The sequence below is a fragment of the Ixodes scapularis genome, unplaced genomic scaffold, assembly GCF_016920785.2.
Source record: "Ixodes scapularis isolate PalLabHiFi unplaced genomic scaffold, ASM1692078v2 PGA_scaffold3__209_contigs__length_174095766, whole genome shotgun sequence".
In the NCBI taxonomy this organism is placed as follows: Eukaryota; Metazoa; Arthropoda; class Arachnida; order Ixodida; family Ixodidae; genus Ixodes; species Ixodes scapularis.
In genome coordinates, this window is record NW_024609868.1 from 146,594,673 (window position 1) to 146,666,761 (window position 72,089).

The 72,089-nt window shown below is 42.9% G+C and overlaps 1 protein-coding gene across 1 annotated transcript; it reads left to right on the forward strand.

Annotated features, from left to right (window-relative positions):
- The first annotated feature begins 6,760 nt into the window (after window positions 1-6,760).
- On the forward strand, window positions 6,761-28,506 carry LOC120849803. Its single transcript, XM_042292639.1, has 9 exons — window positions 6,761-6,923; window positions 7,085-7,179; window positions 7,590-7,655; window positions 17,194-17,279; window positions 17,405-17,606; window positions 19,455-19,511; window positions 22,162-22,259; window positions 26,733-26,940; window positions 28,288-28,506. The coding sequence occupies exons 2-9, from the start codon at window positions 7,134-7,136 to the stop codon at window positions 28,305-28,307; spliced, it is 783 nt and encodes a 260-aa protein (XP_042148573.1). The 5' UTR covers window positions 6,761-6,923; window positions 7,085-7,133; the 3' UTR covers window positions 28,308-28,506.
- Window positions 28,507-72,089: the final 43,583 nt, after the last annotated feature.

Consider the following 72,089-nt stretch of genomic DNA (forward strand, 5'->3'; position numbering starts at 1 on the left):
TTCTTTTAATCCTGGAATAGACCATACGAAGGGATTTCGTTGAGACTATTTTCTAAGTAGTAGGAAGGACGCTGTTAGCTGACGTCCATTACTTCATCGCTCGCTCATTCTTTCTCCACATCCGTGCTCATCTTCCGCCTATTTTGTATGGGTTTGTTGCTTGCTTTTGTCGTTATTGCTGCGCGCGAGTGCACGGGGAAGCTAGAGAACCAACCGCAGCGTGGGCCGATCGCCGAGCTGGTCGTGACACCAAAGATGACAAGCCGGACGTTAATACCGCTCGTGATCGTGCTTTGGCAGCCAGCCCAGCGCCTTCGCCCTCTTTGTGGGTGAGAAAATGGCTTGCATTTATATTGTCATATTAGACGCATCATGAGTACGCCAATAATTGGACGGGATCGGTCGCCATAGATTTCAAAAATTTATATCCTCCTATGACGAGGAGCAGATCGGGTTCTCGATGGGCAAAAAGGAGCAAATTTGCCTTAAAAAAATACGCGATCGTGCACTTTGAGCGATAAACTCGATTAAAACTCTAATCTGGTGGACCTTACATCGTCTCCGTCATACAACACTTTATTTTTGAGACTCGAAAAGGAAAATGAATAGGGATGGCTTGATCAGGCCACACTTGAATCGCAGGCATCGTTTTTGGTATCGTTTCCAATCGACCAGAACCATCGATGCCGCTGACTTGGTCCGTTCCGATTTGAAGTCGGGTGCGTCCGATTGAGCGTTGAATAAAATCGAATCCGGCTGATTGAGACTCGGAAGACCCAATCTTATTTTGCTCGGACAGGTTCGTACGGGGTTATATTCGTTTCGCTTTTTGTTTGGTAGTTTCTGGGACTCCTTCATTTTTATTTTACTGAAATATTTTTGCTTATATCAATAGGCCTAAATTACCTGTGGCGTTCACGGCACTTACTGCTCTAATAAATGCAGTTTACGTGATCTAAAAAAGCGTAAAACAACCTTATTTCATGTTGTTGTTCTTTACCATGAAAGAAATTGTTTTGTTTGGCGCCTGTTTTACATAACGTTTTGACACATGCAAAGTTGTTACGCGCTTTTGATCAACGTAACTAACCAATGTACCTCAAAGTGCACAGTCGGCTTGCACACGTCGAACTCTTTCCCCTTGCCGTGAGTGGTTGCCGTAGGATTTTTGTTTTTTTAGTACGTTGACATGCGAGAACCAGGGCTCAGTCGGACAGCGTTCTAAATACGATTACAGGCCATTCAACCCGTCGCTTAAGAATAAATACCGATATAGCCCTTGGAAAATCAAAATATCTATAGTATTTTTTTTTCTTTTTCTTTTAGACTATATTTCATTACCTTCATACCAGCTAATGCTACTGCGATTCTGATGTTTGTGTAGCTACTTAATGAACTTCAGAGTGCATGAATTGTATCCTATTCCAAATCAAGGCGACTTGCTTTGCGCATTCATCTACGTTTTAGTGATACCGTTAAATTGTTTTTTCATTCAGGTGGCACGACATTTTGCAAGAGACATGGCTGATATTGCCAGTTTCGCATCATCCAAATTTTCTTTCCATCTGACAATGGCTTATACCGGCATTTACTAACATACCATTGGGATTATGTGTGACATCTTAATTTCCTGGACTATTAGAAAGAAAAAAAGACGGACAATGCTCACGCGTTGAGGGTTGCAGATGCCATGTTTCGTTTCCCCTTAAGACAAAGTGCAGTGTAAGAACAGAAGACACACAAACACAAAGAACATATTAATGTCGTTATGTCATAACCCAGTAATATACCGTTTCCCAAATTACCCAAGCACCAAGAAGAATGCTGGAAAGATTAGGTCATATGCTGCAGGCAGTCGCCTTATATGTCTAAATCTGGGTTCTTAAATGCAATCGCATTTAAAACCCAAAAATAGAAGTTCACAAACGCCGCTGCAAAGCGCCACTTGTAGCAGCGTTTCTGCCTTTCGTTTTGAAGCATTTACTTCTACAGACGTGAGCACGTACAGCGGGAGTAACTACACTCAGGACATGTACCTTGATCATTAGAAAGGTTTCCAAAAAAAAATATCTCTTAGCTGGTTTATCCGGTGATAGCATATGCAGGGAAACACTAGGAATGTCGCAATATTGCCATTTTGTCTCGGCTTGGTGATCCCATTGACCCGAAGCTTCAAGTTGCGAAATGACTTTCGGTGAAACAAGTAAAATACAAAAATTGCACGCAAGCAAGAAAAAAACACGTCCACATTTTTTGCAGTTTGGCTACAATTTTTAACCATTAGTTTTTCACTTTTAGCTAGACTCCATTGACTAGAATGCCATACAGCGAAACCGTTAAATCTGAATAGAAAGCGAGAAGTTATAAAAGTTTTCTTACACAATATTCGTACACACTACAAATATCTGCCCAGGGATCCTGGGTTCGAGCCCCACCCCTGCCCGTTTCGGTCTGGATGAGCATCGTACCGGCGTGCGGTCGTGTATCACTACTGCGTGGTGCATGTTAAAGACCCCAGGCTAGCAGCGGTTGTACTGCACTGGCTAAATTGCTCATCTACAGCGTGTGACTCGTCGCAACTTTAATGGCAGACCAACTACACGCTGTATAAATATCCCCACAACCCCAATTATTATTACAAATATCTGTGTAAAAGTATGCTTGCAAAATCCATTGCCAATGGGTTCGATTTTGTTTTTTCTTATTTTTCCAAAAATATAAGTGAAAATGTGTTCTTTTTCTGTTCCTGCTCTTTGTGTAAAAGCTTGTATTCTATCTCAAAATATCTGCAAACATTTTTTTTTTCGATCTGTAAAATCTCTAGAAAACACATTTAATCTTAACAATAAGAACAAGCTTCTGTTAAGGAAGTTTTCATAAATGTGGTTAGTCTTTGGGTACGTTAAAAGAACAACATATACTCTGCCCAATCCTTAAGCTGAGACTAGAGGGTCCGCCTTCAGCGCGAGCTCATTGGCTTCCGCAGTTCTTCGCTTGCACTTGCCGGCGCGTTCACACGTGTATTATCAAGGGCAGAAATTTCGCGATGAAGGCGGAGCTTGAGTCTCAGCTTAAGAGTGAAGCCGAGTATTGAGCAGGAGATCGAACTAAAGGGGGCGACATATCGAGTTTCTGTCTCCGCAGCCCGGTGTTTTCTTAGACAGCATAAGAAATAAATTGGACGTCACCTAGCACATTGTGCAAACGAGCGCTTAGCTCTGACCAGTGCTTTGGTCACACGAGGAGCGGCGTTCGAATAGTAATCGTTAAATTCTCTGACCAAAAACAAACCAGCAATATTGTTTTGTCCCCATAGGTGAAGCGTACAGCAAGAGGAGGGACTCTGATAAAATTAATTGTTGGGCTTGTTGGCTACACGCAATAAAGATCGAAAAGCGCAAAGGACAAGGAAACGAAGTTAAAAAAGGCATAGCAAGCGCCTACTTGGATAATTAAAATTACCTGTTTTTTTTTAATTGCGATATCAATACCCGCTCTGTATTTCACTGCTAATATTATGAAACGTCAGTTGAGAGTAAGCGCTTATCCTGTCTTGTTCTACCTCTTTTCCTTGTACTTTTCTCTTTTAGATTTTTATTATCAGGCGAGACTGTTCGATCTTCTCTTCATGGCAGCCACGGAATCTCTACCATCGGAAACAAATCCCCATACAATTCACCATTCCAATGTTTACGAGACCTCAGCCAAGCGTGCGATCTCCTCAGCCAAGTACGTCCATGCTCGTCGCTGAGGAAAGCGAACACCTCACACGCCATGCGCGCGAACATAGAAACGGGAACCAGCCAAGAGCCCCTCTATGGAAGGATCTATACTGCCTTTACCTAAACTCACTGAATATCTCTACCTCCGCCTTTAAGGCAGCAGCCAAAACTACAACCGGGAGCTAACCCGAGCACCCTGTTTTAAGACGTTCCTTTCTTGCGCGAAGGCACGTTCTGCGAAAAAAACGTTGCAAAGCGGAGATATCGCGCACTCGCGCAAGTAGCGTTGGCTTGTAGCCTTCTTTATCCTCACAAAGCGTGGCCTCTCATCCGTTGTTTGCCGCTCCACCTTTTCAATTTCAGGGGCCGCTTCTTGTGTCGACCTGTCAGGATTGGTCAGTATATAGAAGGCTAGGTTGGCCTGCGATATTAACTTCAATAAACAAAATACATCTATATTTTTTAGAATGTATAAATTGGGCACTTATTTTATTAAAACACTTGAACGAAAAACCAATAACCGGATATTTCAGCCAATAGACACGAATTTGGTGCTGGTAGGCCAGCTCTAAGTCACGCGCATTAGTCAGAGGTGCGTAGTTGGCTACACACAGTCACTGGGCTCTCTTTGGTTAGAGACCTCATTGACATGTAGGATGTTGCTTTCGAAATTGTTTCTCCGTGTGGTAAGTATTTTACTCGACATTATTGTATCTTTCAGAAAAACACAATATAAATAAGGTCACTATAAATTTCAACAGAAAAACGAAATTGCCTCTTCGGTCGCGATGTAATATTCGGCGATTATTATTATAAATGAAATAATCTTCTACTAGAGCTAAAAGTATGAACGACTCGCCATGGCCTGTCATTACAGATGACCTAAGGGAACGCGATGCTTTATTTTGTGCTATGAATGTTCTGTTCTGGTCACACCTGACATTGTGAGAATATATATAAGTAAATTTTGAATAAACCTTTATCTTTGAATCCAACAAGAACGTTGCAGTAAAGTCACAATTCCCGAGCGGAAGGTTGCGAGTCAAGTCAAAAGGTGGATTATTAACTGATCGTCCCGAGAATTAAACAAAAACATCATCAAGCAATCTTTATGTTCAGTCATTATGTATATGACAAGCAATCCACCAAAAATTTGTAAACAAATATCAATCTATTTTTTAATAAACTTCAAATTTCACATGTTAGGTTATAATGAAATTTAAAACAAAATAGAGGCCTATTAACTAAAAGTTAAATTGATGTAAAACCAATAATTTTTCAGAAAAACTATTCGAATGCAAAAATTGTATGTTTTAGCAAGTTTGCTGCAATATATCAACAGTTTCTTAAAACTCACCTAAATGAACTTGATACTTCCTGATAATTTTAATTGAATCTAGATGCTGATGGTCGTTTTATATCATAGATCTTGCGCCTTTAAGTTTCTACAATTTTCCTTTTATGCAAACGTGTTTGGGCTAGCCGGATTGTGATATTGTAAAAATATATGCATAAAATATATAAAAAAATTATTTTTTTCTAAATAAAGTTCGCAATTGTGTTTATGAATACAAAAACATAGTGTGAAAGAGCTAAACGTTGTGTAAGCAACGGCAAAAGTTTCAAAACAACTCAAGTCAAATTTCTTATGCATTCTACTCAATGGTGATTCATAAATATTTTCTAGAAACATTTGGTGCCCTAACTTTTTAAATCAGAGTTTCTTCAGTTTGAGGATTTAAGCTATATATACTTTTTTTTTTTTTTTAATCGGGAGATTTTCGCGTTTTTTTTTCTCACTCCCCGACAATATTGGTTGAACAAAAGAAACCACCTTTTAGTAACTGCCTTTAAGCATAAATACATTTCTAACATTTTTATTGAAAAACAAATAATCTAAAACACTCATATCTACACTGCGCTTGTTATCACACGGTCTCATAAGTTTGAAATAAGATACGTTTCTTACAATTATGAATTATTTTACTAAGTTTTTATTCACCGGAGACAACATTTTATCTGTAGAACACTATAAATATTTTGAAACAAAATTTATAAAAAGCTCAACCGTTTCGATAAATAATTGCCTTTTTTATATAAGCGTAATGTCAACACTTCACCAGTTAGCGCGTTTGTGTTTTTAATTAATAAAAGAGTTTCCTTGGCTTTAGAAAACCATTCCTGCATATATTCCGTTTTTCTTCTTTGGGCGCATTTTATACAGTGTAAGTTTCTGATTGCACCTTCCAGGTAGCCTATGCAAATCGCGCTTTAAATTCGATTTTTTCCGTGTGCCCCTATTTTTGCCAATAGTTGATGTCAATGGCAGCAAAAACTTTTTTTTCTATTTCAGAAACGGCCTAAAATACAATATTTGACTCAAGTCTTTCGCTGCAAATAGGCCCTCATTATCAGACGGTCAAAGGCCGACTAAGAGCAGTGACCTACGAATATTTTCATCGTCATAATTTCTCAAGATTAAGCCAACGGTCCGGTATACTCCAACGTCGAGAGTACCGAACGAGGCGTAGCCCAGCGCACACAGATACTGATTGGTCGCAGATATCGAGTTCCTGCTCGCCGGACAATGAAACACGTGCGTTCGCTGCGCTCAACATCGGGGCGTAACGAAACATTAAATGTGTTCCAAACCAAAAAAAAAAAAAAAAAAAATACAGAAAGGTGCATCACGGCATAGGGATTTTCCAGCGCTTATCATCGCGGAGAACCACGCTGTTAAAGGAAAGCTATAGACTGCGCACGTTCCTAACGCGTTCCACAGGCCAGTAGACAAATTTTGCAGCACACAGCCGACGATTATTAGGAAGGTCTATGAAAGAGCAATTTGGAATGCCTGCAGCTCTTATCATTCGAGATAAACCGACGTGAGCAAGAACAACCGTTCCGCCTACTGTTCACGCCATGCGGTCCAGGACGAAAATACTTGACCTCTTTTTTACCGATTGCGGGACCGTAATCGCGGCCAGACGTTCCGTGTTCATGTTAATCAAACCAATAGGCAAGCAACAATGCTTACCTCACGGGGAGACATCACAACCTGTATCAGTCGATATCACGGAGACAAATAATTCAGTAAAAAAAAGGTGCCTGCGATACACTGTATATAAGGCATGCATAAGAACACGCACTCAGATCGCAGAGTAATCCCCCCCATTTCTGCTTTCGGGACGCTGACGTGCGGTAAGGCTTTTATTTTTTTTTCTGATCGAGAAAATATACACAGGTGAAGTAATGCAAGAGTTTTATTGAGTTGAATTGTAAACTACGCAGTGCTAAAACTAAACCATTATTAGAAAAATACCACCCAGAGTTTTAAATTGATACTACGATTTATTTTACAGGTTTTTATATTGGCCAGCTCGGTGTTCTGCTTCTTCCTTGGTATTCAACATGGTCATGCCCCGAATGAATATCCTCAACTGTATCGTCTTAATTGGTAAATACATAATTTGTTTCTTTGTGTTGAATCGCCTACGTCCAAAGTGAGTTGTAACAAGATAAGTGCTATTCGTAGTTATATGGAGCTCCGTGAGAAGTCATTTCAATACCCTGTCCAGAAGAGAATGAAGTTGTGGTACAAGTATATGCAACCGAAGCGATTTTAATTTGAGTGCTCTATAATTATTGTTATTTTTGCGTCACGACTTTCATGCGTGACCGTAGGTCGCAAAGCAGATGCTGCGTACATTAACATATTATTAAGTAGGCTGGTGTATTTAAGTCCTCCGAACTATAGTTTCGCGATGACTTCTATTATGATAAATAGTAAACTATAGAGTTCATATCAGATTGGAAAAATAGGCTTCTTCTCGGTTAAAATGAAACAACTCTGCCCATATTTTCCAGGATGGATCACTACTGTAACGCCGACAGTGATGGATCCACTGGGCTATGATCCAACGGAGTCTTTAGGTAAGCAAGTGAATATAAGTTGGAGCCAAACTTTCCAATAAATGGCACTGAAAGTGTTTTGCTTACCATTATGCTCAATATTTATCTTTTAGTTTTCGAGTAGAAATAAAAGTGATTTCACTCAACCTTGACATAGCGCTTAAGATAAGGAAACAATATTCTGCGGCTTTATAGTGAAGGGTACAGGAAAGGAAGGCCGAAAGGTTTTCAAATACTTTAATATATATTTTCGTTCGGGAAGGGGGTAGCGATGGTGTACTAGTGTTTAAAGATGTTTAGAAGATGCATTTTTAGAATGAAATCCAGATACACGTGGGAACTATAAAAAATAACGATCCATTCGTTGCTGAAGAAGTGAAATGATAATATATTCTAAATTTTAAATTCTAAATTCTAAATTCTTCTAAATGATAATATATTATGGTTCAGTGCGCTGCAGGCCACTTCATGAAACCGTGTCGTCAGGAAAGCATTTTTATTTTTGTCTCTCTGTGGGTTCGTCACAGACGCGAAGGAATTGTGCATTGTTTAACAAACTGTGAGGTCAACAGCTTATTGACTGAGATCAGTAGTTCTTAGCTGCTAATGCTTGAAATGACTGTCCTACCTGTTGCAACTATAAAAGTGAAACTTTGAGATTAACTGTGTATTTATTAATTGGGTGATTTCATTTGAATTCGACCAAGCTTGTCGGGGGGGGTCTTTAGATTTAATCGTAAAAAATATATATGATACCCGAATCCTTGTGATAAAAGAAACTGCCTTTGAAAAAAATTAGAATTGTATAGTTTGAGAGAAAAAAATTCTGAGGCGCTGCAGGGTAGAACACGTCAAATTCCCAATTTGATTTTATCTCGACTTTAGCCGCCATTTACAAAATATCGAATTCTTGCAGAATTATTATATTTATTACGCAATATTTACGCAGACTTGGCTATTTTTAGAGGTAAATTTCTGTCTTCTGTTATTTTAAATTAATTTTCTAAAAAATCTCAAACATGCAACCTAGAGCAAGTGTGACGCAACTTCGGACAGCTATATAAAACGAACGGTAGGGCGCAATGACGTGAGACAGATATCTGTGCGTAGCTATCAATGTAAGCTATCGATTGACATGTATTTTCTGGTTATTGTGTTTACCGTGTTGTTTTTATTCTGCCACAAATGTAGACAAAAATGAAAAATATGCAAATTTTGAAGTCAATTTTCTCAAAAAAGCCATTTTTTATTTCGTTCATACTTTTTTAATTTATTGCCCAGATTCTGCTTAATAACCGGGTATAAAGATTGCTTGACCTTTTTTTGTTGTAGTTTTCGGACAACCAGTTGAATAAGTCATTTTTATCGCGTAATACCAACCTCCGGCTCCGGTATGCGGGCTTCACCGCAACATTGATAATTGGCTCAGCAATATCAGATTTCACTGACAACCACTTTACCTCGTTGCATTCCTAGTAATATACTTTTTACAAAAAAAGAAATGTCACAAAAAAATGACAGAAGGCAAGTGGCGTAGGCAAATTTTTTTTTCTCTTTCAAACTTTTTTAATTGATTTCCCGTGTGTTGCTTACCAGCTGGGTATGCACGTTTTCTGGCGCTTTTCTTTATGTTTGTTTTTACATCAAAAGAAAGAGCCATGTTCATTACATCAGTTGCAACTGGTCCAGTTGTTAGGTGAAGTATAGGTTCAGTAACCTCTTCGCGAGCGCCAGCAAAAGGCTGCGATTCTTATCATGAAGATTACCATGCGACTCTTAGTTGACCTCGGCGTGCGCCGTTGCAAGAGGGTTATACTAATCTTGTTAGAGTGGAACTCGCGTCGTCACAGGCTGTCGCAATGCATCACAGCGAAGTGGAACTGTGTGAAGCAGTCCTTGTCCTTCTCCCAATAAATTTATGGGCGGAAGCTTCAGACTCTTTGGTGCCCGAAGTTTCTGTAGCTCGGCTGGGTCAAGTTTGTCAAAAGGAGAAAACAAATGCAGTAAACACTAGACATTATCACGCCGGTCGATGGAGTCGTAACTGTATACATACAGCTTTTGCGGATGCTTATTTGTTTCAAGGGTGGCAAGTTATCACCAGTACAAACATGGCCACAGTGTCGGCAAGAGCATCAGAACAAAAAGGAAGGTTTGGTTGGCTTATCATTTTGTGTCTTCGTTGCAGCGCTTTTCTCCGGAACTAATGTTTGTAGTCCTCTTTGAGCCCCTGGTGCTATGGTCTGTCTGTTTCTCTTATCCATTATTTATTTTTACTCGTAAGCGAATAACACGCACCATGACATTTCTGGCGTCCTTAGGTTGATTCGCTAATCAGTGTCTATATTTGACAAACTCATCTAGTATAAGAGAATAAAAAAAATATAAGAAGAGGGCTTGCAGCAATGAATTTGTATAAGAGAACTGCGGAACTGCGTCGAAAGCAGAAAGCCGGAACCTCCCGAGGAATGAACGCGTTATTTTGAACTCAGTCATGGCTGCAGTTTTCAGCTTTAAAAGAAAGAGTTGCGCGGACTACTTCGAGAGACATAAGCGAAGGGTATACCGCAACCGACGTTTTCGTTATGTCACCGATCTCAACGTAGACGCCTTGAAGATGATCCTGCCTCCATCGAAAGCCGCGGCTCTTGCGTTGGATGACGTGCTCTGCCAGAACTGCTTCCAGTACACCGGTGAGAAGCTTTCATCATCTGTCAGTGATCCATGCTCGAGCTCTCCAGCAAGCTGCATCGAAGAGCACGAAGTAGTGGAAGGTCTTAACGAAGAGATTTCTGCTGCTGGGCTTGAAACAACTCCTTTGCGCATGCCTTCTACAGTAAACCCGAAAAGCCGTCAGGCATATGCTGAAAGAAAACAGCGGGAGATTGAAGGATCACACAGCCGACAGGTACGAAAAAAGTTGGCGACTGCATATACCTTGGAGCCAAGTGGGTCAAGTTCTCGCAGTGATCAACCATGCCTCGGCTGCGACGGGTGGTGGGCAAACATCAGAGAGGCCTTTGTGAAGGCGGCATCTTACCAGGAGAGATGTCAGCTCCTCACGCTAGTGCCCAAGGGCGTAGCCACTAGGGAGGTAAAACGGCTAATTCCTGAGGCATCGAAGTACCTTCTGAAGAAATCAAAGCAGCTTCGTGAACGGTTCGGCGTATGGGAGCGTCCGGAGCCTTATCACGGTGGAAGCATAAGCGAGGACACCATACGGGCAGCCACGCAATATTACACCGACGACGATCTCGACTGTTCTCGGCAGAGCCCAAACAAAAAAGATGCTGTTAAGCTTCTGAAGGATGGCGAAGAACATGTGGTCGTGAAGCGGTATATGACAAGGTCTGTCCGAGAGACGCACAGGCTGTTTAAGGAAGCAAACCCGGACTCAAAATTAGGTCTGACTAAATTTTACTCGCTGCGGCCAAAGTGGGTCAAGCTAAACCCTGAACAGACTGTCTGTGCATGTGTGTGCTGTACGAATTTCGATTTGTGCTTTTCCACCCTGAACAGCATGCGAGAAGAAAAGATAACAAAAGAGGAGATTCTCGCTTTGTGCCTCTGCCCTGAACCCTCGTCCGAATGTTTCAGAGGCGAATGCAAAGACTGCCCCTCGACTGACAGACTCTCCTTAGAATCATTGGAAATGGTGCCTGAAGAGGAAATTACATTTTTCACATAGGAGAATGGTAATTTGATAAGCAAGACTGCCGACTCCAGCGCCTTTTTGAAAGAGCTACAGAAAGGGGCCACAAGGTTTTCCATGCACGATTTTATTCGTAGGACACAACGGGAAGCCATACGGATTGAGAAGTCTAGTGTGACCTCAAGACACATCGTCATGCACTTCGATTTTGCGGAGAACTGGACGGTAATTTTGCCACACGAGATACAGGAGTACCACTGGCACAAGCGTCAGCTCTCTGTGTTCACGTGTGTGGCATCCACGTCGCAAGGCTCAAAATGCTTCGGCGTTGTCTGTGAGGACTTATGTCATGACACTTCCCATGCGCTGCTGGCTCTGAGACTTATAGAAGACTGGCTGGAGGAGCACATCCCAGTTTATGCTTCACTAACGTACATATCCGACGGGGCACCTGCTCATTTTAAAAATAGATTTCAGCTGCATGAGTTCGAACGAGTGGGCCATACCCAATTGAAGTGGATATTTTCTGCCTCTGGGCATGGTAAAAACTCTTGTGACGGGGTTGGAGGGCTTCTCAAACACCACGCAACGGTGCACAACCTCCGTTCACCGGAGGAGCAGCTCGTCCGAACATCAGTAGATTTTGTGGACAAGGTTGGAAGGCGTGTCAAAAACGTAACTCTCATGAACTTAACCGAGAAGGAGGTGAGTGACTTCCGCAGAATCAAGAAAACAGAGTGGAGTTGCGTACCGACTCGGAAAGGCATCCGCGCTTCGCACGTGTGGCGACGCGAAAGGGGCGAAGTGCAGCTTGAGCGAACTGTTCTATCTTCGTCTTAATGCATGAACCTCTGTGGTGCACGTGCGGAACTCTCAGATGATCTACGGCTTTGTTTTGTTTTGTTGTTAAAGCCTCTTCTTGTACATTTGCGCTTCTGTGAAAAATTATGTGTTTCTATAGGTGTGCCTTGTTAACCCAAATAAATTACTCAATAAATAGAGTGCTTTTGTTAAACTGTTACCTATGAGTGTTTTATTGCATACTGCCAACAAAAGAGTATGATTACTGTAAGCTGAAAAGCAACTTCCGATATGCTGTGCGTAGCCCAAAAAGTTTAAACGTATGCAACAAGTAGTCCAAAAGCCGAAGGATGGACAAAATGTAGTCAATTTTTTTTTTCACGTACCTCGGAATACTAAGGGCCAATGAAGGATAGGCGAAAGAATGCCATGCGGTAAAATTAAAAAATTCGAGCCGATTTTCCGATAATGTTTGTATAAAATAAAGATTGTCCGAAACGCATAAACGGGGATATTGTTTTTCTGGACTGGATAGTGCCGTAGAATGCAACCCGACATGATCGAAACGGATGAAACGTCTTGGATCTCTCCACTCGCTTAGGCTAGTTAACATTGATGTTAACTAAATTTACTTTTGTTGTTGTTTATCACGTCACAATGTTCAAACAAATAATTTAAATATATAAGTTTCGTGCAACCTCAGTAGTAAAACGTTGTCGTGGCGACGTTCGAAAATGCAAGCTGTGACTTCGCAGACATCACTTCGTCAATTCAGCCATCTCTCATTTCTTTATGACGTTACTGATTTTTTTTAAAATATATTAGTAAAAATTCAACGGGGTAAAGTAGTTTTCAGTGAAATCTGATATTGCTGAGCCAATTATCAATGTTGCGGTGAAGCCCGCATACCGGAGCCGGAGGTTGGTATTACGCGATAAAAATGACTTATTCAACTGGTTGTCCTAAAACTACAACAAAAAAAGGTCAAGCAATATTTATACCCGGTTATTAAGCAGAATCTGGGCAATAAATTAAAAAAGTATGAACGAAATAAAAAATGGCTTTTTTGAGAAAATTGACTTCAAAATTTGCATATTTTTCATTTTTGTCTATATTTGTGGCAGAATAAAAACAACACGGTAAACACAATAACCAGAAAATACATGTCAATCGATAGCTTACATTGATAGCTACGCACAGATATCTGTCTCACGTCATTGCGCCCTACCGTTCGTTTTATATAGCTGTCCGAAGTTGCGTCACACTTGCTCTAGGTTGCATGTTTGAGATTTTTTAGAAAATTAATTTAAAATAACAGAAGACAGAAATTTACCTCTAAAAATAGCCAAGTCTGCGTAAATATTGCGTAATAAATATAATAATTCTGCAAGAATTCGATATTTTGTAAATGGCGGCTAAAGTCGAGATAAAATCAAATTGGGAATTTGACGTTTTCTACCCTGCAGCGCCTCAGAATTTTTTTCTCTCAAACTATACAATTCTAATTTTTTTCAAAGGCAGTTTCTTTCATCACAAGGATTCGGGTATCATATATATTTTTTACGATTAAATCTAAAGACCCCCCCCCCCCGACAAGTTTGGTCGAATTCAAATGAAATCACCCAATTGTGTATTACTTTTACGTGATCCGTATTTTTATCAGGGGGATTTTCTTCGCCATCTTTTTCTTGGTATTAAAAAATGTGCAAACCGTTTATGCTCAAAATTCTGCATGAATAGATTATTTTATTGACGGATACTCAAGTAATATTCATGTTCGGTTCCTCTGACCCTGAAACTGAATCTCGACTATAGTTGGTCACCTTTTCTTCCGACGAAATGTGAGCGGCTTATACTCATACCCATAAACTCATACTCCCAGGTGCAGTGAAGCTTTTGATGTCTTCTTGCTGTGCGACTTACTGATACCCTTTGCAGAAATCTATTTTAGAGAAGAACGAACACCCTCCTGTGTCATGTACAATGTTATGCACCATTTGCACTGGGAACGGGAAAAGTTCAGTTTGGCTATTAACTTGACGATATTCAGTACAAAAGCGGGATGTGCAATGTTCTTCAGGTACGACGGTGTTTGGAGATGCATGAGCTAATGATGATGGTCTGATGATACCGGCACCTAGCATTCCTTGAATCTTGCGCTTCGGCAACATTTTCTTTTCATGGGACATACTCCAGAGCCCTCTTCGTACAACAGAGCTGCCATATACTTTGAAGCGAACCTTAATATTTTATGCCGCTGGTGAATGTGGTTCTAGACATATAAGTTCCGACTACAACGTTGGCACGTCTTCAGCACGTTTTAAAGTAGGGTGCTCGCGAAAAGGAGTCCCAGGGCGAGTTTCCGCATACTGGGTGAGAGTCGCTTCGCCCTTTCAAGATGTGTTCACTTGGAAGCGCTTCATTTAGTCCGATATTCGATGAACATTCTATCTGCTTCTCCTACGACGAGTGCCTCGACTGTAAGTTCCTTTCCATGGAACTCAACTTTCAGCATATGTTGTAATTCTTGTTCTGAACTTCGACACTTGAATTGCCCAGGCCTCGCCGCCCGGATGTGCCAGTGAATGTAAAGCAGAGATTGGACCCCGACCTTTCAGCTCTAGTGTCAAGCGGGGGGGGGGGGGGGGGGGGGGGAATGAAATAAGAATACACGCCCGGCGGCAAAAAGGAGAAGCCTATTTGACCACTCAACGCACAGTAGATAACTTGAGTTTCGATTATTTGTCAAATGTCCTTATCATGTGAAACTAAACCTACTAATTTGCCCAGTGTTCCATTAGCTTGACAGTGTCATCGTGTAGCTGTAAACTTCGCTGAGCGCTCCAACTCCTCCCTTCTCTGCGTCCACGATATTGTGATTGGCAAGGTTGATGAGGGCTCCAGTGTCCATTAGAACATCACAGGTCTACCACTGACAGTAACAGGAGCGTAGACAATGTTGTACTCAACCAAGAAACCAGTTGCTTTGTGCGTCATCCGGGGGGGACTATACCGGGGGTGTAGAGAAGCTCGTTTTAGCGAACGCCGTTTTACTGACCCCAGCTTATCGAATACTTTTACACAGAAGCCCAGTTCATAAACAATGGCGATGAACGTCGTTTTAGTAAATTCTGCCTCCGCGAAGCGGCGTGCACGGGTGGGCCAGGGGGGTTAACATTTGTGTTATGAGCCACCACAGATTGTAGCCGCAAAGCGTCAATACACCGTCACCTTTTCGATAAACCACGTTTGTATAAACTAACGCTAAACCTTGTCTAAACAGAGCTTCGATAAAATTTGCCCGTTCTCTAAAATATGTTTCGATGAAATGGTGTTCGATCAGCCGTAGCAAACCCGGACTGTATACAATTTTGTTTATTTGTTTTCTTTTTCTTTTGCTCTTCTCTAGCGACCGTAATGATGTAGATGGGTGAACCGTGCCTTGACTTTCTAATCCAAGCCTTGCTCGCTCGGATCTCGTTTCCTCAAATAAACGTCGAATTTCGTACATCTGAGCTTGGTTAATTGCGGGAAGGGGGGGGGGGGGGGGTTGTTTTTTGTAAATGTGTGGTAGTTCACAGTACATAATAGTGAATGCATATGATCTTCGATGGTGTTTGGAGACTTTGCCCACATAAAGTGCGTGCTTGATTATTTACGTCCTTACTCATGCCAGGGATGACCAGCGCAACAATTATGCTTGCGTTGAAGTAGGATCAGTGAGCCGAAAAAGCGTTATTTTCATATTAAGTATCTTAGCAAGCTGCCCCTTAGATCTGTGTTAAAAATGCTTTATTTCGAGGTATTACAGCATTCACTTCAATACAAGTCGTGAAGCTGTTTTGAAGCATTTCGTAAATTTTTTTTTATGCACTCCCAGAAACAAACTTCAAAAGTTCTTGCCATTTCCATAAAGGAATAATCGCAAAGTTTAGTTTAATAATTTTCTTCTAAAGAGCGATTCTTCTCTCTAGAATATTGGCAGATATTAAGCCAAATAGCTACAGCTGAGTATACGCCATCAAACATATCCGACTTCACTATTCATCCCTGCCTGCATTCGTGCGCACTCATAGCTTCAGCCATAGTGGTCATAAAATGCATTTTCTGCTTAAGTTGTAATGCCTTTACCTCCAGCTGCTGAGCAACTGCTTATGTCAAGTGCTCACCGGCGGTTGCCAATTGACGAGGAGTGGTGGTCGGCTTGTTCAACCATTCTCGGAAATTACGCGTCGCGATGTTCAGCTTTGCAATTCGTCCTTGAACATGCTCTTCTAGCGAGAATTAAGCTTCATCGGAGATGATCGTGATGAACTCCAAGCCATTAGCTTCATGGATTAGATAACCCGGTTCCTCAGAGTCCAGTTTGTAGCTGATTTCCCACGATCGGTTGTCTGTCTTCGCCTGAAGGCAAATATAGCTGGATGCACATTAATCAAACAATCATGACTGCTGCGCCCAATATAAATGATCAAAGCATTATATATTAGTAAGGGCGCTGTTATTCCTTGCTCTGCTTTACTGTCGTGTCTCTACATCATCTTAGTCCTTTTTATAGGCTCACACTACAAACGTATGTGAACAAAACAGCGCTGGACCTCTCAGTTTCTCTATTGACTTTCCTGCTCATGTAGAGCAGCCTATAAAAATAATATAGGCGAATACTAATTCGCCCGCAATGCTACTTTCGTTTGTTTTTTGCGACGCCATTCAAAGAGGCGTATTTTTTTTATTTATTATACCGAAACTGCAAGAGTCACCAATTCAATTTTAAAACGCTTGAAACAAACGGGCAGAGCAGCTTGCATGCGTTTATTGCGTATGCATGAGTTTATTACGTATTTTTTTAAGTGTTTCAGACTTGTAGCTATACAATCGTTTTGTCCTGGTTATAAAGGGTATGCAGCAAAACTGATTTCAGCTCAATTGTGATTACTAAATACAACCGAGCAGCTCGTGTATTAGCCCGGTAAGATAACTTACGAGCTTATACTGGTGGTAACTTACACACACTTTTTATGAATAATATCTTAAATTAAATATACGGGTAAAATATGACCAGCTATTTGACATAATGAGAAAAAATACTCATGCCTTTTTTTCTAGGAGTAATGAATGTGAGAGTCGTTCCGCTGAGTCCTACCAAGGCACTGGTCAGCTGGAGAGCAATGTGGCACAACGCGTTCTTCAAGGTAAGGCAGCCGCCACAGAGCACGGCTTGTTACTCGTCGAACAATGCGTTATCGGGGTCGTCTGCATTTTACAAGACGAAACAAACATAATACGTAGCTGTCGCCTAAAAGCTCCCATCTCGCAGGTGTCGTGCTTCTCTCCCGGTCAAGAGGCGGTACCGTCGGTTTCTGTGGTCCTTGGAGAAGACCATTTCGATAGATCCGAAAAAATGGCGCTGCTCTCGGAATTGAGGCCATCGAAGAACTACACTATTGTAATCCAGGGCTGTCTCATGGAAGTAAGCTGTGGAATTCCAACAGAGACCTGGGTCATCACGCAACCACACAGTAAGGGCATAATTACGTAGTTCCGCGTTAAGTGAAAGGCAGATAACATAAATTAAGCCCTAAACCACAACTACAAAAACCGGAACATCGTCTTTCAACATGAAACATTTGAAATTGGGTTAGTGACAGAAAGGACCTCCAATCATTTTTCTATTCCGTGACTCCAGCAACAGTGTTTTTTTTTGTTTTTTTTATAACATAATATCAGAAAGCGTTGTCACGACAGCAATGCAGGAATAATGAAATGACTTCCAATTTCTTAAAACCTAAATGTTAATGTTTAATAGCCAGGTTTTTGTTTCTAAGCATTGTCTAAAGGAATGCTGAACCAAAATCTGGATTCCACAAAACACGCGGCAAAAGCGTGCGACGGGATGCTACAAACACGAAAACATCACTCATACAGCGATATCTCGAACGGATGACCGTATTTTTTTAAAAAAAAAAAGGAGGTGCATTTGAAAGAAATGTTCACGTCATGTTTCTCCGAGAAGGAGAGGGAACGGCCTCGCGTCTTCTCCGCCTCGCCGCCTTGAGGGAGCGAAGCCAAGAGAGGAGGAAACGATGTATCTCTACGTCACGCGCCTCGTCGGCCTGGTACAATCTCGACCTCTTTTTCCCAAAATACGGCCGTTCATTTGAGATATCGCCTTACGAGTAGTGTTGTAGGGATTGTAGAATCCCGCCTACATCTCCTGCATTACTTTTCTGGAATCAAAACTTCAGGTCACCATGCCTTTAATTCAATTTATAATTTATATAATTTCTACGAGGATGTAAATAAGAGTATAGATTTTATATTAAAGACTTGGTCAATATTTTCTGTCGAAAAGATGCTTACGCTTATTTAACAAAAGAGTATCAGGAAAAAACAAGCACATTTATTTTTTAATGCCCATAACAAGCTCTTTTTAAAGGCATAAAAACAAATGTATCTTGTCAGGTCTAAGTAAAAACATAATCTTATAAAAAGCAGTGCTTACGGCACCAAGATTGGTTTCCGCCTGTTTAAACTGTATTGCACAAGACCAATGCAAGTAAATTGCAACACAAGTAAAACTATGACAGTAGAAAGTTTCTATATATAAAGAATTCGGCAGTAGTAGTTCCGTGACTACTATTTTGAACACTGTTTTTGCTTCATTTTGCTAGCCAATTTGACCAAAAGTCTCAGCTCCTTTCCTGGAATGTGCAATCTGCAATAATAAAATTTACTAAACAAATTATTGTTTACTGACTAAAAATAAAAATGGTTAAAGAAAAGATTCCAGCGAGTGGAAATTTCCAACACACGTGACTCTGCGGAGAGCAAGCACTACCGATACGTAACTAAAAATAACGAATGCAGTGAAACAAAAACAAAAAAAAAGAATCGATTGATGATCACGTTGTGGCACGTATTTTTATAAATACTAGGCATACTTTTAAGTAGTATACTAGACCCTCAAACGTTGGAAAATTATTGCCTTGAATTTTTTTTAAGTATATTATAAATATTTAAAAAATATTGTTGCCCTTGTAGCTTGCAATATTGGAATACGATTTATATCGTGAGGCCTTATTCTTGAAACTAAATTAATATTTTGATCATCGTCAAACTGTAGCGTTTATCTAAGATATGTCGACATTTTTGAAAAATAAATATCGCATATACCGGTCTTCTAACTGACACCTTTTAGTTCAGAACAAAAAGTGTGTATAAGGCGCACCTTGTGGTTCGATTGCTGCATGCTTATTTGAAACTTGTTTTTTACCTGTTATTAGAAGCCCTGCTATTGCGGTTTGGTGCTTCGTATCATCTAAGACTTCGAACCTCACATTTCTTCGTTTTACATTTTGTTTTCTTAGGAGAGTCAAATCCGGAAATTGAATCATTGAGACCCACGGTCGAACCTGTGGCTTCTGGTAAGTTTATATAGGAATCTCTTGCGTTTTATGACAGAATAATTAATAAACAATAACACCCCACTCCCATGGTGTAGCGTGGGCAACAATATTATATTTCCTCTAGATTATTTTTTAGCTATGGAAGTTCAGAGTTTCTACTTAAGCTGCTTCGCATACAAATATACAGCCCCGATTTAGCTCGTTCAAGATATGCTTGAACAATAAGGTTATATCCTCATTATTATGAAAACAGATAAGTTATGTAGTAAAGTCACGAAATTACATCTAAAGCAATTCATAACGAGCAGTATTTTGTTTAATCCAAGTTAGTTGCGTCGCAATAAAACAAACATTTATTTTAGCGTGCTGAATTTACGCTTTCAAATATAGTCCTGGAGACGAATTTATTAAACGACATTTCTGGTTCGTATATACATAAAAATGCAATATGTTCTATAAATATACAAACTGTCGCCGAAACGAAATTACTTTGCGTCTGCACCGTAGAAATAAACAGTGCGCAAACGGACGCTCAGTTGCCGACCACATCTATCGCTAGCCTTCCCCACTAGAGGCAAAAGTTCCACAAGTGACCGTTACCTTATTGCAATCTGTATGCAAATTTCTCAGTTTGAATCGAAATAAACGGCTCGGATTCGTTGCAGCAGCCGCCATAAATCTCCGGGTATACGACGATTCGTTGGCCATCATTCTCCTTTTAAAAATGTCTCAGAATCCTTATGACTTTTAAACCCGATAACGACAACTTCTAAAACTATGAAATCTTTACCGGACTGCATAGAGCTATATAAGTGTGGGGACTGAGCATTCGGCACAGCGCAGTCTACTTTTGCGGTGTAAAACAAAGACAAAGGAGAAAAAAAAGGAATAATGCTTACAAACTGATTAATAAAAAAAAATTCATTTCGTTTTATGTTTTTTTTTAATTGATCTAAAAGGCTTATTTGATTTACACTATCACCAGTTTAAAAAATGAACTGTTTAAAATGTATATGAAACGCTTATTAGACGACCTTCTGCATGCCACAAAAACAGTTAGGTACCTTGCATATTGCGAAAGTGACGAAGGTGTGACTACGTGCTTAATTCATTAGTTTATTTTTTTCCGGCAGTGTGCACACTGCTATATTTGCGACAACTTTCTATGGCTGTGGTGTCAGAAATATAGAGACGTTTGTGTTCACCGAGTCCCATCGTTGACTAGAGCTAGTACTATTCTTCGCCAGCTATCCTCTTTCCCATGGAAGTCCCGCAGAAATATTTTCCCCGATATTGAAGATGATCATTTGCCAATAGGAGCGAGGAAAGAATGAAGTCACGTATTCAACATACAAACGAAAGTTTGACCATACCCGCCATAAATCTCATAAATATTGTTAAAAAATATAAAATTAAAAAAACTGTATAATTTGAAATTTTTGCAGTAGCAGAATGGATTACCGTTTAGGTCGAAAATAGAGCTTCGCATGGTTTTTTAAGGGACATCTTTTGTCCAGTCAATTTATACTTCCGTATAACTTTAATGCACAAATTTTGAATATAATGCTGTATTCTGCTTATTTTCGTATCATACGTGACCAGCGAAAGAGGCAATGTCTAATATCTTAAAATAACCAGGACATCAAAACAAAAAAGGAAAAAAAGATACATTTATATATATAGAAAACAGGTTAGAGTAGTACAGTGTTATTCAAAAACGAGACAAAAACTCAAATTATGCCAGCCATTAACATGTATGTGGTCGTTTACTTCTCGACATTATTCTGTTATTTTCGAAGTGCGTCACCGAAACTAAATAATGGCAAAACAGTGCCCATGGCAATCATTTCATTGAGAATGTCGATTCACATTAAAAAACGGAACTTGAATTAAATAAATTAAAATGATAAAACTTGAGCTGCTTGTAACATCAGGGACGCGTATACACTATTTGTGCTGACAATACAACGGCAAGTATTAAATAATTACGTTATCAAGCGACAATTATTTTTAAGAGCACTGTAGCATGATGTAAGCGCATTTTTTATATTCTGGTGCTTATAATATTATTGCAATGTTGCAAAAATTGGAAAGAAATTGTAAATTGTTTCCAGACCAGAAAAAACCTATTCAATTCTATAACAATGTTTGTGTTGAATGCAAACATTCTAAAGAAATCGCATTCTAGAAGCCTTAGATGCGCCTCCATTTTTAAGGTGGATTCAAGAAAAAAATTAGAGAATTAGTGTTAAGCCAAAACAAAAAAAGTTTTAGGCATGAAATGCACCTCCCAAGTCTTCCCTGAGCATTTTAAAATCTTACTGCTGTTTGGGTTATCACACCGTCTCTATGTTTGACTCTTAGTGTAAATTGCATTTGCGTTTATTATTTAATATATTTATCGTTTATTATATTGCGTTTATGTAGTCTGTTCTTTTTTTGTTATTTTTTTATATTTTTACAAATAAACGCTTTTTTGTTGGTTTTTACTTTTTTATCAAATCTTTTCAGTCGCCAATGCGAATGCACTTGAACAGTTTTCCCAATTTTTACATAATATAATGCATTTAAACATTATTGTTGTTTACGAGATGTACAACATTGCATTTGTGCATCTGAAATGTTTTAAATTATTTAGACGAACTGTTTACACAAAGAAAGTTTTCAGTTCCAGATGCAGCGAGTGTTATTACCCTGGTTGGTGGGAACTCGACGACTGCGGCCGTCAAGTGGACCTTTAGAGACACGGAAACTGTTGATATTCAGGTGGGTAAACTCGTCGAACTCAAGTTGAAAGCTTCTGGGATAATCTTAATTTGAGCGCTAATGCAGAGTTGTATTCGGATTTCGAGACACTTTTAGGCAAACACGCAGCGCATGTATCTATGCTAAGGCATTCGTTTATTCAACAGTGAGGTTCAGCTCTTTCCAAGAAAATCCTTCGTCTATACGTTGACGACTTCAACCTAATGCATGCTTATAATCTCTGCACGAATCTAGATCTGCACAGGTGCGCCAACAAGTATTCATTTTACAATGCCCGATTATTGAGACTAAATGGATGTTCACGCAATTTAAAATATAAAAGATTGATTAATTTCGCGCACAAAGAAACAAGGACTAAAGAGAAGGTACCACAGAACACAGACAGGCGCGCACTCGCAAATCTGATATAATAGGTTAAGAAATGAAGTATGAAGCAGCACTTGTGACAAGGGACACCTAGTGCCACTATGTAAGCTACGCGGAGCTCATTTAGTGGCTCTAGGGACACCGACAAAGGGAAATACAGTCCATTCGCAACCAAATGACCGCAAAGAATGCACTTCTTCTTCACTCAAAGCCACTCACGTCTGACTAAGGCAGCGATGTCCCAAATCCTAGATGGTAAAACCCGCGAGCACGTCACGTGTTTTATTTTCGTATTTTTAAGCCGCCCAATAATTATTTTTAAAGATGATGAACACGAACTGCTCTTACATTGTACCAAAAGGTGACCCCCTAATGTTGAAGTTAACGAGAGACTATGCTCTCATAGCCGGTCATTCAGACAATGTCCAGTTTGTCCAACAGTGCCTCGCCCACAGGGGAGAGGAATACTATACACAGTACCCGATGAACACGGAACAAAAGGGCGAGCCTGTTCTTGTGACAGCCTGTGTTTAATAGATTTTTAGAAACCTTAGAAAAAATGTGACGCCTTTTTGAGGGACTGAGAGCACTAGGGGCACACCATACCTCTTTGCCACTTCTGTTAGATTATGTGATATTCTGTGTACACTTGGAAAAACCACCACTCGTTTTTTGTCAACATTGTGCTTATAGCCTGCTTACCCCCTTCAAGCTCTTCTTACAGTGTTCCTACTACCTCCATTAACTTGAATCGGGAACGCTGAAGATCTTCGTCTATCGATTTGGCCCAAGAAATTACTAGAAGTGACATCCAAACATGACCTTTTTAGGTCTGAAGTGTTCAGTGCGAAACCGCACAAGGAGGCCTGTCCTTTCAGAGCAATTGCCAGAGAGAGGGGTTCGTTACTACGGCAAATGTCGATACAACTCCCGAAACATCACTCCGGTTTGCGGATTGATTATCTCTTTTTGGTCCGTTATTCTGAAACTCAGTTTCAAACCTTAATTACATATGTATTTTCCAATCACAGTGTATTTAACGTATATATGCAAGACCTTTTTTTATTCCCTTCACATGATCCTTCACTTAGCTCAGTCAGGGCCCGTATTGAGTCGCAAAATTAAGTTTCTTACCGGAACTCACGTGGAGTGACTACAGTTAGTTATCTTGAGCCACTGCACTTTCATTTAGATTCCATATTAGTCGGATGGCAAAGCAGGGTGCTTTTACAAAGATCGGATCTGTGCACTGGGACCTTTCCCGCCCCTGTCCTAATTGATATTTTTTTGTGAGAATTTACCGTGTTACTGCAGTAGCTGTTAAGACCACGCTAGTTTTCAACATGTTTCGATATTTAAATAATCATATTTTAATGTTCAAAAAAACTGCGGATCAATATGTACTTAGTCGGATTATGGACATTTTTTCAGATGTGTAGTTACGACTTTACATTTACTTTTGACAAGGCAAAGGAACGTTTCTTGAAATTCTTAGACCTGTATCTCTCATTGCACGTCGATCACGTGTCCTGTTCTTGCTCATCCAGTTCCAAAAAAGGGTATTCTTTACTACAGGTCTACTCCCCCCAATGTAGGGAATATTGGCGTAGCTATCTTTTGCCCCTCGTCCAGCTTTAAGAACGCCATTTTTCTATGACATTTATATCGCTCTCTTGGGCCAAATCGACAGACTAAAATGTTCAGAGTTCCCGATTCAGGTTTTAATGGATGTGATAGAGCCACTAGTAAAAAAAGTTAAAAGGGGTGTAAAAACTAAGCGCAATGTTTGCGAAAAACGGACGGTGTTTATTCCATATCTGGGGGAAATATCACACAATCTAAGATAAGTGGCAAGTAGGTATGGTGTGCCTCTAGTTCGCTCAACCCCTCAAAAATGTGTCAGATATGTTCTAATGCTCGTGAAAAAGCAGACAATCTATCAAAACACACGTGCCACAAAAACATGCGCGGCATTTTGTTCCCTCTCGATCGGGCGTTGTGTATAATATGTCTTTTGTCTGTGGACGATATTACGTTTGACAGGCGGAGCGGTGTCTGGTCGACCGGCTACGAGAGCGTAACCTTTCTTTCACACTAACGGTAGGGGGTCAGAACATTACAAGAGATGAGTTTGTTCACCATCCTTAGAAAAAAATCTCAATTATAAGGCGGATCGAAGAAAAGCAAACACGTGAGGTGCTCAAGGCGTTTAACATCTTGGGTTTGGCCGATCGTTGAGTTATGAGAAATCAGTTTCTTTTTTGCGGTAATCTGGTTGCGACTGAACTATATTTTATTTTGTTTCGGTGTCCCTTGTCTTGCGTCTTACTTCATCTTTATTTTCTTCACCTCTTACATCTGAGTTGCGAGTTCCGCCTTTTTGTGATTTGTGTTTCTTAGTCTAAACTAGCCCTCTCGGATTTTCATTCTTATTTTAATAAACGACCTTCTCTCTTTCTCTCTTCTTTGTCCCTTCTTCTTTTGTCCTTTTCTCTTTAGCGTAATTTTTCACAATGTCCAACGTTTACGACGTCAGAGAGATTACCACATCACTACACTTAACATATGGCATAGTGAACTAACTTTATATCTCAAGCTTGTAGTAGCGTTCTTATGTACATTTGTGTTTTCAATGACCAGCCTTAAACTAAGAAACCGACAAAATAAAATTTGAAGAAGAAAATTGTGCCGAGCGAATGGGTTCAAGTTTTGCCCTCAACAAATTTCAGCTAACGAACTGCTTACAACGTCGTGTCTTTCCAAACGCCTATAAGAATAGGTTAGCACACGTGACACTCACATGTCTAGAGCTAGGGTCCTGAAAGTAATAGAAACACAGTTCTTTACCATCTTGTCAATTTAAATCGTATATTGTGACAGTCAAATTTGCCGTTTCTTTTTCGTTCTTGACAATTAACAAGTTATGGGACCCGAGTTTGTAACACATTTTATGCAAGGGGTATAAAAATTATATTCAATTTGATATCGCAGGTCTAATGATCTGCACCTGTTTAACAGTCTTCCTGCAAAGCAATCTGAAGGGAAAGAATAGAACGGATTTAGTTGTCGTATTCTGTTTGTCTGACAAAAAAAAACGAACCATTTTCATATTTCTCCGCTAGAAAATGCGCTGTCGTTCTTAAGGCCGGTGCACACACACAGTGGAGCGCTAAGTTAGCGTCTCATGAGCGCTGGAAGCAGCCCTCAAGTGGGACCAACTTGCGCGTGGCGAAGCGCTCGGTTAGCGCTTCAGCAGCGCTTAAGCAGCGCTCGGTTAGCACTTCAGCAGCGCTGTCTAAGCGCTCTCACACCCCTTCTGCCGTGTTTCCTGCTGCGGAACGGCGCGTGCACGGTGATTCCGTTGTTATTTTTTCTTTGGTTGTGAAAGAAGATGAAGCAAAAGAGCCGCTCTCCAAGTAAACGGTCGGGCAGGCCATTCACTGGCCTGAACTTTGAGCGACTAATTCATTGGGTACGACCTCATCGCTTCCTATTCGACATGCGTGACCCTGGTTTGAATGACACGCAGTTAAAAAATAATCCCCTTCGAAAGAGATCTGTCTCGGTCTCTCAGCCAGAGAAGAAGGTTCGCCGGATACCCGCTGGTATATCGGTGGCGAAATATTTCGCGTGCCCAAAAATCTCTTCTGGGCGTTAAGCCGTCCACGCACGTACGCAATAATTGCGTATGTAACAGCATTTGTCGCGTTTCTATTTCAGGGTCCCTCATGTCCGCCATGGTGCTGTTGATGCACACCCCGCTACAGGAACCGGAACCGCAGTACACGCGTTAATCCGCAACAGTAGCCGCAATACAAGAAGCGATATCAAGGCGCTACTGAAACGCTAATCGCGCGCTATATCACAACTAAGTCACGCGTAAGGAAGCGCCACATGAGCACTCTAAAGAGCGCTCACGTGGCGCTGCCTTAGCGCTTCGCTGAACGTGTGAACGGGCCTTTAGGATATGGATACACTCCCGCGGTATATTTGTAAAACAAAATAGCCACGGCACTTTCTAAACTTGTTTTGCACCGAATAATATTGTGCGTTTACGCAAAGCATCGCAACGTACTGGGATTCTTAAAGCTGCTATTTTATACTCAGGCTTCCTTGGACAACTCAACCTGGCTTAACTGTACGGATCCGAGTGACAACTGTCGGATGAGTAGCTTCTACGATGACTGGCTGCCATATGATCGAACTGGGATGACGGTGTTCACCCATCTAATGCCTGGACACAGATATAGTCTCTGGGTCAGGGGATGCAACCATGTGGGCTGTGGTGCGGCCCGCTCCTTGGAAGTGCAAACAGGTAATAACTTATTTCATCAAGTTCAGTTCAGAAAGACGTATAATTTCCCGAACGCAAAGCGACTAGCTTGGCTATTACTGCGGGTCACGCCATTAGATAAGCCAATAACCACTGATGTGCATTAAAACTTAACATTGATGGTCACTCGTTGCATAATACTTGCCATATCGTGATAGTAAAAACAGAACATTTACTAGTGCGTTCTGTACTTATAAAATTCACGCTGAAACACTTTTCCCAACGTTCGCTTCCCGCGTAAATGTAACTAAACGCGAGACGACTCTAAACACCACTGACCAGTCGTGACATCATACTAGGACATTTAAGCCGCAAAGGGCGTGTCACACGTGTGGGTAGCGCGTGCAATTGGAAGCTTGCCAGGAGTATTCCCTCGCAATGACAACAGTCGTGACGTCTTTTTCTGACACCTAAAAGAAGAGAAAAGACTGCGCGTGCATACCTTTGATACGTGCTGTAGACGCTCGAGGGCGGAGGCTCCGAAAACTTCTAATATGGCGTCACGTCCTGGGAGGAGGGGCTTCAGCGGTACTTTGAAAATTCATTTCTTTAGCCTCCGTGCGCGAAATCGAATAATAATCTCGTTATTCGTGATCATGGAGGCCAAATGCAGATGATTTAAGACTTTTTTTTTCTCAAATACAGTTTCTCTTTAAAGCTGTGTAAAAAGGTTCGACAATAGTTTAAATAAAGAATATTGCAGGTTTTCAATTTTATTGCGAATAACAGCTCACCATTTCCAAACCTAAATTCGTTTAATATTGCCTCCAGTAGAATCTGATATCAGGTTCAAAGCGCAGGAATAGCTCTATCTGACCTTACGGACACGCCCATAAAATCGTATCTTAATTTATTCAAAAATGAAAAAAAAAATTTCCAATTTAAAACAAGCTTTTAGCGATTCCCTGAAAATGTGATCTTAGGAACAAGATATTGTGTATACATTTTTATTTTTTATATACACCACAATTCTAGATAAGTTATCATTGTTGGGTAGAAAAGAGTCAGGATATTGAAACTTACAACACTGAAAAATGCAAGTTTTTGTAGGTAGCTTCATTCTTCTGAGGGGATATCTTGCATGTACCATGTACCACATATTTAAATTCCGATAAAAAACAAAATTCTAGAGACAGTAGATACGGATTCGCGCAAAGTGAGCGATATTCTTAAACTGAGTATCTGAGTTACAAACTAAAACAACAAACAGATCTAAATCGAAGCTGAATCACCTCGAACGTAAAACAAATATTTAATAATCTTCATTTCAAAGGAAATCTTAGTGCGATGGGTAAAATAATAAGCTCAAATGTGTACATATTGTTTCAGGTATGAAGGTCGCTGCATAAGAAGACTTCAACATGCTCGAAGCCAAACACGACGCCATTTAAAAGAAATGAAGCCCTCTCAACCGGGCCTCATTCCAGAGACAAAGATTAGTTCGTATGAATGAAGGAAATACAGACATTATTAGTTATTTCTTGCTTCTTTAATTTCCGGAATTAGAAATCAATGGCCCTTGAATAAAATATGCATCTTGGAAGTCTATCACAGAAGTTGGGAACACGATGTACTGCAGTAAAGCGGAGAGTTAATCTAGATGGTAAGATGACATCACATTAAACGCAGCGCGCAAGCAGTGAGGAAGAAAAGAGGACACAGAGCCCTGACTGCCAGCTGATGTATTGCGAAATAAAGAGAAAGAAGGTACAGTAGAAATGAGACACACGCACCATAGAAAAAGGAAAGCCAGTTATACATGAATGAGCTCTACCATAAAGACAAAGAGAAACGAGAAAAACCACATACGGGAACCAATCAAATGTAAGAAGAAAAAAGAAGGGAAAAAATTAAGAAGGATCAAATACTGCGGCTGCCAAAATTTTTCGTTGTAGACGTTCGCTAGGAAGGCTCTCAAATCGTTATCACTCAAAGTACGCGAGGGGTGGCTCGCACATCACTTGCCGATTTTTGAATATGAGAGGCCTCTAAATTTTCTCGGCTTTGCTGATCTCAATATCTTTCTATTATTGTTCTGTGAGGAAACAATGGCGCGACAGGTTTTTGAAGAACACCGGTAGCAACAAGAACAATTTTTGTTTGCACATACAGAACTGAAAATTCCCTCAACAATTAGCAGAAAAGCGAACGCAAGCGATGTGTTTTAACTTGTTCGCAGATTTATTATTAAATAACACACAAAAACCAATGCCGCCTACAAGCGCAAGCTTGGAACAACTGTGCCGAACACAAATAAAAATCCGAAACTCGATTCAGACATCGACTTTCCAATATATCTCGCTTTCACACCTGAAGATCGAACGACAAGTCGGCACGGGATTTAGGGTCAATGCAAGCACGACACTTTTTTTTTTGCGACAAGTCCTAATGCCACTGAAACTGCAAATCACAATTTTAGTTCGCACGCAGTGGGTTGAAAATTCGCTAAATGTCACTTTTAGAACGTAAATTGAGACGAAAGAAACGGACGTGAGTGATCTGTTTTAAATTAGAGTGATGCAATACACAGGACGCCGTGCACCTGCATCAGGAATGGCTATACGTATAACGCGGTGAGCTCGCGCCATTTAGTGAATTTAGTGGTGGATTTCGGTTCCTGAATGAGTTTATATAAATGCGAACGTCGGGAATCGAATAGAGATTTGACTATTTTGATTGGTTGTACATGGGGAGAATGTGAAGAAGCTGCGTGTGATTGGACCCGGCTCCATTCCCCGGATGCTCTATGATCGCATCCATGTAAACCCAGTGGTTATCTTGCTGCCACATTTCGCCGACACCTGTTTTGTTTTTACATCGAATCCGAAGAGTTTGTGTTACCACAGAGGTATGCCATAGTATTAGCTTTTTGTCGTGACAATCCGCTTTATATGTGGTATTATTTTACTAAGTGCGTAATCAAATCTGTAAGGCGATAAAACCTAGCTTGTGATTCACTGAGTAGTGTTTATCCAAGCCTTGCCCCCCCCCCCCCTTTTTTTCCTTCTCCCTCTCTGCCCCGTAAACCAGGGGAGACGCAAAAAGTTTTGCATCGTGTGCATTGGCAATTCCGATGGGCGGTGCTCCAGTCGTGCGTATAGCATTAATGTTTAAATTATCCAAGTGTATGATTACATAACTCGCGGCCTACGTCGCATACAAGTTCTGATGTGGAACTGATCTGTAGAACGCGAATCGCAAGAAAACAACTTCATCTTTCACGATTCATGCGTCATGCCGATTGTATGTGCGTAACACTCAGCTACGCACAAAGGCGCCATACATCTCCAAGTGCAACGTCCGCACAGAAACAAAGCCTCCCATGCGGACGCTCACGAAACATGGACCAGGGTGCCTCCCGGCGAACTATCGCACCGCGCTGCTCGCCGTCGGAGCTTGTAACTACGCGACTTCCGGGTCCAAATCGTTAAAGGTAACACGGGAAATACTAATCACGAATTAAGGGTGACGCAAAGCAAGGTTATAGTGTGCTTCGGGGTATAAACGTGTTTCCTATTGCTAAGGTCTCTTTTTTTTAATCCTGGTCGTAGGAAGGACGCTGTTAGCTGACATCCATTATTTCATCGCTCGCTCATTCTGTCTCCACCATCGTGCTCATCTTCCGCCCATTTTGTATGGGTTTGTTGCTTGTTTTTGTCTTTATTGCTGTGCGCGAGTGCACGGGGAAGTTGGAGAACCAACGGCGGCGTGGGCCGATCGCCGAGATGGTCGTGACCACCGTTACTAAATCAACTCAGTTATGGTACTTCCCATAGACGCGGTACATTGGAGGGTGTCCGAGACTGTGTCCGAGTATTTTGCAGCTACACTCTAAGAAAAAATGACTACCCTGGGTAGTCAAATGGCGTTTTGGAGGCTTTGACTACCCTGAAAGGCGAGTTACTAGCCTTCGGGCAAAGTGACGACCCCAAACCGCTGTGGAATGTCCGCCTTTCTGCAGGTGACAACGGGGTGTGGTCACTTTCGAATCCGATATTCACTGCAGGCAGTCGTAAATGATATTAGTAACTTGGATAACTACTGGAAGACTATAAATGATATGCTTCCTTAGCTTTCGTGATCCTTTAGGATCCGCCAAGATCACATATGTTGTGCAATTCGCGTAAATTGGTGGAATAAACATTTTGTCAGCGTGAGCAGCAACACTGGTCTTGACAGCCGTGGACCGTGGTGGGGTGTAGCTCGGGCATCATAACAACAACAAACCGCGTGGGTGTTTGCTAAACTGAGGTGAGGATATTTTTCTGCCCTATATTATTGCAAAGAATATTTTGAAAAAAATGATTAGTTGTATATCTGATCGTGTTGAACCATTGAACACTGGGATCGAGGATGGGCCGGGTAAACATGCTCAGAGGTATGTGACTGTGTCGCCCGTACTGTTTTCATCAATCTCGGACTGCATGGTTGAATTTCTGAGCTGCACCGTCGTGGTTGTGATCTCCTGGCTGTACGTACGTAGTGCGCGAACTTTCCAATTCAGTAGCAGGTTGAAATTATAGGGCAGCGTAGTAATTGGCTTTTACTAGATTGTTGTTTCGTCACGGGCGCTATTTGTGCTTTTACAGGCGCCAGCGCGAGCCCGAACTTGCGCCTCTTTTACCGTTTGCGTTCTTCTGGTTTGATGTTCTGCTCTATGATTTATTAAACCTAAATCTAAAGGTCAATCGCCTCTGCCTCGTCACTCATCTGGACACCTCATAGCGCTGCCACTCTACCGGCCCTTCCTGGATGTCTCCTGCTGCCAAGTAGCAGCCGGATCGTCGAACCACCATCATCGTCGCCTCTCCATCAGAGGATCACTACATGTTGGTACGTCAGCTACCACTATCTTTCGGCGCGTCGGCTACCGCTCTATTTTGGTGCGTCGGCTGAGCCTGTTGGCCCGTCGCGTTACTTCGACTGTTTAACTTTTTTCTGGGCACAAAAAGAGCCCCAGCGGTTTTTCACAACGTTCTTGCGCTCGTGCTCGTTAATTTTTTTTTTATTTTTTATTAGGGCAGTATGTAAGCTTTTGAGGTCCTTTGCAGTGTTCCAACATTTGTGTTCCTTCAGTTCTTTTAGGATAGTAAATAAGCCCCTGATGTTCTTCACAGTGTTCCAACGCTCGCGATTGTTCAGTTTACCTGTCTGCCTTCACTCTCAGAAAAAAAGGAGCCAAATGAGCAAAAAAGGGTTCTTTTCGCTAAAAAAGAACCGATTTCGGGAAAGATCCCTATGAAGCGTGCTTTCTCAACCAAAAGCACCCCTCGCAAAATAAAAAAAGAAATGCAGAGCTAGTTTCCGGCCTGGAAAGAGCGAAAAGGGTTCTTGTTGCAGCCAGGAAAGAGATAAAGCGCTCTTTGGAGAAAGAAGGTCACTTAAGTCTTCTACCGGATAGAGGGACACAATGACCAGGCTCGAAAGGCTTTGCACGCGAGAAATTGGGTGTACCATTCTGTGGAAATAAAGCTGCCCGTGTGAGCTGTCAAGTCCTTAAAAGCTTAGAGAGGCGGAATGTCGTAGTTATTTACCAAGTCGCGTGCAATTTGATGCCGAGATAATCTTCGCCTCCGTCCACAGATGAAACAGGCTTGGATGCCTTTGACTCCCGGGTCACCTGCTTCAGCGGTCTGAACAATGGCGTTCGTTTGCAAACGTAACTGCTCGCCGTGTTTTATTTAGTAAGAAATGTTAGTATAAAGCTACTCTTTTGGTACTCATTTGTATAAACCAAACGGGTCATTAAATTAAAGTTTATTTGAAGAAATCTGTACCTGCGGAAATCGAATGTGTATTTCATCCCCCCCCCCCCCCCCCCCCCCCCCAAAAAATGCATACATATTTTTGAAGGTGCAAAACTTCGATCAATGAGCAACACACACACACAAAAAGTGCGTGTTTTGATGAATGCGTGATACGGTGATTAAGCGGCGTCGTGTTTTTTTAGTAACAAGAGCCATTTTTAACTTCCTTTCGTGTTTAAACAATATACGTATAACTGCGCGTATAAATGAAAAATGAATAAAACAGAAAAAAAACTTTTTTTTTAGTATAGAATGCAGTTGTTTTAGCTTGTGGTCACGACACAGCCCGTCTCCCAATACGGCGCCTCTAATTGTTTCGCGGCACGCGCCAAGCCGCAAAATAGAGTTGGGACCCATCCTCGAGTGGCATCAAAAATACTGCTGCGCGGAAGGTTAAAGTGATGTGTTGCAGTCATCTTTATCTTCGGAAATAAATCAGCCTGTAAATGGTGGTTTCTCGATTTCAAGGAGCAGATATGTCTAGAAGGATACCCCGAAGTAATCCCATAGGCATATTCTATAAGTGCGTTTTGAGTGAACGAAAACTAAACTTCGATATGTTGTGCGTTCAAATGTATGAGTAATAACGCAGTGTAAAAAATGAGTGCTCCGTCCGCCGGTGAACCCCGCTCGCTACTTTGAGGTCGCCCACCAAAAGTTAGGAAAATGGGATGGCACGAGGAAAAAAAAACAGAAACGTGTTCGTTGCCGTTCTCATAGTTTTCGCGGGCAATATGGCGTGGTAGGATGAAGAACAAAATGGCCTCGGACGAAATGGCCCTGGACAAAACGGACCCGCACAAAATGGTCCCAAGTGCAATCCCAGAGAGAATGTTCCCAAGTGATATTTAGACGCTCATATTTTAATAAAATGGTACTCTGAAGTTCTATTAAGTACATTCAATGCTCTTATAATGCAAGTTTTGTAGAGACTATAAAAAAAGAAGCTCAATATAGACGCGACAATGTTGGAGAAACACACACACGGGGCAGGCACCTGTCTCGTGTGTGCTTTCCTTCGACTTTGTACCGTTTATTTTGCACTCTTTTTCATTATGCCGATCAACCAACTAGCCCAACAATCTATTTTACTGCTTGATACAACTCTTTCTGATCTCCCGCTCGAAGCTTTAATTTGATGCGGTACAGTTTCATTTAGTGAACTTAATGTTTTACTTTAAACGAGTTCCCTCGTTAGTTCAACAGAGCTACAAGAAGAAGTTTTGAGTAAAGCCATACGTAGCGCACATTTACAACTAGATTATTTGTGTAATGAAATGTTCATTTCACAAAAAAATGTATTGCATTATGCGAATATTTATCTTTTTGTATGTTGGGATTGTGACAATTAAAGCTAATAAAAATTAGGAGCAAGAAAAATACGACAAAATTTTTTTGGACCATTTCGACCGAGTTTACTATTCGAACAATTTTGTCCGTGGCCATTTTTCCGGTTCTCGGGCTGGTTCTGTTTTCGATTCCCATTTCTAGTGGAAAAGGGGTAAGCGCCGACTGCACGCCCAAGGATTTGCGTGACATGGGCTAATATTTGTTGAAAAAATGGCAATTGACGGTTTGAAGGTCGCTCTAATTGGAATAAAAATTATTTGTCAACGACATCTATTCGCTCTGTCTAATTACTTTATTATTACTTCTCTTTCCAGTTCCAAAATAGGCTCGATTATCATTCAATCTTGTTTTCCAAGCCTCTATTTTGGTAAATTCCTATAAAAAACACGTCACTGACTGGCCACTGAATCATCGAATCTAGGTGCGTTGTCGTATTGCCGTCACAAAAGTCGCTCAGTCACCAAATAGGCCAACACGCGTTGCTCAACACAATGTGTTGCTTGTTTCCGTTGACGGAAGGTGTCATACCGAATCGAGATTTTCGCTCTTGTTTATTTTGCGTTTCTTTTGGGCAAGAGAGTGATCTGCCAACAATTTTACCGGCGTTTGACGGACATGCTTGGTGATGTGACCGCCGTGTTTCCTGGCAGACAGGGACGGAAAAGCGATGACATGTGCATATTATCTTCGCCAGCGAACCACGGTTCGGACAGCTCAACGGCAACCCAGAAGATGCGCCATAATGTGTTCAAAAGCGACGTTTCAGGGACTAATCTGCTCACCATTAGGCTGACAGTTCGGTGGAATCGTCAAGCTCGTTCGACCAGTGAACCTTCTGTCTTGCACCACGTGACCACAACCGCAGAGAAAGGTGTCAGGTGATAAAAACCGGGTGACTAATTGATTCGGCGAGCACGTAGCTTCCACCACGCTGTCAGCTTAGCGGTGAACAGGGATGGGTCGCTGAAGGTCACATAGAGCCAACAGGATCTATCATCGTTGCTCGAGGGAGTGCCAGCACTCGCTCGTACGAGTGGCGGATTGGAACAATGTTTGACCTCCTCTCCCTTTGGGTTTGAAGCTTTAGAAGGAAGTACCTTCCTCTCTTTCCTCTTAGCCATCACTTGCAACACGTCAGCGGACGTGAGCACATGGACGATTGGAGGCGTCTGCAGGTGGCTTTTTGAAAACGAACTGCTATCGGCCTGTTCATCATTTCAAGGTAAACCTTCTTAAGCAGGCAATATTTGTAATTTCTCTTAAAAATTTCTATAAGTACAGTAGCGCTCAATATGGTCAGAAAGTGTTTAATGCATAGGCATAATAAGTAGGACAGGAAGCGGCCTCTTATTAATTAAGCTACATGTCGTTTGAAGGTTTTTTTTTTGTTGCTATTTTGGCTTAGGGTTGTTCAAACAAGCACGTTGCTGAAAAAAAAACAAAAAAACACACATTATTTTGACAGTCTCGTATGTTGAACTACACAAGAGAGAAACGTTTTTGAAGCGAACACTGATCTCATTACTACAATACTGACTTTATATATATGACAAAATACTGAGTTCAAGCTTTCCGCCAGAAAGATCTCAAGAACAGAACTTCGAATTTACAGCGCGAATGAATTGAGCAATGATATCTCTTCGAAAATGTAAAAACTTATGCTACCGGGCTTTAGTTAGCTAATCTATCCGTATTTATGGCCCCAATAAAAGCGAGCAAATAGGTGCTGTAAATGTTTCTGTTTTTTGACCGGCCAGGGACATGACACTCCGAGAGCCAATCACTGCAGTTTACGGCACCTCTCAACTAATGACAATGCCGAACATTTGGTTAGACCCAAAGATGCAGTCTGCGCTGTGACATTAAGGAATGCAAAACGTCCCGCTTGCATTGCTTAATGTAACCGCGCGGACTGCATTTTTTATCTAAACTTATGTTCCGTGTCGTCATTCGCTGAGCGGACTTCGCAGGTTGCTACGATTGGCTCTCGGAGTATTGTGGGGAAATCGACAGGCGCGAACGTTTTTGTGTTGGCACAAATGTGGATGTATGTTTGATAAAAATAATTGTTTTACTTGGTCCTATATTCAGTGCTGCAACTATTATGTCAATAGCTTACATGCGTAAACGGCGCATAAACGTAACAAATTGTTTTTGTTTTAGGGATTCGTTGATTCGGACAAATGTGAAGACGCCGTGAGCGTTCGCCGTCATGTCTTGCTCATGAAAGAAGAGATAACTAAAGTGTCCCTCAACGTCGACCTGATGCAAGACCGCATGATGCGGACGTTTCAGTCTTGCCAAGAATTGATCCTCAGCGAGGCTGGAGTCCTCACAGTCCTTGAGGAATTTCCAGCAATGACGATTCCCGGAATGGTAATTCAATATTGTCTTCTTTATATTTAGTCTTAAAGTTTCGCGATTTTTACAGGTCATCAGGACTTCAAAAGTTTCTTACTACCCGTTTTATTGCCTGTGAATGAGATAAGGGCTTGTGATACGTGCTAAATGATATAATTTTACCTCGTAATAAGGCTAGGCAATGAATTAACATTCCGATTAAGTAACTATATGTTTTATTCTTAATCACGTGAGTTTAATCGGCATTTGGTTGAATTTAGAGTTACGAAAAGTCTTATAAACAAAAAAGTAAGGAGAATAGTCATTTAATCCTTTTTTTTTGTTTATAACACAACTGTCTCTCATGGCTACTTAAGTGTTTTATATGATTATTACCTAAAGTGCTTTTGAAATTTAAATAGTAACATACAAATATTTTATTTTAAATGTTTGCCATGCTTTTCTTGTGTATGAGGCACAATGGCAAGTTGCTATTTGAACTTGTTATCGTCCAAATATGTACAGATATTTTATTTTAAATGTTTGCCATGCCTTACTTCTATATGAGGCATAATGACAAGTTGCTTTGTAGTACCCATTATAAGACGTAGTAAAAACTTGTCAAAGAAAAAATCGGTTGTTCTAGGCCTTTTCTGAGATACAATATCATGCCTGGAGATCAGCGCGACCTATAAATTGATTAACTAATTAATATAAAGGAAACAAATCAAAATTACTTTAATTGACGCCCAGCCCTACTCCACTATTGGGCAGGAGATCGAACTATAGGGGGCACTCTGACCCCTTTTTTGTTCCCACCCTCGGTGTTTACTCAACACAAGGCCTGCACACATGCCAACAGGGCTTATAGACATGCCCATGCCATCTTCTACAACAGAGCGCTGGGCACAGTTTAATGTAAAAAAGTACTAACAGTCGACGAAACGACGTTAAGTGCTGGATTTATTCTTAGAGAATGCGAGCTTGACCCACTTCGGCTTTTGTGCGGAGCTGGGACCGTGCATGTTGCATTGTTCATGCAGGCCAGGGTGGAAACAAAAGAGCCCCTCCTCGCCCTCACCGGAGAACACGAACTCCAGCCGAACGCTGACGCCGCGTTCAGTTATGTCGGCCGAGCGCTGAATCATTGTATTTGTTGTCCCCATCCGAGTAATTCTAAAGTTAACCGCTTGGGGCGTCACGGTCTCTCCTCCTCCCCAATAGTCACAGAAAGTGGTCATTTAGTTAATTAATATATACCATATATATATATATATATATATACATATATATATATATATATATATATATATATATATATATATATATATTTATATATATCTATATATATATATATATATATATATATATATATATATATTTAGGGTGTTTCTTTTTCAATAACAGATTTGTTTTAAAAAAGCCGTGAAAGTTACACTTTTGCCGCTCGTGGAGGTGAGTTATACGGCCAGGGGGACATATTATTGGGGGATAATCGTAACGATCAGTCGGCTATTTAATTATTCGTTAATTAAATTTTTAATTAATGAAAATATACATGTGGTTTCAATTAGAAACTTGCGCAGCGTCATCGAAAACCACTAAATCAGTAATTTTCAAAAAGACTGAGCGCGTGAGAACCGTAGTAGTGCACTAAAGTTACCACTCACGGAGCAGGTACAAAGCTAGCGGTTGCGGTAAGGCGCCCGCGCTATTTTTCCGTCTCTTATCTAGCCCCAGCCTTGTACCTGCTTCATGAGTGGTAACTTTAGTACAATACTACGCTTCTCACGCGCTCAAACTCGCTGAGGAAGTTTCTAATTGGAACCAAATGTCTATTTTCATTAATTTAAAACTTAATTAGCGAAAGTTAATTAATTAGCCGACTGATCGTTACGATTAGCTCCCTGTAATAAGTCCCCCTGGCCGTATAACTCACTTCCACAAGCGGCATAAGTGTAACTTTCAAGGCTTTTTTTAAACAGATCAAAAATAAAACCTGTATATATATAGGTGTGTGCGTGTATGTGTGTAAACAATCCGTTTGTACAAATCTATAGCGCATAAATGTACTTTTGTAAACCAGCAACACTCTCCATTCGTTGTTCATTTTTCAGTTACTTTAAGAAGTTACACTGCCGTTCGGCAAAGACATCCGGAGGACATGAGAGCCAAGATGGAGGCATTTACAGCTTCTACACTGGTGTTGCTCAAAGGAAAAAAACCTCTCTCTGAACCTCGAAGAGCTGCTTGAAGGTATACTATAGTCGGTGTTTTTGTAATCTATCACAAGTTTCAGACTGCGACGACGCAGAGGTTTATCTTCGTCCACCATAAATATGCTGGGTTAACTTTTACTACCTCATTACGAACTGATGACCGTTTATCGGGGTCATTCGTTTAAGACAGGGTTAACTTATATTCGGAAACAGCTTTCTGTGACGTTTCTGGAGTGAAGATTGCGTGTGCATAGCCTTGATTGGCGCTCAATATGCGCGGGCGTTTTTAACATCGACTACATTGCCAAACAAGTTACCCAAGTCACCCCTGAGTATAGTGCATTGTCCCAGATGGTAATGCAAACTTGTCAGGGTTATATTTTCAATATACTAGCTAGTAACATAAGACAAATCCTTGCTTTATTTTCTGAAAATAATTTAGTGGAAATTTAAGCGACTCAAGTCAATGACAGGTTAAGAAAAATCTAAAAGAAGAAAGCCGACAGACGCTTGGAATGGAGAGAAGGTTTCTCCTCTCCCCTACAAGATTCTGTCCGCTTCCTCCTCTCTAGCTCGTAGATTTTTTTAACGTGTTACTGACTATAGGGCAAGAAGGATTAAATATGGGTAAAACCAGCGTTTCTTGAAACATGCATAAAAGTACTGTGCATCTTCTTTCCCGAAGAATTCTCGAGGAGCCAATCACACCAATCCACGAAGAGAGCTCGGCGAATAAAAAGGCCAAAGCATGTTTAGACATATGAATGAAGCGAGAGATGTCACTGAGCATGACGTTCCACGTGCTGGCTTCATGCTCAGTGTCACGTTATACAGGCTTCATTCTTAAATCGAAACATATTTTCAGCTTTTCCATTGGCCGAGTTTTCTTCGTAGATTGCATTGATCGGCCCCTCGAGTATTCTCAGGGGAAGTGGGGACGCACGGGCATTTTTAAGAGCAGAGAAAATGCGGTGGCACGTTGGGCATTGTTTCACATGTGTACTGTACATATATTGTAGCTCATAGACTTCCGATTTTCTTCCTTTACTACTTCTTGGTTGGAAACTGAACACTTGATGCTGCGTGTCGTTTTTCGCTTTTACACAGTGTTGTAGCGAAGGGGGCTTCGAAGGGGACGCTTCGTCATCCGCTGGTCGCGCTTTCTAGATCACACTGATTGGCCCACTAAATGTTTTAAAGGAAATCACAACTGCGGGTATGTTTTAGAACGTCAGGCTAAACGAGAAATAAAATGCTTAGTGAAACCTATACAATTATAATTGATCTAAAAGCGCGGCGAATGAGTAACTCGCAGCATAATTATACAGAGGAGAATACATGTGTTTATATTCTTGCTTTCTTGTTGTAGGAAGTCCGGACACTGATGTCACTAATCCATCTCCAGGAAAATAAATGTGACATCTTTTTGGACGGTGTCCTGACGGTGAGCGGCATCAGAACGACAGTAGAAGCTGTGTGCACATTGCTGGCAGTGATACCCGTTTCGCCTTAAAACTCTTTCAAATTGTGTTATTTTTTTTTACTGCGAACTGAAGAATCAATTTTTGCGACCCCAATAAAGTATATGAACGGACATGATCTTTACTTTTCTGCATGTCACCTAGTTAATTACGTGCAGGAATGAAGTGTGTTGACGCTGGCCAGGCTAATCTTTGCCAACCTGCCGAAAAGGCCCAGTGCTAGTGATTAATGAGCAATCTAAAGACACTTTGGTTGATGAAACAAATTCTCCTTGTGGAGCAAGAAATACAAAATACGATCTACTAAAAAATAAATTGGAATGTGAAGACAAAACGATTTGTCATAAAAGAGGGTTAGAAGTACAAAATATGGTTTACTAAAATAACGCTAACATAATCTAAAGAACTCGGGATTTATTGAAAGAACCAAGAAGGGTTCCGAATAAAACATGAAATAGGGTTCATAAAGAAAAACCAAAAAGGGATCCGTAAAGAACCTCGAAATAAGGTTCATTAAGAGCACGAAGAAGGGTTCTGGAAAGAACCCGAATAGGGTTCATTAGGAAGAACCAATAAAGGATACGAAAAGAACCCTGAAATAGGGTTCATTTAAAAGCACCAAAAAGGGTTCTGCAAAGAACCCGAAATAGGGTTCATTAAGAGCACCCAAAAAGGTCCTGGAAAGAACCCGAAACGGGGTTCATCAAGAGCACCATAAAGGGTTCGGAAAAAAATCCGAAATAGGGTTGATTAGGAAGAACCAAAAAAGGATCCTAGAAGAACCTCGAAATAGGGTTCGTTAAATAGAACCCAGAAGCGTTCTGAAAAAAACCAAAAAGAGGGTTCTTTAAGAAGAACCAATAAACGATCCGAAAAGAACCCCGAAATAGGGTTTATTAGAAAGAACCCTTTTCGTGGGTTCTTTTCTGCACCTTTAAGGGTGCCGCCCATTGGACAAGCGAAAGAACCCTAAAAGGTGCTAGTTGGCACGTTTTTTCCTTAGAGTGTTGCTAGACGTGACCTTTCAAACCTTCTGATCTTTTCCCCTTGGCTGATCGCTCTGCTGTGCCCGGTTTTGGACTTTACGAAATTTCATTGCATTGAGACATGCTGCCCTATATTCCGTTCACCCCTAAGCTGAGACAGAGCCATATATGTAGAAAGTTTGGCCATTCGTTGGGAAGTATAGGAGACAAATGAGGAAGTGCCATTGGCCGAAAACAGGCTGGGTGTGTTCCAGGGCGTCTTCAAAAATTCGAATGTGGCCAATCAGAAGCCGTAAATAATACCCTGGCGGTGGTTGCGAGAAACAAAATTTATAAGTGCGTCAGAGTAACTCACGGTGACTGAAAATGTGGTGCATGTGATGTTTCAATCACGGTCATCCGAAATTATGGTGAAAGAGTGCGACTAGCGGAACGATCGACATAATCCGTGCGCCGAAGGCCGGGAATCTACCGTCTGAGCGGCCACACTCTCCCCGGGCAAAACAGAGTTGAACGGCGCATTTGTTTCTCACATCTTTCTGCATGATCATGATTGTAACATCCTGTGCACCCGATTTTAAACCATGAAGGCTCACTACACTTCACACTTACGTGCTTATTAAAACCATACACAAACATATACCTATGATTAAAACGGTTTCTCGCTACTACCGCTAGAGATTCTTTTAGGCTTCTGGTTGGCCAAGAGAGAATGTCAAGCTCACTTTCTGCTTCTGGTACACGCCCAGGATCTGCCTGCGCCTAGCACTGACCAAACACTACCTAAACACGGCTCTGAGCTGAGACTGCAGTGGGAACTACGTGCCCGCCGAGCCAATCAGCCGCCTCCCTTTCATCACCAGACCCAGTCCTCGGTGTGTGGGTATGAGCGGGAGTGTGATCACGTGATGAAAGCCGGATGTATGACTGGTCCATTCAGGACGTAGCTTTCCCCGCAGTCTCAGTTTAGGGATGAACGGAATATAGTCAGCGCGCAAGATGGCCACCCAGCTCCGGCCTCCCAAGAAGTTGGTGTTTACAAGACGGCCGCTGTCTTCATTGGCCTCCTCGCTCGAAACCCTATGCCGAAGAACCACACTCTAAGAAAAAAGGGAGGAGAAAGGTAGCAACAGCGACTGTTCCTCCTTGTTGCGGACAAGTTGCCCAGAGAAGGGAGGAACGGCAGTTCAGATGAAAGGAGGAGGGCAAATTCCTCCTTGTTCAGTTGGCGCAGGGGTAGAACATCGCGCTGCTGACCAAGTGGTCAACGGTTCGATCCCCAGTAAAGTGTTTTTTTTTTTGTTTTTTTGTTTTTTTTTTTGTAAAGTTTTTTTTTTTATTATTTTTGTTTACCAAAACACACATAAACAAACCCAGACCGATGAAAGGAAAATTAAAGTCCTTATTATTCTCCGAGACGTTTTCCTCCTCCAGGCAGACCGGAGAAAGCTTTCGCCCTCCCGACCCATCTTCTTTCGGTTTCGTTTTTCGAGCACATCGCGCACGTTGTTTAATAAATTAATGTTGAGTTGATTGAGCTTCAGCGGCAGCGAAGGCCGCCTGTAATTCCGTCTTCTAGTCCAAACGTGCAGAACATTTCGGTTGCATTGACGTTTTTACCACTAATTTTATCAAACGAGCTAACGAAGCCGCTAGAAACAGCGAAGTTCCGGAGCAGTGCCAGCAGCGCTACATACACTGGGTAAGACGGCCGTCTCCAATTTGCGGGACACACGCGGAACTACAGCCAGCTACAGCAGCGAAACCACGAGGAACTTTTTCGACGTTTTCGACGTTATGGAAATCGCGGGAACTGCGTCCAAGGAAGGCAGGTTTTCCTGGCGGCTGCCTGGGTGCCTTCCGTGCTGAGTTCGGTTCCGTTGTCCCGTGCCGAGTGCCAACCGGCGTTCAACGTGATTCTTCTGCGTGTCAGCAACATCGTCAACGTGGTTCTGTATTTCTTCGTGTCAGCGACATCGTGATGGCAGTGTTGTGGGTTGTGAACAGAAGACTGGAATTATCGCCGATGTGACCGTGTGTTTGCGTATCAGTGGTGTAACAACAAGATGAGATGACGTAAACTGTCGGGCATTGATACCGCTGGTCGGGCCGTTATCGGAGGGGCCGGGGTGTCGCAGGATGACATTCCGCTTTACATTAAAGAGTGTAAAACCACTTGAGGGATTAGGTGCAGTCGATCGACGTGTGCATAGTCATGTTGGAACGCTGGTCTGAACGGTAAGCTACTATCGTACAGTGGCCAATGTGACTGTCGGTCCCCGAGAGCGATTGCGCTCTGGGGAAAAGACAACACTACGAAAGTATGACGGAAAGTACGTATATTTATAATGGAACTTTAGCATAAAAAAAAAAGACTGGTAAAATCGAAAAAAAAAAACAAAAAACGCTATCCTTTATTTTACTGTTTAAATATATTACGGTTCCTGTAGAAACTGCCCTCTAAGTGGCGCGCTGGGATGAGCGCTAGAAGTTTTCGAGCTCGCAACGGCGCAGCCAGCGCAGCTCCGTACACTTTACAGTTGTCGCAAGTCGCGGCTTTGACTGCATTCAAGTTGATCGAAAAGCGATTTCTGTTCCCGTGAAGCATCACTTCCAGCTGAATGGATATCCGCTCTACAGAGATTAATTCAAGACGGCAATTGCAGCTTTGCGCGAACAGCACAAATAGAAAAACGAACACTACAATATAAATACTGGCTACGAAGGGCCATGCGGGAAAACAAACTCATGGCTTGGAACCACATTGGAGCGGCTCGATTTATTGGCTTTCAAATAATTATGGCATGATCGAGCGTCTTCTTTTGAATAAGAGATTCATCCCCTGAGCCATTAAAAATAGCCTCAGATGTATGACATTGCTGGAAAAAAATGAACATGTTCGGAATATTTTTCTTTGCTTAGGGAGTCACCGAAAAATTCCGTACGTTCAAAACGACCACTATAAAAGACGGAAACGCAGGGCTCGGTAGTAGTGATCGGAGCAGTGTGCTGTTGTATTGATGTTTGTATGTGCGATGCCTGTGTATGCGTTCAATATATGTTGACCTGATGTTTGTAGTGTGCGCAACGTGTCTACATGTGTTAGAGATTCCGAAGAAAAGGAAACGCAATTGTGGCGTAAAGAAATAAAAGTATTTTTTTTGTAAAACATGAATTGGGCGGTACCTAGCGCCACCTAGCCTAGCTACGTGCGATTACTCTGCTTGACCCTGCCATCTGGTGGCAAGCGATTTAACATCCTTTTACCTTACGCGGCTACGCCATAATTTCGTGTTACCGTGCTGAGATAAGCCAAGAGGTTGCTTCGGATTTGCTTTTTTTTGAGAGCTGCTTTTGGTTTTGCGGGCGAAGGATTTTCACTCCTCCGTGATGTGCGGTTGACGCAACGGTTGACGAAGGAATTGTGGCTCGAGGAATAGCAAAGGTAGGACATAAAGTGCGCGAACTGAGTGCCAGTCGTCTCCGTTGAACATCGCAGTGCTGACGATGAGAAGACTAAGTGACTCCATGCTTTCGAAACGTAAGTTTCTTTACCTGCAGGGGTAAAGAAACTTCGGAAATAAATACAGTTCGCGGAAAGCTCGTGTTACGTTTTTATTTCCTGCTCCTCTCGCTTCGTGCAATAGACTTAGTGTTCTCGTTAAGCCTTACCAAGCTCGATTTGCTCGATTCGTGGCCGCCATAATGAGATGCAGTCGACGGAGGAACTTTTCCTCCCCTGCTTAAGGGACGAAAGTTTCTCCCTTTCTGAAGGAACATATGTGTCAAGAGCGTTCCTCCCTTTAGGGAGGACTATACTGACCCTTTTTTCTAAGAGTGCACCGTGCACCAGCACGCGACACGAAGCTTCATCGACGGCTGCCCATACGTGAAGGAGCAAGCATCTCCTCCGTTCAAGACGGGTGCTTTTGGTGAATCGCAGTGCTGTGAAATTAATTGTTTTTCTTTCCGTTCTTCTTCTAAGAAAACGTTTTTATCATAAATGCCTGTGACCTCAACAGCAGCCGTTAAGCCGACATTTTCCTCTGACTGCAACTATCTCAAATATGACTAACTTTCCTCGGATATGAACTTTTCCAATATGATTGCTCATTGACCACTGGTGTGTATTAGAAGATAAGTGTTGTGTTCTGGTATTTTTATTACTGTAGTCTACCTATAGCTACTGTTAAAAAAAAATATTAAGAATGGGAGAGCAGTAGTTTTTCGTTCTGCTTTAATGGGGTAAGGAAGCAACATTTGAGCGCCTACTTCTTTGTGTAGACATGGTCTGCATCATGACAGCAGCTCACAAACAGCAGTCTTTCGTCTGTAAATGCAAGAAAAGCAATTTGAAAACAAATAAAAAAATGTCCTAATACCACCTGGTAGTTGAGGTCTGAGCTTTGTTGGAATGCCTCACATCACGGGCCCATCAGGAGCTACGCCACGGTGTGGCGTGCCCGATGGAGGCGTGCGGGAGCGAGCGACGCTTGGCGCACGTCTCAGGTCTAGTACATCGTACCTCGAGCATTCCGACTTGTCAGAATTGTAACGCGCTGACGATAAAGTTGGCGCCACCTAGTGACGGCGATCGCAATTACTATATACTTGGCCTCGTATGGGCCCGTGACGTTGGGAGTGTGACGTCACGGGTAAATATCCCGAGATTTGCGTGCCGACTCGATGGCTGTTTTTGAAGCGCTCGCCAGAATCTGTCGGTTGGAACAAAACATATAGCCATCTGCTAAAAATACAAGCGTGCCATTATAATTTACGGATATCGTGGGTCATATTTCACCTAATTCGAAGTGTTCCGGAAATATTCCAAGTTTTAATTTTGTCCCCCCCTTAATGTCTTTCTTGCGGTTTTGTTTAAAAAAAAAGGAGAATCTAATAATTGGCTTTTACTAGTTTGTTACATCGTCACAGACACTATTTGCACTATTATGAGTGCAAGTTCGAGTCCCAGCTTCCACCTCTTTGCCATTCTTGTTCTTCAGTTCTGATGCTCTGCTCTATAATTAGTGAAATCTAAGCCTAGAAGTCAATCACCTCTGCTTTGTTGCCGGCAGGGTTCCCGTTGACGGTGAACCACGCCACTACTCGTCTCCCATCAGGGTACCCAATCACCTGGCCGCTCTACCAGCGCTTTTTGGATGTTTCCTGCTGCCAAGGAGCAGCCTGATGATTGAGCCACCGAACCTCCAACATTGTTGCCTCTCCGTCAAAAAAACTACTACAGGTAGGCTGGCCCACTTGTGGGGAAGCTGTGTCCAGAGCTGATCTGTTTGGTGTTGGGGCTGTCCTATTGAGGTGCCTACTGTTGTCATTCGTATACCATCAAGTGAGCAGACATTTTCAGGAATCCACCATAGGCCTAAACTGCGCGCCCCACACCAAAAGGATGGTTGCCTCCCATGTGCGGGGACGAGTCCAAATGCATATAGACAAAAATCAATCGGGAATCTGTTGTGGTAGCCAAATAACAGTTAAGATGAATACTTCCTATCTTTGCTGAGGTTCTGCAGCAGTGGAACTTCAACAACAGCCGGGAAGTGCTTGCAAGCCTGCTTCCAAGACTGTGAGGTTGAACCTCATAAATTCCCCCTTGTCTCCACATATCGCATGCTCGGATAACCTGATGAACTGCGGGTGATACAAAGGGGTGGTGGGGTGATGTACATGACTGTTGTATAAACTTTTGAAAACAGTACTATTAATCTGGGTTCGTTGTCGTCAAACACAAGTGTCCTTGACTGTCCAAATCGATCAAAGATGTCGCACTGGGCTTCCACTGGGGTCTCGGCCGATGCTTTTATCTGCTTTGTGTCGATCAGTACCACGTAACTCTCCCGCTGTACGGCATAATATAAGCCATGTTCAGTGTTGCTTGGTATCCAATCAGCTGACCCGAACCTGCACCAGGGGCATTTAACAGGACTGGGCACATGTTTCGCACCTTCTTACATGGTCTTAAATGTCTTTGTCAACACCGGGGTACCAGAAGATGGTTTGTGCCAAGCTCTTTATGACTGACCTGCCTGGGGTCCTATGTCGTGCTTTGTGGACTCCCACGGCGACTAGGAACAAGGAGGTGACGTCAACAACGCAGCAAGCATAGATTAAGTGTTGATTAATGAAAGTCACTGATGACGAATTTTCGCAGAAGAAAACAAAGCTCACTTTTTCTTTGTTTTCTTCTGCGAAAATTCGTCATCAGCAACTCTCACCAATCAACATCCAATCTGCGTTTGCTGCGTATTTCACGTCAGATCCTTCTCCCTAGTCGCCGTGGGAGTCCAAAAAGCGCAACATAGGGCCCCACGATATGCGTCATGGAGCATAGCCTCCTGTATACTGATAATGCCTGCTCAATTGCCAGTTGCCAGCTATCACTACATGGGTGTGTCTCCTTCCTATACAAGGCAGAAAATGTGAATGAAAATAAGCCTCTCGTGTGTTCTTGTATTCTTGTTTGTTTTTGGCATTTGTCGTGGTACCTGTGGGCAAGAACCTGCCGGGGCTGTCATTTCACGAGACCCCAAGCAACACCCGGGATCATGGAAAGTGACTAAAGCTTATTTTGAGGGAAGACTGCGTCCCAAATTCGACCTCCTATATATTTAGTAGTGTGTGGCAGCCACCTTTTTGTGACGTACATGAAGGAAGGCTTGTCTGGTCCTCTTTCGTGGATTCTGCTGAAGTTCCACCCAAAGCCCAGCTTGGCTCAGGCCTCTCTGGTGTCAAAGCTGGATGAGCCCATGTACCCTTCCAGGTTCTCTTTTGGTGCTGCTTGACTGGCTGTTACTGTTTACCTACGCATATCTTTCTCGCATTGCTCGAGGTACATAGTGACGGGCGCCTGACAACAGGCACAGTGCGTCATTACGAAACGTGATCCCTGGCGCAGCTAACACCTTTCACAGTGCTTATGTGACTTCGTAGCGGTTGTTACCCCAGAGGACCTTTCTGTTGCAATTCCTCTTCAACTTCTGAACTTTAAAACAAAACCAATTATGCAGCAAAACCAAAGCATGCAGTACCTTTCAGCGTTTTAGCACCGCTTCTCGGCATCATTGTCGTTGTTGCAATGCTTTGTTTGTTTGTAGTTGAGATGGTGATATAACAACACATTCCTTGTCACTCATGGTGCTTGCAGTAGCTTCGCAGAACACGAAAACATTCAAACTGCATACACCTGACACTGCAGTGAAATGACCAAAATATGCGGTTGCAATTTCTGCTTGCATCGGCCAGCACCCCACAATGCGACATCGGTAGGTGCCATGTCACAGTGTCATAGGACGCCAGCAACGATTGATGTAGGAACCATCATAGAATGCCTGTCTTTTTCGTGCACGTGTTTCACATCTACTTTGCCAACTGATGCAATGAAAAGAGTTTTTGTTGAAGGCTACTGAATTGGCAGGTTACAGCCGCCTGAGCATTCAGCTAATTGGTGATTACACTTGGCTACTCGTTTCAGTGGAATGTGTAATCTTGATTCTGTTTGTCCATAATCTATATATTGGCTGGTCTGTTCGAAAGTAACTCAGTCGGTCTATCTAAGGAAGCCTCAAGAAAACTCTTTGCTAAGGCAGCACTAGCCTTGACAGTTTTTTTTTGTTGAGATCAAGATAAGGCCACCTTATTTTATTATGAGCAAGCCAGCACACTGCAGAGGAGGAATGACCCAGATTTAGCATGAAGTTATAGGTTTCACATGAGCACATTCCATTTGTAGCTGAGAAAGAGGTGTCACTTAATTAGAAAGACAAGTGAAAGAAAAGCATGTTTAGATATTTCGGTTAAGACAGCTGCGCATATTTTAGCTCAGCTTTCAGTATTTTGGGTACATTTTGCTTTGTAGCTTTGAGTTTATCTATGATAATTATTAGTTCACTTGGAGCATGTAAAATACATTGGTTTTGACAGACAACCGCACTTGGGCATCTATCATATGTCTGAGCTGAGCCTTCATTTTTTTTCAGTTGAAGTGTATCTCTCACTTGGCTTGATCAGTATCTACTTCATGTACTGAATGCCTTTTTTACAGGGTTGCGTAGCCGCAGGAGACTTGTGCGCTTGTGGGTGTTTGATGAGTGGTGTCACCAATCACCATGAGCCCCGAGCCCAGCATGGGTTCCCAAGCAGCACATCACGACCGGCTCAAGCTTCAGCCAGACTGGGTAGCCGGGGAAGTTTCACTGGGCCTAGATTGTTTTGCACCATGGCGCTAGGCAGCCCCATCCTGGTATGCCAGTCTGGCGATTACCGGCAATTCCCTGTGTAGCCATGGACTGGCTCACCACTGGAATTATGGCCTGGGCCAGGCGGGAAGCTCCGTGGTACCTCAAGCTTGGCTCTTTATTGTATATACAGCATGGGCCAGGTTAGTGACCGGGTGGTCAGCCAAGCTTGGCTAGAAAATAGAAATTCACCATGCAGTTAAATCAGTTTAACTGGTCATGTTGACAACACACGTCGTAAATTAATAAAATTCAATTTATTTCCACAAAATTTACATACTGCAGGCCGCAAAATTAAACATAAGAACTAATGTACAATGCAAAAAAAATTTGGCTTGATATTATTCATGTGTGCCAGGCGGTTGGCGAGATTCTCCACATCTTCATGAGCGTCGGGGTTCCGGTGGTGGCTGACGTAGTACCCCAAGGCATCTGAAAAAAGAATAAACATCAGCAATTAGTGCCATGGCAGATTAATTTTCCCCCGTCTGTTCTAAAACGGTATGTAACTAATGCCACTGATAAAAAAAAATATGCTCTCTCATAAACAGTATGAGAGGGCATATGTAAGCGTGTGCCAATCGCACATATGGTGCCAGTCTCGCGGCAATTAAGTAGAAACCGCATGTAAACGATTTGACGAGTCACGAGACAAGCGACGACGATCCGCTTCACTGTTCGGTCTCTCGCGCGACGCGGCAAACCGCATGAAAGCGACGGGAGCAAGCGACCAAGGCGATGAGCGACGATTTCTAGAACTTCAAAACCGAGCGATGCGACAAGCGACCGCGGGAAATCTCCGCCGCTCGTCGCTGACTCTCGTCGCTCGCTTAATCGCTTACATGCGGTTCAGCCTTTACGTTGCATAGCGGATGACAGACTAGGAAGGCAGGAAGGGGCAACAACAGCAGGATCCTCTACCACAGTGGTTAACCACTGCGGTAGAGGATCTCTGAAGCTGAATGTATGCACTGGCGGTTTTATTACTATACTTGGTTTCACCTTAGGTCCGAGCGCGGTCGATGTTATGAGACGAAGGGCCAATCAAACAGCGAAAAAGGTACAACGTCATGGCGTGCTTTCTGCGCTTGACTATACCTGCGGAGAAGCAGTGCACAGAGAGGCGGCCGGCTGGTCTTTTCAACTACAGAGGGCACGCCATAACGTTGTGCCTCTTTCGCTGTTTGATTGGTCCTTCGGCCCATAACATCGGCCGCGCTCGGACCTGAGCTGGGGAGGCACTCACTTGATCGAATGACGTTTAAGCGAACGCCCATGTTTCATCGAATGACACTTTAGCGAATAGTCGGACGCCGCGAAGCGGCGTTTTCGGGTGGGTCAAATGGATTCGCATTTTTGTAATGAGCCGCCGCAGACTGTCGCCGCGAAGCGGTGTAAAGCGCAGCGCGGCGGATGGGTTAACGCGCGACCCCGTTATTCGCTAAAACGTCGATTCGCGCAAATGTCGCTGTTCGCTAAAATATCGTTCGCTCATGTGATATGGACCCTTATGAAAATGAATCCAAATGGTCGAGCCTGATTAGCTGGTTCCCTGGCGCCGAGACAGAGACAGCCAGTGCCCGCGCTGCAATGAGGACGGAGTGAATTCCGAACACGCCGTTCTGGGATGCAGTTATTTCGCCCACGAGCGAGTGGTACTCAGGCGGAGGACGTCATCAGCCACAGGAACCATCGGCAGAGGCAGCACTCAAGGCACCGACAAACTCTCTTACTCAAACACAGCAATTTGTAAACCTTTAACCTCCCCAAGCAGAACAGCAGCGCGAACAAAGAACCAAGTTCGCGCCACTAACGCCAAATCCGGTTTTTTTTTTTTTTTTTTCTTTTTTTCGGAACTGCGCCGCTGCTGTCTCTAAACTGGCGCTTCGAACGGACGCCAGAGCCGCGCTGATTGGCCCGCGCGCTCCCTGTCCTTGCACGTGACCAGCTCTCCTCCTTCAAAGCTTCCGCGCTGCCCGCGGGGAGACTGCATCATCTCCGGTCCCGGGGCGCTGGCGCATTCCAGGCGCGTGATTCATCTGGAGGATGCGGGATCTTTCCCGCGCTTTTCCAGCATCACGTGAGATGCTCCCCGTCTCCGGCACTTGCGCTTGAAGCGGCTTCTCCATGCAAGCCAGGGTAGATAAAGGCCGCGGTAAAAAGCGAAAAAATTATAAAGTTCGAGTTCGACCAATTTCGACAGTTTGATTTCCAATTTGTCCGGTACAATTCCACTACAACCAGCTCATTTCGGGTGTGGCCTGTTCATATCCAAACTGTTTTTAAATAGTGTTTTTTTTTCTGTTTCAATGGGGAAAACGTGTTCTTTTTTATGCCTCTAGCTGAAACAGACTTCTTGCACTCAAACGTCGCTTTCTAGTGCGAGGGCTCGTGCCACAAATCACCAAAATATGTTAAGGGCACGATCATATGGATAAAAAAAAAATAGAAAAAGTTAAACGAACTATAAAATAACAGTGGCTTTCAGCGGGAATTCTGGGTCCGATAAAATACGAGCTTGAGCCACGGAACATTGCATAGGGGCGATTCCCTGACATTCCTTGACTCACCCTATCTTCGATCTGGCAACATGCCCGAATATTGGCTGTTGCTTGTGTTGAGCGGACCAGGGAATTCCTGCGAACCGCCATGGAACCCCAAAGCTTGGCAGAGGCATTACTACCCTGGCCATCTCTGACCGAGGAAAGTCAATAGACAGCCAGGGTACATCAAATTTTGGCGGCGGCCTGTTTACACTGGCCATCAATGACCAAGGAAATTGATTGGTCAACCAGGGAAGACGTTCCCTGGCAGTTCCGTGGCTTTCTGGAGCAAGGAAAGACTAAAACGCCAGGCTGGCATAAAGACGTAAATGGCTGGGCTGTCGTGGCCAAGCTATCACAACTAAGTGCCAACCCTGGCCCTAGCTAAACCAAGCAAGTGTGCTACCTGGGTTCAGACCCCCTGCAAGCCTGGTTGTGCTAGGTGTCCCCGTGTCTGATGAAACTGGGGTCTTGGCAGTTGAGCCAAGCCCGGGCTATGTTTCCTTCAAAGGCCCCCCAGGTTAGGCAACACACCACCCCAGCCCACGCCCAGCACAAACAGGTGTCCTGCGTTGGCTCGCCTAGGACGATTCGGTCAGTCGCTTTGCTTCACCACTCCTTTCCTCTGACGTTCTTCTCCGTCCCTGTTTTCAACCTCTCATCTTTCTGTTGTAACAGAATTCTTTGAAAGTGAAGAGGAATTATATAGCCCATGGGTGTCAAAAAAAACACAAGGATGTGACATGAAGACACCAGATACTTTACTATGAAAATATCTCACCCCATGAGAATCCAATGGCCTGGACACAAAGAGGCTTTGCATGGTTGGAACGACTGGATGTGCAGCAGCTACAGGGTTTTCGCCTTTGAGTAGACCAATCTCACCAGCCAGTTTCATTAAGCCGCCGCTTCCACACTGCATCGAAGAAACTTAAGTCTTTCTGCATGTGGGAGAACCCCGCTGGAGCTTTGCACGTGACGAGACTACACGAGCCGTCTCGTGCACTGCCTCCTGTAAACTAAAGTTATGGCGGCATCACGCATGCGTGGAAGGCTTAGTGAGATCTGCCTATTGGGACAGTTGATGGCAACAATAGATGACTGTTCCCGTCTATGGTTCTGGACACCTGGAGCACTAGTCGAGACAGCTGCCTCTGCTGTCTCCGCAAACCCGGTATTTCGGCGTGCCCATGGCAGCCCTCTCCCTTGGTCCGGCATGACTGCTGTACAGTGTGGACGGTGTGATCCTCATGCATTCTCTCAGATACGTGTTGTCAAAACCGTTAGGAGAGCAACATTTGGCAGTGTGGGTGCGCTGGCGTAAATGAATGGAGACAAATGTATTTTTCCTTGTAAAGTATTTGGTGACAGTGTCAACTGACATGCTTGCAGCCAGGCTAGCAATGGCCGTGGTAAGGTGACTCGTATCCCAAATGTCCCAAGATGTCTCTGTCACATTTCAATGACTGCATTAGATGTGCTTGCAAGAATGCGACATTTACTAAAAAAATATAGCAATTCACTCAAGATAGATATTAACCATATTTTAATTTCATTATCACTGCAGGGTCAGAAAGTTAATTGACAACAAAACCTGATTGCTTTATTTTTTTCTAGTTTTGTAATTTATGGTTCTAGGTGCATCAGCAAAAGACATAGGCATAGTTCCAAGTGATCACTCCGAAAGTTTGGGTCTATACAGCATGAACTAATTGTATTTTTGGATAGTGACCATACCAGAAATAGCACGTTGCTATTTCAGCGGTTCCTGCTCGTGAACTCAGGTGACTGGAATTGCAGCTATTGCTACTTCAAGATGTAACGAGATTTCAGCGGCTCGTCAGACTATGGCCAGGCGGTGGAATGGATCCTCAGTCCTTTGGGGGCGTGCTTGTTGGTTTAGATCGTGAAACTTCCAGAATTCTGTTTGCCTTGCAACTTCAAATTGTTGAAAAAGATTTTTCGTGTGAAGCCAGTTTAAAACATCTCTGTTTGTTACATTGTTACAGGTTTGTCACCCTGTTGTTTTTTTTTTTTTGTTGTTTTTTTATAGTGATTTAGAACTGTTGTAAGAAACACCAGTGCCCACCGCCGAGCACAGCACCTCATGTGGCAAGCACCAGCAAAAAGATGCGAAAGAGGGTTAGCAGACAAGGCCCACCATGTAATAGATGCCACCAGCCCGACAACCCACAGCACCACGTATTGTACACAATGAATCAGTTGTCGTCAGTAACTTGTCTCGACCACGTCATGCCGGCAGCGTTGGGATCCAGTGTTGCCCATGAGAAGAACAAAGGCTATATAAAAATCATAGGAGACGAGTGCACATTGCAGTATGCGCTTCTGCTATTTGTATTGCAACCACCAACAGCTACCCTTGAATAGACCCTTTTCAAAAGTGTGCACCAGCTATACTATGTTCACCTTGCCGGACCAATCAGACGCCTCCCTCTTATCACCCAGTGATGTGATTGCAGCGCCAATTGTGCCGAACTGCGCCTAAGTGCTTATTCTGCTACTCTCACTACATTTGATGAAAATGTGAGGAATTTGCACCACCATTGCACCATAACTTAAGTTCACTGAAATAATACTGAAAATATAACTGCTGCAGGCCTCGCTGCCGGGGCGAATCGTTAATGTAGGCTCGTACGGGTTTTCAGGACTTTCGATAATTGTCTCAAATAACATACTATTCGATTTGATTTCGCACCAATCACTGACAGTACCCAGAAGTTTCGTAACAAATCTCGTGTTCGTGGTCTGTTCTGGTGGGTAAGTTAGCTTTGTTGAGGGCGCTTCTCACCGCACAGTGGTGTAATGCAGTGAAGCAACAATTGCAAATTATGCGTCGCTATGTTGCGTGTCTTGCTTCGCCACAGCAAACCTGCGTACTAAGGGGAAAAGTACTCCTCTAGAGCGAGACGGGGTTACAAGAACTCTTGTAGTATGGACTCTTTTAGGTTTATTTTATATGCTTTGTTGTTGTTGTTTTTTTTTGTTTTTTTTTTTTTTTTGTCTGAATTAAGAGTTGCAGTTTTGTTACAATTCACCTTAGAATTTAAAGGAAACATAAATCTAGGTGCTCAAAATGATTGTATTTTAACATTTTTTCAGTGGGATTTCGTACCTAAAATAATCATCCACAGCAGTTTGCGCTGTTCTTCATCAGTCGTCTTCTTGTTGCCGTGTCTGGTGCTTCCATAAGCAACTTAACAGCTGGTGTTTGTTCTCCTAATAGTTGCCATCTCTCCTCACATTTGCAGTGATATATATGAAAATGAAGTGTGCGGTTGTACTCCAAAAGCTCTTTTTGCTTTTCCAAAATGAACTTTTGGCTGCTCAAACACCTGCTCCAAAATGGCTATGACCAATCACATCACTGCTTTTATCACCTGACCCAACTCTGCGCGTGGGTATGGCCGGAAGCGTGATGATGTGGCAAAAGAGAGGCGTAAGGCTGGTCTAACGAGGACGTAGCTTCCACCACAGTCCCAGCTTAGAGGTGAACGGAGTATGGTAGCTGCAGCACCAATTATCGAAGTCTGCCATTATTTGGGCACACACTGTGGCCGATGTTGCTTGATGTTACAGAGATAATTGCCTCATCTCAATTAACCTTATGCGAAGTTGCTCGGTAGTATGACAACACTGAGAGCGTCACTGTTTTAATGTTAGCAAGCGTTGTCGGTACTGAAGCACGGTGGAGGGCAGTGTGTGATGGCGCGGCAGCTGTGTTTTCCGCCTTCTGACCATGGAACGGGGACGAACAGTTTAAACAACCTACCGCAACTGTCTGATGAAACTTTCGGAGGCCTGTGCACACGCTGGCGACAACCCGCAGTATGTAAGCTTGTACAGCAAAGGCGTAGGACTTGCTCCGCTCCTTCAACGAGGTTGTTGCCAGCGTGCACAGGCCTCCTAGAGCTTCATCAGACAGTTGCGGTAGGTTGTTTATACTGTTTGTCCACATTTCAGGGTCAGAAGGCAAAAAACAGCTGCTGCGCTATCGTACACTGCCCGTACGGCTCTCTCTGATGCCTCCACCGTGCTGTGGTACCGAAGACGCTTGCCAACATTAAAATGGCGACGCTCTCACTGTTGTCAGATCACCAAACAATTTTTCATAAGGTCTAGTGAGCCTCTTTGACTGGTTGCCATCTTTTTTTTAAACATGACATATATCAAAAGCTTTTGGTGCAGTGATTCGTTCCAGGTTGGATGCAACAGTAACCGGAATGAATTTCTGAAAGGCGGGCTGTTTGTAGTACCAGCTTCCGCCGCTAGCAGCGCTTTGCAGCACCCTTTCCGGGCGAGTTTGCCGACTGGCATTGTCTGCTATAAATATTTTTTCCAAGCACTTCAATATATATATATTTTTTTTTGCAATGTCTGATATGAAAGAACAACATGGGGCTGTGAAATATTGCTTTAGGTAAAACTGTGCCAGAAACTCTTGTAATGCTTCAGAGAGCTTACAAGGAAGATGCTAATAAGAAATTGCAATTGGTTTTCTCGCTTTAAGACTGGTGATTTTTTGATCGATGACCAACCTCGTTCTGGGCGACCTTTAACCTCCTCAACTGAAGAACACAAACAAATTTGGGCATTGATCACAACGAGTTTGTTCCTCTTGCTGAATCTGTTAATCAGGTGTTTTACCGGGGAATTTTGCGACACTTACGAAACTCAGTAAGGCAGAAATGCCCCGATATGATGGAAAGGGGGAATGATAGTTCCATCACAACAATGCCCCAGCAGACACTGTCATGGCATGACACCGCTTCTCAACCTCCCGTATTCTCAGGACCTCGCCCCGTGTGACTTTTCTATGTTCACCCGTATGAAAAGTCTTGAAAGGAAATCATTTTATGGATGTGGAAGGTCTTTCAAGTCAGATATTGCAAAAAACAAGGAATGATTCACATTCCTTGTTTTTTTCTTTTTCAAATTCACAACATGCCGCTAGATCCTTAGCAGATGACGCCGGTCGGCAAACTAACTTGGGAAGGGTGCTGCAAGAGGTGGATGCTGGTACTATGAACGCCCGTCCTCCTGAAGTTCATTCCGGTTATTTTAGGGTACCCACTCATACTTGTTTTTATTGTTGAAACTTTGGTTCTATGGCCCATTATTTTGCTTGGTGTAAATCATATCCCTTTTTGTGTTATACTTTATTTGAAGTTATTTTTTTTGAGAATGGTGAAGTTACTGTGATGTTGCATATTTTGATGATTCGATATGTTTGTAATGCAAACATAACATTGTTTTTTGGTTAAACGTCCCCTGTTTCCATGTAAGTTTTCTGGTTTGTTTCATATTCAAAGGGTTTTTTCTGGCTTTTGAAAGTACCATTACTATAACTATTATAGTTCGATAGTCTGGTGCTGAAAAAAAACTCCTTTTCAGATTTCCATTTCCACAATGTGTCAAAAGTACCTACAAGGTTGTTTTAGGAGTTGTATTTATTTTTAGAGGAAAATTGTTACAATATAAAATCGTATAATCAGGTTTGGAAAATAAAAGACTCCAAACAATTGTCACCTGATCACTTTGTCTTCATTATAGCCACTTTATATATATATACAGTACAGTTTTGGTTGTAATGCCCTAATGTTCTGAGCTTAATACACTGTTTATATCAAGTGTACCCATACTTGAAAAGTGCCAACCTTTTGTTGTCAACAGAAAACTGAAAGATTTAAAATAATTCGATATCGGTGTCCATGGTCTCCGAATGCAGCACAAAAAAAAAAGAAGAAACCTCGGCTATGCTAGTTGTTTTTGTTTCTTTTACAGGTACCCCAATCCTTTTTTTTTTCACATGAGTATAATTTAGGGGATTCTAAAGTGGAGCGAGTAGAGCGACTTATCGGTCACTCGATCAACACGGGAACGCGTGCCGCCAGCGTTTGCCCGCTACAATCATCACCTATTCTCAAGCACTAAATTTAAGTGCTTGAGAAATTTAAGCCCTAAAATATTTCTAGGCAAATTAAAATTGTAAAAACTTGTGTGCCATTATTTATGGCTAAGGTGAGTACATTCATACAAAAAAGAACAATGAAATTTCAAACCAGTAAAAAATTATTGAACGTATCAAATATGATACACGGCTTTTCTGCTACGTCCCTGCCAGCTGCGGTCTCGTGGCTTGTGGTATTCAAAGAAACAGTTGCGTCGCTTGCTCAGACTCGGAGTTACATTGCATTTTGCGCACACAACTGTGCTAAATCTGTTCACACTGGGACACAGTTCCTGCATCGAAGTCGGTTGCTCGCCACAGTTGGAAGATGCCCAACCCCGTCTTTTCGAACGTCATCTCGGTGATGACTTGGCGTGAACTTCCTATTCTTCATCGGAGGCGAAGGCAGACTGACCGGCCGTCCTCTTGGTGCTTTTCCAGTAGAGATCGGGCTTTCTGATAAACTGGCAATGAAGGTTCTCAGCTTGAGTGGCCGCTCCTTCAGCTGATGGCTTTGGCGCCTGTGAATATTCCACGCATTCACGACGCAGATGAAGATAGCATGATATATGAGGTACGTGTACCAGCGCGTCGACCGAATGGTGTATTTGTACAGCGACACCTCATAATTATGCTGGTCGATCCCCCCCCCCCCCCCCCCTGAAACTGTTTTACATACCAACAATTGCCAGGCGTGTGATGTCAATGTGGAGTTTGGCCTTCCGGGCATACCGCTAGACTTGCTGAATTGACTCAACAGAGACGAAGTTTGACACTAGGGTGACAACTTTCCTGTCAAACCAGCGAACTACCACAATTCCCTTGCCATTGCCAACTCTGTAATCATGTGAGCCTTGGCCAACTTTCCTCAGAGTCTTCTTATCCTGGAGTTTGCAGTCTCTCAGCCGATTTCGCCTCGGATTTCCAACGTACTGTATTCCTCTCGTTAACTCTTCAACAAGGTTCAAAGAGCTAAAAAAATTGTCAGCTGCAACCTTGAAGTCTTCATTTGAAGGTATTTCAGAGCACATGCTCAGGACAGTATTACCCCCAAGTCCAAAAATGCAGTTTTCCTTGGAGTGGCCTTGGTATACCTCGAACTGATAAAGGACACCGGTTGTGCCTGACCATCCCCAAAGCTTGAAACCCCACGGCGTCGGTTTGTTTGGGATGTACTGTTTTAGCGAGCTCCTTTCTGTAAATAACACCATTATCTCATCCACCGCATATAACTCTTCTTGTTGAATGCTCTAGAGGTTGTGCTGGAATAATGAAATCCAAGGACGAATCTTCCACAACTTGTCCTCCAATTCTTCGGTGGTTTCTATGTTGTTTACAACATGCATGCATTTCATCAGCTTCAAGAAACGATTTCTCGACCTCTTGTGAGCGATAGAATACCTTGTCCCATTCTCCCAGTAGCGCATGACGTTCGGCATTTTGTAAGCCCCATTTTCAGGTATATTCTAATATATTGCTCCACCTCTTGCAGCATTGTGTCAGGGAGCTGCCGTATTTCTGCGTACTGTACACATTTGTTTGCTCCACTAGCATAGTGAGCATGTCAGTACTTAGAAACTGTCGGAAAAGGAACAATGGTGAATCTATGGCATCCGGCTCAGAGAATACTTTGGAAAATTCAGAATGCCTGTTTTGGAGCAATTCCTTTCGCCATTTGATGTATGGACGAGAAGACGAAGCTACAGATGATCCGAAGGAATTTTCTACGGTTTCTTCATCATCACTTGTCTCAGAGGGCTCAGCCGCGGCGGGGGGACTAATTTTCGTCACTTTCCGACAGATCACTAAAATCGCTGACATCTTCGCCGGCGACAATGTTGTTCAATATGTTCCTAACTTAGGAACCTAAAATTCGAAGGAAAAATCAATAAAAAAAACGGTTAAAACGTGTAACATTCAAAGGTTAACCAAGAAAACGTATCAGAATTGGTACAAAAATTGTGCCATCAATTACAACCCACTGTATCGAAAATGATGCGCAGAAATTTGAAGCAATGTTACTAAGCGGACGGGACTCAAAAACAACAGCGAACGGAATAATGTGGTTCGGCAACACTTCCTAAGAAAAAAAAAAAAAAAAAAAAAAACGTGACGACTTACTGTTACTGTTTTTCGAGTAAAATGACGCCGACGGTATGCCTTCGAGCGAGCTGCAGCGTGCGGCCATCTTGCTCTAGCTGCCAGCGGCATCTTGGCGGGGCCTTGCTGAACTTCCCAAACCGGAAAACTCTGTCAGTGTATCAAAACCGATACTGCTGGCTTTGGTCTTAGCCATAGAGTTATTACAATAATAACTCTATGAGACCATAGAGTTATTACAATAATAACTCTATGGTCTCAGCTTCACGCAATTTATTGTCACTTTTTGAGTTATCAAACTGCACGTAGCAAATATGATACGCCGGGCTTTTTGGGGTACTAACAACACAAGACTAAGAATTATGTTACCTTTAGCCGATTACTGACTAGGAATGCAGATATTATTGTAACCTTTGCTGCTATTACACGCGCGGAACGAGCATGGGGCAACATGGGATTAGTAAGCTTATCACTGCGTGAATCTGAAACCGAAACTGAGCGGGAGCATGCCATGTGGTGTTACTTTAGCTGATTACTTTCATATCAAGTTGCCTTTCAAAGCGTTAGATTAAGAGAGGTGTCTAGCCAACCAATCTAAATACTCAAAATAACTGTATACTAATAATACTTGCAGATACTCTTTGTATTCATCAACTAAACAGCGGCAGTCACTTGCCTAATCCTTGTCAGAACCGGGTAAGGCATATATACGAATCGGGTCGGTAGGGTGGTCAGAGTAGAGAGTCGCGGAGGTGTTGTGTTGCAGTTGCTTGTGCCTTGTTGTACTGTTGATATTTATGTGCCCGTAAGAGTGTTCGGTATCGTGGTTGGTGTGTCTTGCCGCATGAGTTGTTATAGTTGCAGTACGTTCGTAGTTCAGGAGTTAGTGAATGAGCAATTTTTTTAGTGCATCTAGCGGTTACTACTACACCTCCTAGGTGGCGCACGCTGCCGCCTGATTCAATAAGCGAAGTGTTGTGCAGTCCTGTAGCTATTGATTAAAAACAGCTGGCATACGGTCCAGCCGTCCAGGCTCTGCGGTCCACTGGGCTCCCTACGTGCCTCTCAGATTGAAAACAATCGTAATAATTGTGTTACTCGGCCACCTAAATTATTGTTCTGTGTCGAAGAACTGCGAAGTGCAGGCAGCAATGGATAACCACGTCGGTTGAGGTAGGAACAAGCAAGAAGAGATAGGAAAAAAACAAAAAGAAAGAAAGATAGCGGGGCGTTGGTGCGAGTTAAACGCCTCCCGTCGGTGTCGACGAAGGTCCCCAGCGATTCATCGCCGCAAGCGACAAGCATACGTTTTCTTCAATAAAGTCAGCGTGCCCATTACTCGCGTTACGATTTCTTTTTTGAGCGTTCTCCGCCGGCGGTAAAAATACAGTCAATCTAGCGAGATGCCGTCGGGTGCAATCGCGGCTATTCCGGCAAACACTCTGCCGTCTTCCCGGCTAATTGGTACGGTACCGGTGTCTAAGGACGGATGTTTAGAGTGTCTGATGGCGCTTGGAAGACGTCGAATAGGCGTATGCGCCCTATTCTCTAACTTGGCCGAAAAGCCGTGCTGTTCGCTAGGCCTTACCGGGGAATCTGAGCCTCGCTAACCGTCCGCCATGTTGCTTTTGGGGGTAGTCAAATTTGACTACCTGCTTTTTCTGACTACGTGTGAAGTCGTCATTTTTACCCTAGGGGTCGTTATATTTGGAACAACTTTTTTACCACCCCAAAGGTAGTCACAGACTATCCTTTTTTTTTAGTGTGTAGGTGCTGCTGCCGGCGCATTATTCCACGCGTTTTCGTCTTCTACTGCTTCGCGGCTGCTTGCGAGTCCCGACTCCTCTCGAGCTTCAGCATGGTTTTTGGTTAATATTCGCCCTTTCGCCAGTAAAAATTACAATTTGACCATAAAAAGCGCTACGACCGTTTTGGCATACGCTTTGCATTATTGTAAAATGCTGCTGCCTTAGCTGGGCTGACACCGCGAAGCGTTTCGAACAACCCAAATTCGTCGGCGCCACAATCCGGTGGCTACAATCAGGGCAAGTTTGTACTTACTGTAATAGTAAATATGCCGATGACTACCAACTGCAGCAGAAATAATTTGAAAGTCGTCTGCTACTTACATCCATAACATAGCCCCCCTGATCTTACATCCGTAAGATCAGGGGGGCTATGTTGCACGTTTTGGACTCCCAGGTGACTAGGGAGAAGGAAGTGACGTAGGTGTGAATGAACATATCTTATCAGCCATGCAACGCGTCATCAGCCACACCACCAATCAACATCCAAAGAGCGTTGCTGACGTCACTCCCTTCACCCTAGTCTCCTGGGAGTCCAAAACGTGCAACAAAGCTCCGCAGTAGGCCAGACGCAACGGCCATGTACGATCTCTATCGCAACGGCAACAAGCGCGACGTCAATGATGATGATAACGAGTATTAATGCGGAGCGCGGGCCCTCTAACAGGCGCCACGCAAAGGGACCCCCCTCCGGAGCAGAGTTCTAGAACTGAGTTGGTTCTAATAACGTTTGTCGTGACGCCAAAGCTGACAAGCCGGACGTTAATGCCCCTCGTGATCGTGCTTCGGCAGCCAGCCCAACGCCTTCACCCTCCTTGTGGGTGAGAAAATGGCTTATATTTATAATGTCATATTAGGTGCATCATGGGTACGCCAAAAATTGGACAGGATCGGCCGCCATAGATTTCAAAGATTTATATCCTCCAATGACGAGGAGCAGATCGGGTTCTCGACGGGCGGAACGGAGCAAATTTGCCTTCGAAAAATACGCGTTTGTGCATTTTGAGCGATAAACTCAATTAAAACTCTAATCTGGTGGACCTTATATCGTCTCCGTCATACAACTTATTATTTTTGAAACTCGAAAAGGAAAATGAAGAGGGACGGCTTCATCAGGCCACACTTGAATCGCAGGCATCGTTTTTAGGTACCGTTCCTAATCGAGCAGAACCATCGATGCCGCTGATTTGGTCCGTTCCGATTTGAAGTCGGGTGCGTCCGATTGAGCATTGAATAAGATCGAATCCGACTGTTTGACACTGGGGAAGACCCAATCTCATTTTGCTCTGACAGGTTCGTACGGCTTTATATTCAGCATGCTTTTTGTTTGGTGGTTTCTGTGACTCCTTCATTTTTATTTTACTGAAATATTTTTGCTTATTTCAAAAGGCCTAAATTACCTCTGGCGTTCACGGCACTTACTGCTCTATTAAATGCAGTTTACGTGAATCGTTGATCTAAAAAAGCGTAAAACAACCTTGTTTTATGTTAATCTAGTGATTGCGCAGGCGAGCTGGTGGATGTAAACCATTTTGTTCTTAGCCCGAGACTGAGGCAGGAAAAGAGGAAAGTTTCAAAGTAGAAGAAAAATGAACAGTCGAGGACACATCTCTAACACAGCTAAAGACAAGTTTATTTGGTCACCCTCTTATATACACTCTACGAACTTCACCACAGAACCTGTGTATTATCTCTGTATCGGACCAGTGTCTGTGTATTATCTCTGTGTCGGACCAGTCCCTGTGTATTATCTCTGTTTCAGACCACACTGCTCCGAAACAGAGATAATACACAGGGAGTTAAACGACATCAAAAGGGTTGTAAAAGAAACAATAAGATTGAAATCAATGGGCAACTGCATTAGTCAGGTGTCGTTACAGCTTAGCAGCAGTGCAAAAATATTCTTGCGGATTTGAAAGTTTTGTAAAGTGGTTGTTGAATGTGAAAAAGTGTAAGTGGTTTCCTCCTTTGTGTCTCGGGTGGACTGGTATCTTTTGTTGCCGCGGGATGCTTTGTGATTGTGGGCCGGAGAGTAGAGGGGGAGGGTGTACTATGAATGCGAAGGATTCAGTCAATTGTCTTCCGGGTGAGGGGAGCTAGGCTTTGTGGAAAACGTCAAGGTCGTTTGACAATTGTGGTGGAAAGAGATGAGACCTTTGTTATCTTTTGGCTTTGGAGGTAGAAGGTTCTGTGGTGAAGTTCGTGGAGTGTACATAGACCATTCCATTTAGCGCTCTATGGGCGGCACCATTTTGTTCGACCGCAGCGCCCTCTCCATACATCCGGGAAATTCAGCGGGTTCGGCGGGGCAAAACGAGAGAAAGGGCACGCGCCCGACTCCGCTAGCAGACGACTAACCGGGAGGTCGCCGTTCTCCATCTTTGAGCTCTATCGGCGAGCTGTACGGAACTTCGAACTCTCGCTCGTGGTCGCCGTTGTGAAGTGGTTCGCGTTCTTAGAGTAGTTATGTCTACTCCAAAATCATCCTATACCTCTCTGTTGTTCTATTTCTGTAAATGATCAACTAGCATATCTGTTTTCCGTTTTTTAAATAGCAGTTGAGTCAGCAGGCAGTACTACCCTCAACTACTGCTTGTATTGCGGCAGGAGAGCACGTTTTATTTATTATGTCAGACTTCCACTCATGGTCGCTAAAGGCCTACACCAGTACGAACTTTAGTATAGTAAAAACGGTACATCAACCGGATTTACTTTTCTCCAGAGAGACCGGCCAATACGGCAGAGTTTTCGCTATTTTTGTTTTTTATTTGCACGCAGGTAACAGTGCAATTTGACCCTGTGAGTCTTTTTATCCAGCATAGTATTACACCATAACTGGCATACCAAAATCTGCGCATCTGCGCTTGAAAGTTCCAAAATGACGCGATTTTAAACAGAGTTTGCACGCCAGCCGGTCGCTAGCTACAGCCAACTCGACGGAGCGGACGACGTGCGGGGTGAGAGGGGGAGTGAATTTTTTTCTCTTTTACCCTCTCCGCTATGACCCTAATGGAACGGTCTATAGACCGTTCCATTAGGGTCATACCCTAATGGATATGACCCTAATGTTTCTTTAGCGCCAGTTATCGTGTAATACTATGCTGTATAAAAAGGCTCACAGGGTCCAATTGCACTGTTACCTGCGTGCAAATAAAAAACAAAAATAGGGAAAACTTTGCCAGATTGGCCGGTCTCTCTGGCGAAAAGTAAATCCGGTTGATGTACCTTTTTTACTATACAAAATTTCGTACTGGTGTAGGCCTTTAGCGACCATGAGTGGAAGTCTGAAATAATAAATAAAACGTGCTCTCCGGCCGCAATACAAGCAGTAGTTGAGGGTAGTACTGCCGGCTGACTCAACTGCTATTTAAAAAACGGAAAAAGATATGCTAGTAGATCATTTAGCAAAATAGAGCAGAGAGCTATAGGCTGATTTTGGAGTAGCCAGAACTATTCTAAGAACGCGAACCACTTCACAACGGCAGCCATGAGCGAGAGTTCGATGTTCGGTAGAGCCCGCCGATACAGCCCAAAGATGGAGAACGGCAACTTCCCGGTTTGTCGTCTGCTAGCCGAGTCGGGCGCGTGCCCTCTCTCTCGTTTTACCTTGCCGAACCCGCTGAACTTCCCGGATGTGTGGAGAGGGCGCTGCGGTTGAACAAAATGGTGCCGCCAACAGAGCGTTAACTGGAATGGTCTATAAGAGGGTGTCAAAATAAACTTGTCTTTAGCTGTGTTAGAGACGTGTCCTCGACTGTTCATTTTTCTTCTACTTTGAACTTTCCTCTTTTCCTGCCTTAGTCTCAGGCTAAGAACAAAATGGTTGTCTTATGTTGTTGTTCTTTATTATAAAAAAAATATTTTGTTTGGAGCCTTTTTCATATAACGTTTTTACGGGTAGCGGACAATTCGTCGAACGCCATTTCATCGAACGTCGTTTCATCGAATGAACGGACATTTCATCGAACGCTATTTCATCGAACGCCGTTTCATCGAATCGCTAAGGCCGTTTCATCGAATTTCTCTGTTATGGCTCTGTACCGAGTTTTGGGGCGTAAGAGTGCTGTATAGATGTTTCACCTTGCATTTGTTAAGACTAAGTTAGTCACTTGTGAAATTGTTTTGAAGTTGGTGTCAAATTACTACAAATAAAAACAATTGGCATAAAAAGAAATAAAAACAATTGGGTATGCGACAAGCTGAAAAGCTTTACTCATGTACATGACTGAAACCACGACACTGCAAATAAAGGGCAGACACTTAAAACACTTCTAAGTGTCTGTGCTTTCTGTTTTTGTCTCATTTTTAATTGTTTCATGTGACATGGAGAGAGGTAATTGTTTCATGGGGGCTTTCTTCTCGAAGAACGATATGTTTATGATGGAACTTATCTCGTCACTGCACCCAGTGATATAAAAACAGAAACAAAAAAAAACAGAAAATTATATAAAGTTGTGTATAAATATTAAAGTAAATTCCAAAATATTACAGACTGTAACGTTATTCGGTGAAAAGACGTTCGATGAAACGGCTTCTATGAACTGGCGTTCGAGGAAACGGCGTTCGATGAAACAGTGTTCGATGAAACGGCTTCGATGAAACGGCGTTCGATGAAATGTCCGGACCCACGTTTTTACACATGCAAAGTTTTTACGCGCTTTTGATCAAAATAACCAACCAAGGTACCTCACAGTGCAGAGTTGGCTTGCACACGTCGCGCTGTTTCAGCTTGCCGAGAATGGTTGCCGTACGGTTTTTGTTTTTTTAGTACGTTGACATGCGAGAACCAGGGTTCAGTTGGCCAACGTTCTAAATACAATTACAGGCCATTCCGTTTAAGAATAAATACCGATATATCCCTCGGAAAATGAAAATATCTATATTTATTATAATGCAATTAAATGCAAAGGTGCAAGCGAGCTGGACAGTAAAGACGAAAATAAACCCTGGAGAAGGGGAACAAGAGGGACAAAGGACAAACACAAATCTCCAAACACAGCTAGGTGACTGGTGCGCGACCGAAAAAATCCGCCTGGTCCGGGTATCGAACCCGGGACCTCTCCATTACAGGTGGAGCGCTCTACCAATTGAGCTAACCAGGGGTTAGACATCAGTAGAGCAAACGGGTTTTATCAGCCGCCACCAGTCTAACACCAACAAGGGTGAAGCTTGCAATTTAAGGTTATGATTATAATGCAATTAAATGCAAAGGTGCAAGCGAGCTGGACAGTAAAGACGAAAATAAACCCTGGAGAAGGGGAACAAGAGGGACAAAGGACAAACACAAATCTCCAAACACAGCTAGGTGACTGGTGCGCGACCGAAAAAATCCGCCTGGTCCGGGTATCGAACCCGGGACCTCTCCATTACAGGTGGAGCGCTCTACCAATTGAGCTAACCAGGGGTTAGACATCAGTAGAGCAAACGGGTTTTATCAGCCGCCACCAGTCTAACACCAACAAGGGTGAAGCTTGCAATTTAAGGTTATGATTATAATGCAATTAAATGCAAAGGTGCAAGCGAGCTGGACAGTAAAGACGAAAATAAACCCTGGAGAAGGGGAACAAGAGGGACAAAGGACAAACACAAATCTCCAAACACAGCTAGGTGACTGGTGCGCGACCGAAAAAATCCGCCTGGTCCGGGTATCGAACCCGGGACCTCTCCATTACAGGTGGAGCGCTCTACCAATTGAGCTAACCAGGGGTTAGACATCAGTAGAGCAAACGGGTTTTATCAGCCGCCACCAGTCTAACACCAACAAGGGTGAAGCTTGCAATTTAAGGTTATGATTATAATGCAATTAAATGCAAAGGTGCAAGCGAGCTGGACAGTAAAGACGAAAATAAACCCAAAATAAACCTCTCCATTACAGGTGGAGAGCGCTCCACCTGTAATGGAGAGGTCCCGGGTTCGATACCCGGACCAGGCGGATTTTTTCGGTCGCGCACCAGTCACCTAGCTGTGTTTGGAGATTTGTGTTTGTCCTTTGTCCCTCTTGTTCCCCTTCTCCAGGGTTTATTTTCGTCTTTACTGTCCAGCTCGCTTGCACCTTTGCATTTAATTGCATTATAATCATAACCTTAAATTGCAAGCTTCACCCTTGTTGGTGTTAGACTGGTGGCGGCTGATAAAACCCGTTTGCTCTACTGATGTCTAACCCCTGGTTAGCTCAATTGGTAGAGCGCTCCACCTGTAATGGAGAGGTCCCGGGTTCGATACCCGGACCAGGCGGATTTTTTCGGTCGCGCACCAGTCACCTAGCTGTGTTTGGAGATTTGTGTTTGTCCTTTGTCCCTCTTGTTCCCCTTCTCCAGGGTTTATTTTCGTCTTTACTGTCCAGCTCGCTTGCACCTTTGCATTTAATTGCATTATAATCATAACCTTAAATTGCAAGCTTCACCCTTGTTGGTGTTAGACTGGTGGCGGCTGATAAAACCCGTTTGCTCTACTGATGTCTAACCCCTGGTTAGCTCAATTGGTAGAGCGCTCCACCTGTAATGGAGAGGTCCCGGGTTCGATACCCGGACCAGGCGGATTTTTTCGGTCGCGCACCAGTCACCTAGCTGTGTTTGGAGATTTGTGTTTGTCCTTTGTCCCTCTTGTTCCCCTTCTCCAGGGTTTATTTTCGTCTTTACTGTCCAGCTCGCTTGCACCTTTGCATTTAATTGCATTATAATCATAACCTTAAATTGCAAGCTTCACCCTTGTTGGTGTTAGACTGGTGGCGGCTGATAAAACCCGTTTGCTCTACTGATGTCTAACCCCTGGTTAGCTCAATTGGTAGAGCGCTCCACCTGTAATGGAGAGGTCCGCGGGTTCGATACCCGGACCAGGTGGATTTTTTCGGTCGCGCACCAGTCACCTAGCTGTGTTTGGAGATTTGTGTTTGTCCTTTGTCCCTCTTGTTCCCCTTCTCCAGGGTTTATTTTCGTCTTTACTGTCCAGCTCGCTTGCACCTTTGCATTTAATTGCATTATAATCATAACCTTAAATTGCAAGCTTCACCCTTGTTGGTGTTAGACTGGTGGCGGCTGATAAAACCCGTTTGCTCTACTGATGTCTAACCCCTGGTTAGCTCAATTGGTAGAGCGCTCCACCTGTAATGGAGAGGTCCCGGGTTCGATACCCGGACCAGGCGGATTTTTTCGGTCGCGCACCAGTCACCTAGCTGTGTTTGGAGATTTGTGTTTGTCCTTTGTCCCTCTTGTTCCCCTTCTCCAGGGTTTATTTTCGTCTTTACTGTCCAGCTCGCTTGCACCTTTGCATTTAATTGCATTATAATCATAACCTTAAATTGCAAGCTTCACCCTTGTTGGTGTTAGACTGGTGGCGGCTGATAAAACCCGTTTGCTCTACTGATGTCTAACCCCTGGTTAGCTCAATTGGTAGAGCGCTCCACCTGTAATGGAGAGGTCCCGGGTTCGATACCCGGACCAGGCGGATTTTTTCGGTCGCGCACCAGTCACCTAGCTGTGTTTGGAGATTTGTGTTTGTCCTTTGTCCCTCTTGTTCCCCTTCTCCAGGGTTTATTTTCGTCTAATATCTATAGTTTTCTTTCTTTTTCCTTTAGATTATATTTCATTACCTTCATACAAGATAATGCTACTGCGATTCTGATGTTTTATGTAGCGACTTAATGAACTTCTGAGTGCTTCCATATCAAGGACACTTGTTTTGCATTTTCATCTACGTTTTAGTGATACCGTTAAATTGTTGTTCACTCAGGTGGCACGACATTTTGCAAGAGACATGGCTGTTATTGCCAGTTCTGCATCATTTAAATTTTCTTTTGATCTGACAATGGCTTATGCCGGTATTTACTAACATGCCATTGGGATTATGTGTGACATCTTAATTTCGTGGACTATTAAAAAGAAAAAAAAGGCGGACAATGCTCAGGCGTTTAGGGTTGCAGATGCCATGTTTTGTATCCCATTAAGACAGAGTGCTGTGTAATAATAGATGACACACAAACACAACGAACATATTAATGTTGTTATCTTATGACCCAGTAATATACCGTTTGCCAAAATACCCAAGCACCAAAAAGAATGCTGGAAAGATTGCGTCATATGCTGCAAGCAGTCGCCTCATATGTCTAAATCTGGGTTCTTAGATGCAATCGCATTTAAAACCCCAAAAATATAAGTTCACAAACGCCGCTGCAAAGCGCCACTTGTAGCAGCGTTTTTCCCTTTCATTTTGAAACATTTACTGCTACAGACGTCGGCACGTACAACGGGTGTAACTACACTCAGGACATGTAACTTGATTATTAAAAACGTTTGCAAAAAAAAAAAAAACAATTTCTCTTAGCTAGTTTATCCGGTGATAGTATAGGCATGGAAACACGAGGAATGTCGCAACATTGCCATTTTGTCTCGGCTTGGTGATCCCATTGACCCGTAGCTTCGGGTTGCGAAATGTCGTGCAGTGAAACAAGAAAAATACTAAATTGCACACAAGAAAGAAAAAAAGAAGTCCACATTTGATGCAGTTGTGTTAATATTTTTAACCATTAGTTTTTCACTTTCAACTAGACTCCTTTGACTAGAATGTCAGACAGCAAAACCATTAAATGTGAATAGAAAGAGGTAATTTAGAAAAGTTTTCTTGCACAATACTCGTACACACTACAAATATCTGTGTAAAAGCATCGGTAAAGCTTGCAAAATTTATTGCCAATGTGTTCGATTTTGTTGTTTTCTTTTTTTTTTAAAAATATACGTCAATTTTTTTTTCTTTTTCTGTTCCTGCTATTTGTGTAAAAGCTTGTATTCTGTTTCAAAATATCTGCAAACGTTTTTTTTTTTTTCTTTTCAATCTGTAAAATCTCTAGAGAACACATTTAATTTTAACGATAAGAATAAACTTCTGTTTGTTAAGTTTTCGTAAATGTACTTAGTCTTCGGGTTCGTTAAAAAAATGTTAGTCAAGGCTCAGGTATGTGCCAAACGAGTACCCCAATATATACTCTGCCCAATGCTTAAGCTTGAGTGTACAAGGTCCACCTTCAACGCGAGCTCACTGGTTTCCGCAGTTTTTTGGTTGCACTTGCCTGCGCGTTCACACTTGTATTATCAAGGGCAGAAATTTCGCAATGAAGGCGGAGTTTTAGTCTCCGCTTAAGGGTTAACGAAGTATTGCGCAGGAGATCGAACTAAAGCGCGAAACACACGTACGACAAAACCGTCCGATCCGACGTCCGACCGCGCAATACGACGGTCGGAGGCGAGGGTTTTCAACGCTCTCCGATGCTACGAAGACCCTCTCCCCTCAAGGTCATTCCGGCAGTCCGCACGTCGGATCGGACGATTTCGTCGTACATGTGTTTCGCGCTTAAAGACGGCGATTTTTCGAGCTCGTTGTCTCCGCAGCCCGGTGTTTTCTTACACAGCAAAACAAAGAAATTTAACATTACCTAGCACATTGTACAAACGAGCGCTTAGCTCTGACCAGTGCTTTGGTCACACGAGGAGCGGCCTTCGAATCGATATCGTTAAATTCTCTGATCAAAAACAAACCAGCAATATTGTTTTGTCCCCATAGGTGAAGCGTGCAGCAAGAGGAGTGACTGTGATAAAATGAATTGTTGGGCTTGATGGCTACAGATAAGAAAGGTCGAAAAGAGCAAAGGACAAGGAAAAGAAGTAAGAAAAGACATGGCAAGCGCCTACTGGGATAATTAAAATAACCTGTTTTTTTTTTAAATTGCCATATCAATACCTTCTTCCCTGTATTTCACTGCTAATATTATGAAACGTCAGTTGAGAGTAAGCGCTTATCCTGTCTTGTTCTACCTCTTTTCCTTGTACTTTTCTCTTTTAGATTTTTATTATCAGGCGAGACTGTTCGATCTTCTCTTCATGGCAGCCACGGAATCTCTACCATCGGAAACAAATCCCCATACAATTCACCATTCCAATGTTTACGAGACCTCAGCCCAGCGTGCGATCTCCTCAGCCAAGTACGCCCATGGTCGCCGCTGAGGAAAGCAACCACCTCACGCGCCATGCGCACGAACACAGAAAAGGGAACAAGCCAAGAGCCCCTCTATGGAAGGATCTATACTGCCTTCACCTAGACTCGCTGAATTTTTCTACCTTCGCCTTTAAGGCAGCAGCCAAAACTACAATCGGGAGCTATCCCGAGCACCCTGCTTTAAGAGGTTCATTTCTAGCGCGAAGGCACGTTCTGCGAAAAAAGGTTGCGAAGCGGAGATATCGCTCACTCGCGCAAGTAGCGTTGACTCATAGCCTCCTTTATACTCACAAAGC

Bases quoted from the DNA above. Each gene is read 5' to 3' on its own strand.
- LOC120849803 (XM_042292639.1), top strand. From the start codon at position 7,134: ATGGTCATGCCCCGAATGAATATCCTCAACTGTATCGTCTTAATTG. The intron at 7,656-17,193 runs GTAAGCAAGTGA...CTTTTTTTCTAG, and splicing joins TGATCCAACGGAGTCTTTAG to GAGTAATGAATGTGAGAGTC. The intron at 22,260-26,732 runs GTGGGTAAACTC...TTTTATACTCAG, and splicing joins CGGAAACTGTTGATATTCAG to GCTTCCTTGGACAACTCAAC.